Consider the following 60,948-nt stretch of genomic DNA (forward strand, 5'->3'; position numbering starts at 1 on the left):
TTTGGTAGCATTTTAGTTTCATGCTGAAGTTAGCGTGTAGTAAACTGTACTATAATGTTACCATGTAGTTACATCAGATAATACAATTGTGTTTACAAGACCAACCCCATGGTATTACACTATTTATCATGTAAGAGAAGAAACCATTGGTAATTAACCAGTTATTACGATGTGATCACTTGCAATTCATGCTTTGACCCTTTACTTGTTAAATCGGCATTGCTGGCATTCAAATTGGTACATGTACAAAATGAGCAAGTGACAAAGGCAGTCATTTTCCCTGTATAACATTCCCCATTTCACTAATGCATTTGAATTGTTCTTGTGTGTAATGTGGAGGTTGAAGGTAGAGCAGGCATGTAGCGTAGCTTCACTGACTTTGATAATTCTCCTTGTGCTTCAGTCCTGTCTGGGTGTAACACTGGTGACTGCAAACTTGAAGGAGCAGAACAATAGGCAAACTTCCTCTTTGTATTGTAATAAAAACAAAGAGGTAGGAGATATCATATTCAGTAACATCTCCAAATAAACATAAATGAAGGAATGAATAAATCGTTAACTCGGCCGTCGCTCGAATCCCAAATTATCCCGGGGTTACAGAGCAGGGCAGCCCAGAGCCCCACCATGGAGGAACATATTCCATTGCCTAAGGCTAGGAATGGAGGGGAGCGCCGTCATTGCATACTGATGGTAGCGTGGAGAAGCTATGATTGAAGCTGTGGAGAGCTGCCCAGGGACTTGGGTGCTTTACTCTGTCTTGCTGTCTCTCTCTCTCTGTCACTCACTGAAGTAATGCAGGTATTTGTTAATTGGACACTAGCTGCTAGTTCAGAGTAACATAATCAGAATTATTTTTCTTTCTGTTTTTCTTTCATATTTTTCTTATTCTTTTCATACCAAACATAATCAATGTGGATCCCTTTTAGGTGCAAGTTGAAAGATTAAATACTGTAGTCCTTTTCTTCCCCATTAAACTGCTCATTATCACCTGTTAGTTTCATGTTGTTCACGTGCCCCCCTCTCCAGAATCATTATATTATTTTTTCTTTAATTAGGGTGATAAATGGGGTCACGCAATGTATATGAGACTATGTTGCTTAGGTGTCAAAACACTGTTGAGTCTCTGTGAATAATCTGTACAGCGCATGAAGTCAATTAAAAGCAGCGTTATATTGCAAAAGAAGAAAGAGAGAAAAAAAGTGGGTGACAGTTTGTACTCACATCTGAAATATCATTATATAAACGGTGTCTCTAAAAACGAGCTCCAGTTTGTAACCTAATGGTGTGATCCGATTAATATGGACTGCATCAAGAGTGCATTCAAATCATTTAGCCAAATGACACGATGAAGTGCTTTGAAAGTAAAGGAAGGAATCAGCTGGATTTGAACCCAGAAGAACAGTACAGCTAATTGGTGAAGTAGCCCACAGTGCCAACTCACTTCTATGGAAGAGCATGCTTTTCATTGACTTATAAGCTCAAAATACAGAAGGCAAAACTGTACAGTAAAGTGTTATGCAAGAATAACAAGTTCATTCATGTTACATTTTACCAAAATGGAATGAAATAAAACATGTGGGAGAGACCAGTACAACAATATATAAAATAATGCAAAATCACCTATTGAATATAATAAATTATAAAACAAAGGCATAAAATAAATGACTTGAGATTTGGAGATTTAAAATAATTCAATGCTGCTGGCGCTATATGAGTTACTCTATTTTGCACCCCTGCCTTAGACCCAAGTTTTCAGATCAATCCGCTACTAGGAACTGGAAGAGCATAGTTTGGCCAAATGGCCTTCTCTTCTTCCCTATGTTCCTGTTACATTGCAGCGTGAACCCCACACCCCCTCTAGTTTATGCCCTGCTTCCAATCATCAAACTGATAGCTGTCTGCCTCAGAGGAGTATGGCCTCATCTACCATGTAGGGTGAATGGCACGGCCAAGTCTAGTGGTGTGATTACCCCTCTGGAGTACACTGGACTGCAGCACAGCAAACAGGTGGTTAGTCATGCCTGCAGGCCAATTGAGCTGCACGACAAGTTAGCTTTTGTTTCTTCTCAAAGACACACATGAAGCTCACACACGCATCAGTCACCGACTAATTGGACCCTGGTGGTGACACTGGCAGCGTAATTAAAACAAACAAGATCGACCATCTCTGCAACTGTACTTCATGGGTCTTGATCACAGCACAAGTGGTTACTGTAAAAGACCTGCCTAATTACTGCAGGGCTGAAGGGCAGTTTTTTGTATCTGTGTGTTTTTTTTCTTTTCTACGCAATCCCCTCTTTTTAATCAGAAATGAAAGCAGAGCTTGTCTGAGAGCTGGAGGACTCGTTAGAACTTTGTAATTAGTATGTCTTGTTAATAAGCCCCCGCTCTGATACTGCTTGGCTGGGAACTCTGTAATGAATACACCTGCGTTCTGAAGGGCTGCTCCTGCCCTGTTACTCCAGCGAATTGACATGCAGAAACCACTGAAGGGTCCCTCACTGTAAGCAGGGGTTTGAAATGCAATTTCCATTTCACAGCAGCTATTTTGTTTCAATGAATAAAGGCCCATTGTGAACACAACTGGACAGAATAAACCCTTTTGTCTGCTAGAATTTAGATGATGTTCAATTGTAGAAAATGCGAATTAGACAGCAACCAGATTTATTAGATAGACAGATGGATATGAATCAAGATATAGTTAGACAGTAAGGAAACGTTTGGCAGATATAAATTGAAAACAAAGACAAAATAAAGAGAGCAAAGTAAATAGTGAAATAGTCAATATAGTATAGTGTAAACAGAAGACCATCACCCAGTGCATCAAAGGGAAAGATGGATAAAAGATGAGGAAGAGAACAGGCTGATAGACAGATGGACTAAAACGATCTTTTCCACTCTTGGTAGATGGATAAGCTTGCACCTGGACCCATAGCGATGGCTGACTGTACTTGCTCGCTGGCTTGGTAACTGGTGCACGTCAGCTCCAGTGTCTGGGTGAATAGGCAGCAGGCAGGTACCTGTCAAGCCAGACATTATCTTTCATTAGAAGAATACAATAGAGGACATATGCTCTGGCTTCAAGTAGCTAGGATTAACGGATAGCAGCATTTCTAATTTGAAAGGAATGGGTATGTTCTGCATTTAGAATTTACACTTCAAAAGGAAGGATAGTTACAAGCCCTGCAATTAGTACAGAACAGTCTTTTCAAGTGCTGGATCCATGGATTTGTAGTTTAGCTCCTTGGTGGTGTTCGTTCATTCTTTCTGTTGTTTTTTCACATTTTTACTGAAGGGTTTTGGACACCATATCTGCAAGTATTATAAACCTGTTACTGTGCAAGCATACCACCGAGTCGTTTTTAGAAATCCAGCACTGCTCCGGTCAAGCTGAACACGTTTCTTTTAGCGAGTTTGCTGTGTATCAGGAATATTAGAAACATTTCAACAAGGTTTAAAGAGAAGGATAAGGCAGTAAACGCCGCCTCTGTCACGAAATAGTTAACCCTTGAGGATAATTATTAAACAAAAAAGACTGAAAAAAAATACACGAAGCTCGGAGTAGCTGAGAACATGTCTAATAAAGTTAGAATCAGTCCCCAAGTCTGTTTCTGAACACCGACTCCTGCTCAATGCTTGCGCACATCAAAATACAGCAGCCCTTCAAATTGTCATTTTAAGTTTATTTCCTCGTAACTGGCCGGTGAATTTCCTTTGTAATTCAGCAGCAAGCCGTTCTATGAGCTGCCTTATACATATTCATCTGAAGATGCTATAGAACACACGGTGGTAGCTGTCCTAATTGTGTCCTTGATGAAAGGATATTAATATTGAACACTTTGCAGTCACCACCACAGCGCAGTGGAGGCTCACCGGTTTTCTTGGAAGACACAAAGCGGACGCGTGTCTATCTTTAATGGTACCTGAGTCTCCCAGGGTGGGGGTAGCGTGAGTGTCACTTCTTGATCAGCCTCATCAAACCAGATACTGGCCTCTTCTCCCTTGGGAGACGAAGTCCCAATCGCATGATATTAATGTTCATCAAACTGAAGTGGATGGTTAAATTATTCCCTATTCTGTTACTCGCTGGGGGCACGCTCACCAAGTTTGGGTAATTTATTCAGCACGTATACAGCCCCACACCCAGGCAGGTGAGAAATTGTTGAACTCATCCACATGCACAATTTAAAATCAATGCTTTGCTGTTGCTAGTTATCAACCTGTTAATAAAGACATTGATGAGATCAACATGCAAATTGCAAAGGGGTGGGACAGTACCCCCTCCCCAAATAAATCTAGTGGGTTAAATTAAAACAAAATAAACCCAAAAGCTCCTTTTTTTTTTTTTTTTTAATCACAACTGTAGAGACATACATATTCAGCTATAGAGTCTACTATTGGCATCGATTAGTCTAGTATTGGAACCGATGAGTCTACTGTTGGCGAAGACCGGTCACCAGTAAAAGCTCTGGCTGTAGTTGTTGCAGCCCTACATTAAGCAGTTAAAAGGCAAGAAACATGACTTTTGGGAAGTCTTGAGTTAATTATGTGTGCATCAGTATATGATTGTGAGATTTTAATGTCTGGTTTGGTCTTTGATTTCCATTTGTTTTCATTCCAGCCCTGGGTCTGGTGTATTTTTCTGTTGGTATGTCTGTTAATTCTGGTTTTGTATGTTCCTAATGCTGTTAGCAATTGTGGAGCTGGTGAAAATGTTCAACACTGAGAAAGACTTGGGTTTTACACTTTAGTTTATATACAGTATTTCTAAATGTACCACTTTTGAGTATTCTTCCACTAATGGTTGAGTTACAGTAGTTAGTAAGCTATCGCAGGTGCACTGACTGTCAAACACATGTGCTTTATAATTGTGAAGCAGGCAGCCCATGAAATACTCAACAGCTGTAATTTCATTCCAGAAGTTTGGTTAGTATAAAAACACACTAAAATGTATTAAAACTGCATTAATGTGAGCTGCTTTGATGGGTCGTCTTTAATATACATGTTCTAAAGGGTGGTGAACTGAACATGCTGTTTTGCAGTAATCTAGATTTAAAAGCAAGTCTTCCAAAGTTTTGACCCTGAGTTATAACATTGACTCAATCTCTTGTTAAACATGTCCAGTGGGCAGCACTGTGAGCCTGTGCTAGCAGTGTGCAATGACTTCTCTGTTATACTGTGAGCCTGTGCTAGCAGTGTGCAATGACTTCTCTGTTATACTGTGAGCCTGTGCTAGCAATGTGCAATGACTTCTCTGTTATACTGTGAACCTGTGCTAGCAGTGTGCAATGACTTCTCTGTTATACTGTGAGCCTGTGCTAGCAGTGTGCAATGACTTCTCTGTTATACTGTGAGCCTGTGCTAGCAGTGTGCAATGACTTCTCTGTTATACTGTGAGCCTGTGCTAGCAGTGTGCAATGACTTCTCTGTTATACTGTGAGCCTGTGCTAGCAGTGTGCAATGACTTCTCTGTTATACTGTGAGCCTGTGCTAGCAGTGTGCAATGACTTCTCTGTTATACTGTGAGCCTGTGCTAGCAGTGTGCAATGACTTCTCTGTTATACTGTGAGCCTGTGCTAGCAGTGTGCAATGACTTCTCTGTTATACTGCGAGCCTGTGCTAGCATGACTTCTCTGTTATACTGCGAGCCTGTGCTAGCAGTGTGCAACGACTTCTCTGTTATACTGCGAGCCTGTGCTAGCAGTGTGCAATGACTTCTCTGTTATACTGCGAGCCTGTGCTAGCAGTGTGCAATGACTTCTCTGTTATACTGCGAGCCTGTGCTAGCAGTGTGCAACGACTTCTCTGTTATACTGCGAGCCTGTGCTAGCAGTGTGCAATGACTTCTCTGTTATACTGCGAGCCTGTGCTAGCAGTGTGCAATGACTTCTCTGTTATACTGCGAACCTGTGCTAGCAGTGTGCAATGACTTCTCTGTTATACTGCGAGCCTGTGCTAGCAGTGTGCAATGACTTCTCTGTTATACTGCGAGCCTGTGCTAGCAGTGTGCAATGACTTCTCTGTTATACTGCGAGCCTGTGCTAGCAGTGTGCAATGACTTCTCTGTTATACTGCGAGCCTGTGCTAGCAGTGTGCAATGACTTCTCTGTTATACTGGGAGCCTGTGCTAGCAGTGTGCAATGACTTCTCTGTTATACTGTGAGCCTGTGCTAGCAGTGTGCAATGACTTCTCTGTTATACTGTGAATAACTTCTCTGTTATACTGTGCTTCCATTCTCACTAAAGTGTTTTTTCTGAAAAACATATTGGTATAGAGTATGCCTTCACTAGTTTAACAGATGCATTTTAAAAGAAGCTTTTCAACTCTCGTGAGGATCTCATTACTCGGCTGACCCAAGGAGAAGCATGGCAGGGAGGTGGGACTGTCCTCGACAATAATTCCTAGCGCTAATTAGGTGCAGTTTCATTGGTGGGAGCCACAGCCACACATTGCCAGCTCGAATCTGAGTCACATTGCTGGGATTTGCAGACCCCACAGTGATAGTACTGGGTCCAAGTTATACAGAACTTCCAAAAAAATATATATATATAAAGTTGGCAAGAAAGCTTAATACCATAGACCAAGGTCCACACCAGATTGAAGAGCTGGACCAGTAAAATGTGTGAAACCTCCTTCTTTACAAACTATTCGCAGACTGGCAAACAGCGCTTCATCATCCTGGCTTGGGCTAAAGTTGCCAAGGACTGGAGGCATAAGCAGCAGCCTTATTAAAACCTTATTTACAGCTCCTGAAAGGCTACGCACCTGTGAAAAGAGAGAAGCATGTTTTTGTGCTGTTCGCACTAGCTAGTTTGACGCCTGCTTCGGGGCTACACATCAGAGATACGACTGCTAAAAACAGGTTGCAGGGGTCCTCGCACGCAGCCTGCCCGTGGTGCTGCCTGAAGGGTACCATGGAAACAAGCAGTGTGACAGGCTCAAGGGGACCTGCCACCGCTGCAGGCACTTCCATTTTGACAGGCAGATGAAGACATCACCACCACCCACACCAAGCAAAACAAAAACATTACCTAACTGATATATTAACTGATTTGTGGCTGAAAATGCAAGTTGAATGTTGGGTGCTTTGCTTTTCCTGAATCTGTTCAAACTCCTCCGTGATGGTTAGCTGGGTTTTGTAGAAGGTTTAGGCCTGTCTGTTATTCAAATGTAATCTTGTATAATCTGCTACTGCATGCACGCAAGTTCATGTTGAATATTTAGCACATGTTCATGTCTAACCCCTATGAAGAGTAATTCAAGCAGGACATTATCTTAAAGTGACCGTGCAAAGAGTCAGATTTACTGAGCTTTTTATCCAGCTGCTGTTTCATTCTAGTAACTGCGTTAAAAAGGCATCTATTTTATAATAATTGTCAGTATTATCAGTACTAATAATCAAACTATAAACCGCAATAAAATATTATATGCATGTGCACAATACTGAAAGGGCACCCGTCCAAAGTTGATAGGCAGGTGAGATATTTAAAACTTAAAATGTTTTGAAACAAATCTTTGTTAAATGTTAAAGCAACTTGAATTGCGGGCAGATCATAGCAAGCCACACACTGAGACCAGTCCTGCTTGTGGACCTGTTAATGAGAATACAACTATAACACAATGTCTGTTATCCAGTTCATAAAGTATCGCTGAAGACTTGGTAGGTATCATGGCTCTAAGTTTCTTGCGTGTGTTTTCTGCCTAAACTTAGAACTTGTATTAGCTAAAATGCATCACAGAGTACCAGGAAGCTACTGCAGTACATGTCTAATATACATGCACCCATCACTAAAAAAAAGTTTGGTAGAGACCAGTGGAAAATTGAAAAGATTGTTAAAACAATGAGAGCTTCCTATGAGTTCCTGTATTTATTATGATTCCTGCAGAGATTGAAAGAAACAAGTGATTGGCGTCTCTTGTGAGTCGTGTCATTATGCATTTTCTTTCTTCCGAAAAATATGACAACATATTCAGTAACTTTTGTCTGTGCCATCGTTTCATTTATTTTTGATTGAGCTCCATCCCCCTTACCATCCTTGTGGAGAGTTTTACGCTTGTTAACGAGGAGTGATTAACAGTTTCCTAGGAGCGGTAACATGTACCTAATTGGTTCCACCCAGCTCCGAGACACTTGTTTTGTTGTTGTTGTTGTTATCCTGCTGCACTCACAGTGTGATGGAGCAGTGAAAGCGTTAAGGATTCGGCTTTTGTGTGGGATTTACCTAGTCAGAAGCGCGGGGTCACATCCAATACCCCTCACTTTGAAACGGACCCCTGGCAGCTGCTCCTCGGAGAGCCCAGTGATGTCTCTATCAACTTGTCAAAGGAATAGCCCGGGGCGGTGCTCGGGCCCCCTTGAGCCAATCAAACTTTTACAAAGCTTTAACTGGTGCTCCTTCCCTGGTTTACAACTGCGCAGGAAGGAGGGGGGAGACAATTGAGATGCACAAAGCAGGCCCTGCAAAGTTAGCAAGGACTGACAGGCTTGACATCTCAAAGCAGATGCACCGCAGTGCTGTTCTGTGGGGGGGGGTGGGGGGTGTCCAGGAATGACTCCGTTCGAGGTGTTGTAATTCTCACTTTGATTACCATGTGATTTCTCATTGTTTATTACCATGACAGTTACTGAGAAATGCTGTTGTAAACCCAATTTCAAACCAGTCAAATGGAGCCCTACAGTAGTCCCTTGACAGAGGGCTTAGGCGTGGCTGTGCTGTAAAATCCAGCCTTGAGTTATCCCGTTGGGCTTGAGGTCAATCAAAAAAGAAATGCCCATCTCCTGGATATCTATAGCAAACACAATCTGAATGGCAGTTTTCAGAATTACAGCACAGCATATCCGACCGTATGAAATGCTGACTTCCGCGACAGTTAAACACGTCTGTTACGCATCTCTGATTGTTTCACTTTGGCCCGTTCCAACCCTTGGACCCAACCCGTTTTTCAGAGAACACAAAAATGATACCATATCAAGAATACATATCTGAAAAGTGTTTTAAAACAAGTAGCCTTCCATTTGGATGTACTGTATTGTTTTGTTGGTACAGTACTATATTTTCAACAGAAGTATTTTAATTCAGAAGGATATGATAATGACAACATCACTTGCTAAAAAAGATGACAGGTGGATTGTAATACAGTACATTATTTTAAATCTGATAGAAATATGTAAAATTCCCCGTTAACAGCCCAACAGCAAAATTAAATCAAAATGTTACCCATGCATAGAACTTCATACAACGTAAAAGGTATTGCAATTTAGCAAAAGATTAAATAAAACTTTTAAAAAACTATGCAGTTTCCAGAATTAAAACAGTATTCAAACTCAGTATTCAAAATTTGCAGATTATAGTGCTCGATAAGGCCCTAATGTCACAGTTCACTTGCAAATGAAAATGCACAAAAACAACTAAAGATCACAGATTTAAAAAAACTTCACAGTCTATAAAACTGTTTCATGACTATTACATTACTGTAGCTTGTCTCTTCACTTTGTTTTGGCTGCATTTTTGTCTTGTGAAAATGGAGGAAGCGCTTTGTAACTGCACAGGGTCTTGCTGTTTACCGCAAAAAAAATAAAAATAAAACAAAAACACAAAACAACAACAAAAAAACAGTAAATTCTAAAGTAAAATACAACAAAGATACAATTAAAGATCAAGATAAAATATAAAGAAATTGCCACTGTCATGCATATTCATGAGCAGTCAGGACTGGGTGTGGTTTGGTAGCGGGTGGATTTCTTGTCTGTATCTGTTAATTAATAGCAGCTGCTTCAAGCTGATTTGGCAGAGAAAAAAATGCAGGCTGCGACGGATATTCAAATCTATTGCAACATTGAAGAGATGGGCTTTGTATCAGAAAACTGGTGACGGAGTCGGAAATCTTGCATGACGGGTAAGTGCATTAATTGGTTCCATATATGTAATGAGGACTGATTTTATTCTTAATACAAGGGTGGTAAAACACAACTGACGTGTATCTGGGTAATGGATATCCCAGTGCTGACTGTAAGTGTTTTCAGTGTGCATTATACTCAAGACACAGTAAGCACTTTTAGTGATTGCAGACCCAGTTGTGTAGTCAGTGCGGGTCAGGCAGAGGAGCACAGAATGACGGAGTAGGTATATTGGTAGGTACTTTTCTGGCTATCTCTGCACAGCTAATTGCATCCAGTCTCCAAACTTGTGACTGTTCCCTAATGTGAAAACAGCAGGCTATTTTAAGTGGAATTGCTGCCTCATTCATTATACACATATTTTCCCAGGCGGGTTTTGACTTTAAAGGAATCTCGGCTGCCTCTGTTTTCTGGGGTTATTTTAAAGTTGTGTGCCAGCGCGGTTCTTGAACGGACGTCAGTAGCAGTTTCAGATAGGCACATCGAGCAATCAGCCCCCCTCAATCTTGCCAAGACGTGAAATGTATACTTCTGCGAGCTCCACAGAATAACACCACGCCCGGGCTCTGAAAGGGTTCACAGAAATAGTGTAAGCTGTTTTTAATAACATGCCTACAATGCAAAATATGAGGATAAGGGAGAGGGGAGCACTGTTGCTGAATTAAAGATACGCTGTTGAAAACATATTTCCTGTGGTGAAAAATTGCAGATTGTATATTGAAATAGCTATCTGTTATTGTTTATTAATATAGAATTAATATTAGGGGTTGGTGGTCAGTGGGTTTTGTTGCACATCAGTTCATCAAAACAAAGCATTTAAAAAAGGATCCCGATAAGCAAGACTTACATTTATATTATATCTATTGCATTTGGTTCTCATTCCCCAATAAAGAATAACTGTAGTATTTAAACAGCAGAATGCATGTACATATATAACCCAGGTGATTTTAGTGTTTAAGCGTGCAGATAAATAAGATGTTATGACCACTCGTGACCCAGAGGTCACTACATTGTTGTGTTAATTAAAAACCTCTGGTGTTGAGAATGAACCTCCTTTTACAGAGCCATTAGGCGTTGGAGATTTTAATGGAAATTGAAAGTACCAAGTACTAAGAATTGAGAGCCCCCTGTGCTCCATCACCAAGCTCTCATTGGGAGGAAGCCATTGTGAGCCAGACTACAAAGCACAGCCACAGAAACGGGCTGATCACAACGCGCCTTTGATGTATTCAGAAAACAAGCTATAGTGGTGGCAGGGCTATCTCTGGAGCAGAGAGCCTTTAAGTAAAGAGGAAATATATGCATCGTGTGTGTGTGTGTGTGTGTGTTGTTGCTTTGAGAGTGCACAGCTTCAGATGTGGTTTTTATCTATGTATTTCTATGTTGCATTTCCCTGTCTATTTGACCGTGATTGTAATCATTCCAGTGCTTCTGGGTTCTATTGCTCCAATACTGAGCTCTTCACATGTTTCTCTCAATCTGCCTTCAGCTTCACTGCAGAATCCAAAGTGCTGGAACTGAGACTTCCTCACGAGTCACATCATGGGCTCGGCCAGCTCCTCCTACTCACTGTCTATAGGAATGTAGAGTAGGAGGGGCTCGCAGAGTTGAAAGGTCACAGGGTTGCTGCTCAAAGACAGACGAGCCGTTCTTTATGGGGATTTAAAACAGTAATTAACGTTTAAATCAAATCCCATTTCTTTTATTATTATTTATTTTTAATCTTATTTACAATAAAATAGGCATTTGTATAAACATGATTTTAGATACAGCTTTGTAAAAACAAACCAAAAAAAAAACACACAATACCGGATTTTAATACATTTACAGCCCTGGAATAATACATATTCTCAAAAAAGTAGTACGCACCAGAATTCTCTTTACAATGGACTGGAATTAGTGTGCATAATACCGCTGTTCGGCGCTACAACCAAACAGCCCACCCTTACAGAAAATGAGTGCAGACGAAACACAATGAAATAGGCTTGCTGATTTAGACATTTCAATCGCAGATCTGCACACATTCACACAATTCTTCATACTACCTATTGAAGAGGGAGACAAAATCCCACATCAGAAACAGACATCTGCCAGAACTGAGATATATATATATATATATATATATATATATATATATATATATATATATATAATATATATATATATATATATGCAATGACGGAATAAAAAATACAATCACAATGTTACAGCAATAGAGAATACAGAGATGAGTTCATTTGCCACAAGCAACATGAAAAGAAACACCAACACAAATATAGAAGCTACTTTCCAAACATGTGCACCACACCAAAATCCCAACTTAAACATCGCTCAACATCATTCATCATCACACATGGCTCAGCTTCGCTCAACATCATTCAACATCACACATGACTCGGCATCGCACACCATCACACGACTCAACATCGCTCAACATGCTCCCAGCAAATGCAAAAACTTGAACTACTTTTATTTTATATACACACAGAGTCTTCATTTTGTTTGGTCAAAGGTAGACAAGAAATGGAAAGTAGCTTTGAAGGACCCAAGCATAATTTTAGAGAGATGAGGTGCACGGAAGTGTTTACATTAGTGATGTGTGTGTATATATATATATATATGTACACTTAGGATAAAAAGTAGTGCCTATAAATGTAAAGTAACAGCATCTTTTTTCAGAGCCTAGTTAACAGCTAGACATATCGCAACAGTAAGTGAGAGGAGACAGGTATCCTGCTCTGTGGTCAAGCAGACAGCCAGACGGATCAGCTGCTGCGCTGTGCATTGCACTGTATGAAATTTCAAACTTTAATTCATCCAGGGACATGTCTGCGGTGTGCACACAGGCAGCCAGACAGGCAGGCAGGCAGACAGACAGGCAGACAGCTCGAATCCCAAAGTCAACCACTCTCTCCAATAAGGCAGGATTAGAATAGCATGCCGCACTGCTCAGTATATTGCATTATTAGATACTGAAAGTGTTTCAAGCACCCCGGGCCATTCAGCAGGATCGTGCCACAGAGGTGACGAGAGCAGAGCTAGTGCGAGCAGCAAGACAGCAGGCAGCAGCAGGAGGGCCAGAGGCGGGAGCTGCAGCTTCACTAGGTGGATGTTCTGGCATTTCAAGGATAGCCCAACCTTCCATCTACGCACCTTTTCTTCCGAAGCGGGCTGTGGCTGGTGGATGGGGGTTTTAATTCGGCGTGCTGCACCTGTAAAAACAAACAGCCATTCCGTTGGAGGCAGGAAATCGGAGCTCGCTGGAGCGCACGCTAATGGCTCCCCAAGGAGGCGCGGCGCAGGAAAGCAGAGGACGGTTCAGAAGTAATGAATCATTTTCCTAACACAGGAGCAGAGGGGATTAATCACTGAGAGGAAGGATTTGAGAAGTCCAGGGTCCCTGTTTCTCCTCCTGCCTCTCCAGCAAAACTAAAATATTAAAAGCAGATTTCAGCAGTTAAAGAAACAGGCTGGAAGGCAGTTTAGAACAGGTTTTACACAAACCTTTGCATACCCTAAATCAGAGCCTTGGCAGACACCCTGCTTGCAAAGTCTTTGTTTCTTAAGTATAATGTCTTTTGGCATTAAGACCTCAGGTGTCCACACTATATACTTGAGTTCCCCTCCTACCTACTCTCAGTGACTCCCCTCTGCCATCTACTGATTCATGATCAATTTCTTTTTTTATCGTAGAAAAACTGACCTGGAACAGCAAACCCTGCACCTTGCTCCTCGGGTGTGTCCAAACTCACTCTATAGGAAGCGATGTTTGAAGCAGATATGTATGATCATACATGTGCTGAGGGTTGGTTGTTTGTTTGTGTTTTGGGTGCTTGACTTAGGTCACGTATAACAGTCAGCACAGACCCAAGGTAGGGGGCAGAGAAAGGATTAATTGCCAGAAGTTTCTGTTTTAATAAGTAGAAACTAAGAATGAATTCTTCAAGAGTATGAGTCACTTTAAATACAAAGAGGCAATGCACTGGCTTAAAAATGCACCCAGTCTGAAAGTCTACCTCAGTACTTCAGGCAGACAGAACTCTGCTAATGCCAGTTTACTAGTTTTATTTGGTACACAGGAAATGCAGTCGTATGCATACAAATACACACAGAGTCCTGTATAGCAGTAGCAGCCAGCCCCACTCAGCTGAAAGAGGTACAGTGAGTTCCTTAGAGAATGGCAATGGAAGCTTGGCAAAGAGTGGTGCCAGACTACGTCAAGGGGCATTGAAGCAAGGGCAGAGGGTTAGACTTTATTTTGAGACCAGACTGTTTGTGACACAGCCTGTATTCTTTCTGCTTGGAGCTGAAGGAGCACCTCATTGATAGCAAGCCACTTCCTGCTCTTCGCACAGCACTGCACCAGTGAAAACAGACAAAATGCGCTGAGAGCTCTTCATAATTACAAAAGGAAAGATTTTCTGCACTGGCAGTATTCTCATGGCATGTGATGTAACTGCAAATGACATCTCAGCCGTCGCTGACACACACTCGCATATGGTGCACAGCGGCACTGCTGTAGCTCACAAGTTCATGTATTGACTTTTCCAACCCGATGTGACAGGGCCCTGCATGAGGGTTCGGCTGATAGAGTCTAGGAAGGACCAGCCAGAGCGTCGGCGGCTACAGATCGCTTTCAAATGACGAGATTCAATTTGCACAATGATGAGGGGTGCCAAATTAGACCTTAGTTATGGTTCACCTTGCTTCAGAGGGAAAACGCGTTGGTTTAGAAGCTTTGATTGACCATGTTCCTCCACTGCTTGTCTCAACTGGGAGCCTCTGCTCAGGATTGACTGGCCACTACTGTAGAGTAGGTCGGGATTAGGGTGCACTGGCCAGTGGCGACGGTCCCTCACCTTTCAGGTATAATGAATTAAAATACTTGCAAAAAGAGAGTCTGTCTGAATGCAATGAGCTGTATAAAGTGCATCCCTGCATGTTCTTTTGATGCTGTTTTACATTGCTAAAGTATTAAAAAATAAAAACACTGGAAGGCAGAGACAGACCAATCAGTTTTCTTGCCTAGTTTTCAAAGCACAACCAGATCCTGACAAGCTCCTCTCCGTCTCAATCAGACACTTACCTTCTGTATGTCCGAAGGCACTCTGGAGAGGAAATCTAGGATTTCGTTATTGTCGATGGCGTAGTGATTCCGTAACTTCTTGGTAAATTTATTTATTCCTTTAAAATAAAAAAGGGGCTCATTAGAAAAATTCCCCAAAGGTTAAAGTTCATAAGCTCTCTCCTGACACTCACAGCAAACCAAAGCCAGAACACAACTGAAGTATTTGAAACAGAAAACCTGGCTAAAACACTGACACATCTGCCCACAGATCATCATACTGCTAGTTAGTATCTGTCTGTTGAAAAAAAAAAAACATCTGGCCTGCTGTTGCTAAGATAAACAGTGTGACAGTGAATAAGCAGACAGGCAAACTAAACTGGTCCATTACTGCGTTACTGAGATTCGCTGTAGTCTTCATTAAAACTGTTAGAATGACAGCGCTAAGCAAAGCAACAACAACAACAGAACAGAAGCTCCTCAGATGTATCTTCATCCAATCGGGACGTCTCTGAGCTGTTAAAACAGTTTCCCATCCCGATCGCAGCCCAGCAGTTTCACTGTGAAATCCAACAGCCCGGTGAGACAGGCTCTTGCTCGATTTGTCCGAAGGCATGTTGAGTCCTGCACAGTTTCACACAGTTTAGGCAACATTTCTGAGAAAGTAGATGTGCACTCACTCCCCAGACACTTCTTGACCGAGCAACAAAATCTAATTTTGCCCTTTATTATTATTATTATTATAAAAAGAAAAATTGCATTATTATTTTCTCAAAGAAATAGCATTATTATTTTGAGAACCAATTATGCAAGTGTTTCTGACACTATGGGCAGAAATAATCTGCTGGTTTTCCCCACTCGTACTTTGTTTTCTACTGTTATGTTTTCAATGCCCACAGGGCTGGCTATACAGTGTGAAAGCTCTGTCCTGAGTTGAGAGTTAACTGGAAATATAGGAATGGCTTTGCTCGGTTTGTTTGATATTATTTGCCTATTGATGTGGTTATTGATTCTGCTCTGCACAGGAGACAGCCTCAGCACAGTTCCTAAGAGCTGCATTGTAGAACCCTGAATGGAATTGTAGAACCTTACATACCCCTGAACTGCAATGTCCCAAAGCAGCAGACTAGAATGTGTCTACCAAGCCGGGTCTCCCCTCCCAAAGTAAAAGAAAGCAGTCCACTTACCCCACAACAAAACAATGTACCGAAGAGGGATGAAATACAATAAAACCATGGCAACAAGAAGAACCAGGCAAGCAAGACTGGACAGGAAAGGGACAGTCCAGTTGAAAGTGCTGCAAAGGAAATAGACAACTATTCAGGGTGTATTTATCAACACAGTGACAGAGTCAGCTGGAGGGCACAGGTAGTGCACAGTACATGGGAACCGAATCCAGTGTTATGGTCCATGGTCATTGTACTGTTGTTTAGTTTAACTGTGACTGTCAGTGGCAGAGGTGGGATTTGAACCGGTGACTGTCAGTGGCAGGGGGAGGATTTGAATCGGTGACCTTCTGGTTACGAGCCCTGGATGTTAACCACTGGACCATACTGCCTCCTTGTATCAATAACTATTGATTCAAGTTGAAATGAAAGTCTGTATGTGCTAGGTGTTTTAAATAGGGAGCAAACTGGCTGGACTCACTCGTCTTGATAATGTGTTGGTGACGAGTCCTAACCCTAGAATACAGAGCCCTGAATCTGGATCTCCCCTACCCAGCCCCTCCTTCAGCACGCTCCCAGCACGCACTACTTACTTTTTAATTCTTTCTCCAAGGCAAGCAATTTCTTCCAGGCTATTCTGAACTGTTATCACAATATCCTGAACCATGTGAATTTTTTCTATTAATCCTCTTCTCTCCGATTCCTAAAAACAGAAATACAAACACACACAATAAAAAGCAACCCATGTGCGCGGTCTCTTCGTTTCAATAGGCTGCTTTGCCTTGGAGGTGCAGGTGGCTTGGATATACATTTTTAAGCTAAAATACAGTGTAACAGTAGCTGCAAGTTAAATAAAGAAACAGCAGTAACTCTGCACACCAATCATATCCCCAGACTGCCACTTTGTGCATTAGGGTTAAAGCTGCAGGACAGTAATGTGAACAGAGAGCCTTCTCAGTCCACAGGTTGCACCAGGACATGCCTGCTCTTGCAGCTCCAACCCTAATCCTATTCAACGACCTGGGCTACCTCTCAGAGAGTCTTCACACATGGAGACAACGTAGCATAGCAACCAAAACAGCCTAGTAACCAAAAAACACACAACCAAAACACGGCCTAGCAACCACAACACAGCCTAGCAACCAAAACACAGCCTCTCCATGGCATCAGACCCAGACACTGCGGCTTCATTTTCAACACCGGATTACTATCTATTTCCAAGACAAGTGTTTTGTTTGAAAGAAAGAAATGCACATTTGTTATACTTCCCTTGTAAGATACATGCATCTCCATCATCCTCATCTGTCACGAGTTTCCACTATGCAAAGTGTGGCACGACACTGATCAGCTTTCCCATTATAATAAGCTAATCGCCATGTAATTACCCACACAGACCACGTGCAAGTGCAGCGTACGGACACAACTGCATGTGTATTTACAGTGTGATTACCTTTGTATTCTCACAATATAAAAACTGAAACGTCTGGAGAGGTGCAGTTTCTACCAGACTCATTTTAATAATAAAGTAAGGGACTTTGTAGTTCCAGTACCTTCCTAAATAACTGGATCACAATGAACACAGTGCTCCATTTCAGCAGCTCTGGATTACAATGATTGTAAAGCAGAGTAAAAGCAGTTCCCATGAGAGGGGTGTGTGTGTGTACGTGTAGACATGCTGACCGCTGCATCCCCAACACTGTTCAAAAGGATCCCATTATCTCTTGGCTGGCGTGAGTCTCCTCCAGCTCCACAGCAATCTAAACAGAGCAGCCACTGCGTTAGTGTAAACACGTCCGAGGCTCGTGAAGGAGGCTTTCCAGTGGGACAGTGGGAACCCAAGATATCAAAACTAAACAGGGATGAGAATTCTCACATCAAGAACATGTAAGGAATGACTAGCCATCTGATGTTCTTTGTTATTAGAGGCTTGAGGATGCGTACACGTTTCTGCTGAAAACAGCTCGGTGTGACAGCCTCCAGACAGACTTCTTTATCAGGAAGCCCCTGGGAACTGAGCCAGAAAGAAGCGAGTCTGAGATCCTTCACGCCAGCCCTGAAGCAGCTGGACTAAACAAGACAGAGAGGAAGAGCAGGGAAAGTCTCCATCTCAAAATACTTTCCTTTGATTTCCCATCCAGAGATGATCCTTGTATGTAAACCATAAAACTGTTCACCACATTACCACTCAAAGTTCAAGCTGCACAGCAGTACTTTTCAATGGGCTTCTACTGCTGGCGTGGCTCACTATTTCAGATAAATGATAGTTAAAGTAAATGCATGTATCTTGCACGGGCAATCAATTTTGCACTGAAAATCTCACTCATGTACTGTTAAATAAAGGAAAAGATCTCCAAAGAACCAACTTACCATTGAAAGATAGAATAATTACATGGCCCACAAAGTGTAGTGCATGTTAACACGTGTGGTAGGCTGTGGGATTGGAGGACAACCAGCCAATCAGGGCTCGGACACAGACAAGCCAATTGCTCGACAGTATAACCCTGCTCCACTGGTCACACAAGTTAGGTGCTAGAAGTGCCCTTGAGTTAGCTAGGTGAGGATGTCATATATGAGCGAGGCCTGCTCATCTCTCTCTCCCATTTACTGGCACCTTTTAATTTCAGCGCAAAACCAACTAAAGTGTATTGGATTCTACACTGCTGAACCCATGTTAGACCTTGGCATGCATATTAAACACATGCAGGGATCCCCCAGGGATCAGAGCCATTTGGAGAAATGAAAGACAGTTACACACTATTGGTTAAGTCCCCAACATAAGGGGAAAAAAAAAAAAAAAAGAACTAAACAAGGACATGAGTTTGGCTGTGATAAATACACACAAAAGGTGACCCGTGTCAGAGCCAGCTTCAGAGTCTAAGATGAAAAACGACATCACGGAGCTTTCATCTTAATAAAGACCAAAGAACACAGGCAGAAGTATGCTCAGCATCTGAACCAGTGAGCTTTCAGGATTATTTCAATTTATCTCCCAAACTGCCTTTGAAGTCCCCCATCATTTAGCGACTCCAGCTGCAAATCTTTCAGTGCTCATTTGATGATCATAATCTTTTCCTGTGCTACTTTTTTGGAGTTCCATGAAAAATGTTTCATTACCTCTGAAAAATTAAATAAAAAAACAGTACTAGTGAGATTCCAAAGATCTCAGACAGTACAGAGAACTACTCAGAAAACCCTTTGTGATTCTTCATTCATTTGGATAAAGAGTAGCATGTAGCAATTTACCGACATCTACAGACAATGAACACAGACATATGCAAACTTCATATAAATGCTTATCTCTTATTCATTTCAGATGTGCCGATAAACAGATTCGAGTTACATCTAGTGTAATGTACCTTACCTCGTAGACAGAACACATGCACTATTGCATTTACAGTCCGTCAACAGACAAAAGGAATACACTGCATTTAGTTTTGCCAATACAGAAACACAAGTACTATAGTATTGACAGTACACCTAGCAGGTAGTCCAGAGATCGGTTTTTAAAGGTTAAAATCATCTTGAAAAATGATATGTGAAACATTTGCAGCAATAAACGTCTTTGTCATTGCAACTGCACTGCAGACCAGTTCCAAGCTTTAGTACTAGCCTCAATACAGTTTGTAACAGTGCTAGCAGCTCCAGCCTGTGGGTACCTGACAGAGAGGTACCAGCTATAGCCTGTGGGTCCCTGACAGAGAGGTACCAGCTATAGCCTGTGGGTACCTGACAGAGAGGTACCAGCTCCAGCCTGTGGGTCCCTGACAGAGAGATACCAGCTCCAGCCTGTGGGTACCTGACAGAGAGGTTAACAATGGAATGACTGCTCATGAAGGCATGCAGGGTGTAGGGGGTGAGCACAGCACTGTACAGGAGAAACAACACAGAGGCTGACAGTTCAAAGCTGACAGAATCCAGCCGTGACCCCGACAGTCTGGATTCCCTTAGAAAAGCCGAGCGAAGAGGGGAGAGAGAGACTCCCAAGGATTCAGCCACACCGGCCGGGGGCCAACGGGAATTGAAGTCCTTTTTATCTTTTACAGTCATTTATGAAAGAAATCGGGGGATTTTTTTGCTGCAATTAAGCACTGTCTGTCAGCCAAAGATTGATAGCTTCAGCCAAAGGGAAGTCGTTTTGACCACATCATTTGTAAACAGGCCCCCTCTGTGGACAGATTAGCGTTCCCAGAAAGGGGCTCTGTTAAGTATTACATGCACCAGAAGGGCATTTGCTTTCTTTCATTTTTAATTTTTTTTTATTTAAACATGCATCTCTTCTCACATTTGCACTCTGGCACAACACTTAACATTAATCTCCTTTAGTAAAATCTGGAACTGTATCCCACTGTAGCTTTCTTAACTCGCTTTCTCTGGATTCATTCAAATTCAAATCCATACTGTGTTTTTACTTTAACTGGATGTTTAAGGGTTTGGAAAAATGGAAAAATACATATATTCCGTCCCCCCCCCCCACTTTTTAAAAATCACTCAAAAGTTTTCCCATCTTGTGAATTTGTGGTAAAGCATTTCATTTCTTTAAAAAGCCTAGATTATTAATATTATTGAAAATCTAATTCAATATTAAGCTATTAAAGCAAATGCAATCAGAAGATGAACTCCACACCTACACACTCTCCCTAAGTGTTGCACACCAGGTGGTCTGCATTGTCATTGGTTAAGCCTCCCTTCCCACATCACACCTAAATGCAACAAACGGTGTAGAACTTAACAGCTTCCCTAGAGAGGTGAGGACTGTAATTAAGCACTCGGAGAAGTAGGATATTGACATTTTTCTGCTTGGTGGTAAGATAGCGAACAAACCCATCTGTGCAAGTGTATCTTGAGAGGTGTCAAAAGTGTAAGAAACAAAAAGTATCAGACAAAAAATAGAGGTATGAAGTGTCAATCCATCCAATTCATTACCAGCTTCTCCATGTTAACCAAGCAGGATTTCTAATGTGAAGAAAGCAGTAACCAAATCAGCAAGCGTGGCTCTTAAAAGTTCCAAGCAGTGCTGATGCACAGGTTGAAACACTCGTTAGCCAATGGGATTGCTCCCTCTGACCTTTTTATAACTGATAATATTTCTTGTTGACGGGATGGTTAAAAGGTTTCACTAAAACTCAATGACGACATCAGGAAGGTAACTTTTACAATTAGCGTTTCTTGATAATGGAATGTGTATTTATCAAGCTTTGGCCACGGCACTTCTCCCAACAGAGACCTCACGATGGGATAGCCTTAAACAACACAAATGACCAAACCCCAAGCTCACCAACAGCCTAGCCCTCCCCTCCTGGACATCACAGAGAAAGAGAAAATGCTTCCCCACAGCTAAAGCAGTCCAAGACAAGGTCCTCCTTGAAACTGGCAAGCTTGCGTGCAGATCATTCTGCTTTGCTATGTTACCCTGTGCAATTACAGCAAGACAGCGATGTTTCCTAGCAAGCTAAATTTACTTTGACATTGGGACCTGTAGAGAGCCACACATATTTTAAAACATTTAAAGCTATTCCCACCCTGTTACATGAATTTTAAGAAAAACACGTTCCTGCAATGTTGAGTAGCCCCTTCGGGTAAGTTTGAAATAGTTTCATGCACAATCTACATGGTGACACTTTTTATGATATTAGAGAGGGAAAGATTTTCTTGTCCATGGATATCTGTAGTCCCTGATCAGTGGAATATAGACTTGAGCCACAGTGGAAAAGTGAATGCCTGAAGCCCAGGAAAAGAAACAGCTTGCAATAAGCCATGCATTTCTGGTTACGTTACAACAGCATGGGCTACTCCCAAGGGTTCAAATCCCTAGACAGTTAAAACTTTTTAAAAATTCAAAATCAGAAAAAACATTTCAGCTCAATAGCCTTCAGGAGAGCCCCGACTGGTTATGTGGAAACACAAAAAGGAAGGAATGTCTCGTGGATTTCAGTGGAGAATGTCTGATCTAGAAACGTGTGCCTCACAGAGGCCATTTCATCATTGTACTCCGAACAGCTTCCATGAGCTGAAACAGCACAAGCAGATGTCAATTAGTGCCAGCGCTGGTGGAACCTGAACTCACTATTAGGTCCCAAATGACAGGGAGGCATAATTTACTTCTGTGGTTAAAAGTTTTACTTCTCAGAGTTTCGCTGCAGTATTTTATCATGCCTGCTAACATAACTTGTGAGTTTTCGGTACTGAACAGTGGAGAATGCCCAGCGGAATTAGATCAGTAAGTGCTAGGAGGGAGTGATATTATTTTGAACAGGATTTTAAATGCAGCCCTAATTGGGACTCAGGAAAATGGAACACAGTGGGCGGTATTCATTTTTCTCTTTTTTTTTTTTATTTTTTTTAAAGGAATTTGCTTATTAAAAAAAAAAAAAACTGCTAGCTAGGAAATCAATGGAAAAAGGTCTACAGAACGCTTGTGATTTTTGAAAGCATTGTGTTCTGTGTGAGCTGTGAAATGCATGCTCTCTACCATTCGGTGCATGTGTCAGCTAATACTCATGGCAATCTTTAGTTAGTTAGGTTTTTAACTGTCAGTAATTCAACTGCAATGTATTTAGAAACAGTACACTGGTTATATAATATTATGTAACTACACATCAATTTAAATAGTGCCTACTTTGCAATAGTACTTATGACACTAATGTTAATGGCACTGTTACTCCAGTCCAGTAGGGCAGTCTCACTAGCTGCAGTACACACATTCCTTCTTTTTAAAACAATCTCAAGAATTAAGAGACATTTACCTTTTCATCATCGTCGTCATCATCGCCCAGGCCCATACTTTCCTGGTTAAAAAGAAAGAAAAAGGTTAATTCTGCTACAGCAGTGATAGACAGGAGCCTGCTGCAGGAGAGGCAATGAATCAGTGACTGTACAGTATACTGTAGTACAGCTGTCAAGACGCTGACTTCAAATCCAAAAAGGATAAAAAACAAAAAAACTAATCATTATATTCCAGGGTACCTTCAATGAGCATTTCCATACATTAATCTAAAAGCACTGTGTGTGTTAATGCAGGCTGGTGGATTTGCTGTGGTCCTCTGGTTAGAAGGACAAGGACAGCGGTAGACGTGGTCGTCCAGCACAATGCCACCAGGTAACCATAACCCATCTCTGAGTGGCCCACGGCTGGCAGTTTACATGCCCTCCTAATGAAGTCACAGGTTGCAGTAAAGACGCAGTGGCAGCGACTGCTAAAGCACTGGATATAAAATACAAAGAGGGCTCATATTGTGGATTTCAGAAGACAGCGTTGGAGTAACAGAATAGGACGACACCCTGCTGTCGAGGTCCCTTTTGCATATAAAACAACTTCAAAAAAATAAAGGGATTGCTCTGAAAAGTGTGTAGGATTGTAGCCTACTTACTGCCTTGTGTTTCTACTGCCTTATAATGCAGGAGAGGCCCAGTATATATGTGCTTTTAAGTTGGTACAAGGTGCAAGCTGTAGCTAGTCCTGCAGTTTTATCCATGCTGTTAATAAGAGGAACCTGGCTGAAGGTTTCATGAGTGCAGCACTCACCAGGTCCTGTGTGCTGCTGCCCTTCCCACAGGCTCTCTGGAAGTAGTTCCAAGCGAGCAGGAGAAGCAGGTAGAGGGGCACCATGTAAAGCTCCATGTACCACACGACAACCAGGAACAGCTGAAACAACAAGAGCAAGAGGTGGCTCAGGCACCACTCCCATAGCACTGCATACACTGGCACTAACTTCACCACACAGTGCTGAACGTGCTGAGCGGCAGTTCACTCCAGGCATGCCTACAGTGCTCGCATTTCTTTCATTAACTGACTCGCACAGAAATATTGAAAACTTGTGAATTAGTAAAGATCCTTAATAAAGTAAAATATAGGATTTGTACAATTTACTGTCAGAATTTGTGACTTCTAGCATCATCGTGAAATATCGAGGGAACGACTATATGAAATGGCAATCCTCACAAAAGCTTCTGAATGGTGTAATACTTGAGTAAAGTGTTAGAGGTTAGAGGGCAGCATCAGGCATTCTGCTGGTTTTTGAATTTTCCTTTGTGGTCCTGTTACTTTTGAATGTTGTCAACCACGTGTAAAAATCTGTAAATTCCTGCCAGTCCTCCTGGCGCAGTTCTAAGTCATACAGAAGGATGACACCACAGCTAGACATCTCAAATGAGGACTCGCACCTAGAGCTGCGCTGCATCTGCAACGCACTGCGCTGGAGGGTTACTAGGTACAAGAGGTCAGTTAAACCCTAAACATGGATTAAACCGGCATGGCCCGCAGGCCACAGTGGCTAGACCGCTAGCTCAGAGAATCGCGCTTCTCAGGCGCTTCCACCTTTACAACACATGGCTTCAGTCAGGAGCTGTAAGATCTCACTGCACACGTTGCAACCGCACCAGCCGTCCACAGGGGAAGCGGCACAGCTTTTACACTGGCTTAAAAAAATCTGAAACAAAACAAGTCAGACTAAACCGATCAGCGGGTCCTTTCACTGCACCTCGCCGAGAACGTCATACTGAATAGAGTCGGAGTTACAAACTGGGTGTCAATAAAAAGATTCTACAGCAGATATCCTGTAAACATGCTCTTTATCAGTGGTGTAAGCAGAAAAGAAAAGCCCTATTCTACTGTACTGCACTGGAATAACGAATCAGAAAGACCCGGTGCAGATTCTCAGCAGACCGTCCCCAGCCTTGTACATTGCAGGCGGCAGCCATTTCTATTCCAGCTGGACACACTGTCTGATCCCGGGGGACACTTGTTCTCACCACAGAGGAACTAACAACTCTTTTGGACAGGTAGCTCGTCTTCCCAGGAATATTTATTTTAAACATGCCCCTAGACCGACTTAAAACCCAGCTGGGAATTTGAACCCTGTGCCCCAATGCAAATGCAGGTATATTAACTAGCAGGGTCTAATTGCCTGGTCTGCATCATTCCGAGAGTAACACAGGACCATATTCATCTCCACCCGGGTAGCTGAGGAAGTACACCTGTCACAGGGATTCGTAATGCAGCGTTAATGCAAATTGAGATAACTGTGCATGGCTTGGGAAAGAGGTAATGGCATTAAATAAAAGAATGTCATTTGTTGTGTTTAAGCTGTGTGCCTAAATGAGAGTACAAAGCAAGCCTGTCAGAGTCGCCCTGTGTTCTGTGATGCAGCATGGCGGGTCAGGTGAGCAGTTTCACGTTTTTTTTTTTTTTTTTAAATGCTAATAAAAATGAAGCTCGAACATCTGGAAAGCCCATTGAGTCTCTCCTTTCAGGCTTAAATTCTGCAAAACAAGTCTGGCATCCTTCATTAATGTGCAAAAGCATGGGAGACCCGTCTCTGCCTTGAATTTGCTGGTAGTTTGCAGAATGGAGACGTAACTAATATCTTGCTAAATGGTTTATGTTTTATTGCCAGAAAGCATGGTGAATAAAGACAAAAGGGATTTGGAGCCCGTCAGTGTCTCGGTTGTAAATTTATACTGGAAATAATCCCCCTTTTTAATTAGCTGGTCATTGACACTATTTCCAGGTGGAGAGGCACGTTACACAATATTTGATCACCAAACACAGATCAGATGTTGTGCGAGTGTGCCTCGTGGGCTGGATAATTCTTTTATTGTATTATTTTCTCAATTCTAGATTAAGTATATATATATATATTTAGCTCAGAGCCAGTTGCCCTGCATCTGGAAAAATTCCTTTAGTTTATTAAATTTATCGTGCTTTTTAAAAACTCAGTGTGAAGGATAAAAAATGCCTTTCCTATCTGTAACAGCTCATAGACAAGAGTAGACCCTTACTTTCACTGTTGTTCAAACCATCCGAGTAACACCATGCACGAGTCTCAGCAACACCATGCACGAGTCTCAGCAACACCATGCACGAGTCTCAGCAACACCATGCACGAGTCTCAGCAACACCATGCTCGAGTCTCAGCAACACCATGCTCGAGTCTCACAAAAAGACCAAATCCTAGTGACACACCTCTCTAGCCTTCCTTTTAGAGATAGCCTGAAGCACATGCCAGGGCTGTGTGGATGCTGCTGCCCCAGTACATCAAACCAGCTTGGTTTTAAAAAAACAGAACACATCAAACCTACTACTACAGCTCCTGCTTAATAAAAAAAAATACAAAAAAAGTCTAGGAAAGTGAAATTGTAAAACTTGTCGCTCTTAAATTGCTTTTTAAAAAAAGTGTTTCACTCAAAGCTGGCTTCTGCAAGGAGAAATCATGCCTCCCGGGTGCCTGGGAATGGAGCTGTGGAGGAAGTGCCAGCCTGATTGCAGCAGATTATGGAAACAGAGCTAAGCAAGTTTAACAAGACTGGCTCACCAGAGGGGGATAACAAAACATGTAAATACAGACAGAGAGAGCGAGAAGAAGAAATCTTGCATAATCGTCGCTCGAATCCAGATACACTTTTCCGGGTGAAATCAAGGACGATTGGCGTAATCTGTAATGCTTCCTCAATTAAAAACAAAACGAAGAAGGAGATGAATAATGAATCAAAGGCCCCAGTGGCTGCGATGCTCATGTCTTTTTTTTTTTTTCCCCAGCCGAGCTTGAAGTTAACATCTGGCTAGGGGCTAGTGGCAGGAATGGCAACTTTGTACTGCCAGGAACGAGGTTTGAAGCAATGAGACATGTAATATTTCGTACAATTGGGATGGTTAAAGCCTGTTTGAAGAATGTTTTCAAGGGTGACAGCGAAGTAAAGATGGTATCTGGTTGCTTTGCAGGGCAGGGTACAGTGTAGGGTAGCGATGATGCAGAAAAACAGGAGAGCAGTATAACTATATTCAACACATGAGAAAGTGCAAATCTTTTAAAAGATAATAAATACCATAGCTGAGGGAGAAACTGTACTGGTGCTCAACAGCAAAGACAATGCCCCAGACCCTGTCTATTACACTGTGATGGTCTGATGAGCCTGCTATCAGTCTTAAAACTCCTTAAAAAGTAAGCAGCAGAGTCGTGAAAAACACAGCGTTCCACGTCCCCACGTGTTGCTACAACTGTTTAAATAACGTACCTGTCATTTTTCTTTTCACTGTTAACATCGTGACAACTTTTTACACGTATAACTTTAAAGTCTGTTTCAAAGCTTTTTTTCAAAATGGCCGCTCTAGTGCACAGGATTACTTCCCACACTGCCAAACAGCTAACACGGCAATAACGACCCACACTGCCAAACAGCTAACACGGCAATAACGACCCACACTGCCAAACAGCTAACACGGCAATAACGACCCGCACTGCCAAACAGCTAACACGGCAATAACGACCCGCACTGCCAAACAGCTAACACGGCAATAACGACCCGCACTGCCAAACAGCTAACACGGCAATAACGACCCGCACTGCCAAACAGCTAACACGGCAATAACGACCCGCACTGCCAAACAGCTAACACGGCAATAACGACCCGCACTGCCAAACAGCTAACACGGCAATAACGACCCGCACTGCCAAACAGCTAACACGGCAATAACGACCCGCACTGCCAAACAGCTAACACGGCAATAACGACCCGCACTGCCAAACAGCTAACACGGCAATAACGACCCGCACTGCCAAACAGCTAACACGGCAATAACGACCCGCACTGCCAAACAGCTAACACGGCAATAACGACCCGCACTGCCAAACAGCTAACACGGCAATAACGACCCACACTGCCAAACAGCTAACACGGCAATAACGACCCGCACTGCCAAACAGCTAACACGGCAATAACGACCCGCACTGCCAAACAGCTAACACGGCAATAACGACCCGCACTGCCAAACAGCTAACACGGCAATAACGACCCGCACTGCCAAACAGCTAACACGGCAATAACGACCCGCACTGCCAAACAGCTAACACGGCAATAACGACCCGCACTAACGACACGGCAATAACGCACTGCCAAACAGCTAACACGGCAATAACGACCCGCACTGCCAAACAGCTAACACGGCAATAACGACCCGCACTGCCAAACAGCTAACACGGCAATAACGACCCGCACTGCCAAACAGCTAACACGGCAATAACGACCCGCACTGCCAAACAGCTAACACGGCAATAACGACCCGCACTGCCAAACAGCTAACACGGCAATAACGACCCGCACTGCCAAACAGCTAACACGGCAATAACGACCCGCACTGCCAAACAGCTAACACGGCAATAACGACCCGCACTGCCAAACAGCTAACACGGCAATAACGACCCGCACTGCCAAACAGCTAACACGGCAATAACGACCCGCACTGCCAAACAGCTAACACGGCAATAACGACCCACACTGCCAAACAGCTAACACGGCAATAACGACCCGCACTGCCAAACAGCTAACACAGCAATAACGACCCACACTGCCAAACAGCTAACACAGCAATAACGACCCACACTGCCAAACAGCTAACACGGCAATAACGACCCGCACTGCCAAACAGCTAACACGGCAATAACGACCCGCACTGCCAAACAGCTAACACGGCAATAACGACCCGCACTGCCAAACAGCTAACACGGCAATAACGACCCGCACTGCCAAACAGCTAACACGGCAATAACGACCCGCACTGCCAAACAGCTAACACGGCAATAACGACCCGCACTGCCAAACAGCTAACACGGCAATAACGACCCGCACTGCCAAACAGCTAACACGGCAATAACGACCCGCACTGCCAAACAGCTAACACGGCAATAACGACCCGCACTGCCAAACAGCTAACACGGCAATAACGACCCGCACTGCCAAACAGCTAACACGGCAATAACGACCCGCACTGCCAAACAGCTAACACGGCAATAACGACCCGCACTGCCAAACAGCTAACACGGCAATAACGACCCGCACTGCCAAACAGCTAACACGGCAATAACGACCCGCACTGCCAAACAGCTAACACGGCAATAACTGCCAAACAGCTAACACGGCAATAACGACCCGCACTGCCAAACAGCTAACACGGCAATAACGACCCGCACTGCCAAACAGCTAACACGGCAATAACGACCCGCACTGCCAAACAGCTAACACGGCAATAACGACCCGCACTGCCAAACAGCTAACACGGCAATAACGACCCGCACTGCCAAACAGCTAACACGGCAATAACGACCCGCACTGCCAAACAGCTAACACGGCAATAACGACCCGCACTGCCAAACAGCTAACACGGCAATAACGACCCGCACTGCCAAACAGCTAACACGGCAATAACGACCCGCACTGCCAAACAGCTAACACGGCAATAACGACCCGCACTGCCAAACAGCTAACACGGCAATAACGACCCGCACTGCCAAACAGCTAACACGGCAATAACGACCCGCACTGCCAAACAGCTAACACGGCAATAACGACCCGCACTGCCAAACAGCACGGCAATAACACGGCAATAACGACCCGCACTGCCAAACAGCTAACACGGCAATAACGACCCGCACTGCCAAACAGCTAACACGGCAATAACGACCCACACTGCCAAACAGCTAACACGGCAATAACGACCCGCACTGCCAAACAGCTAACACGGCAATAACGACCCGCACTGCCAAACAGCTAACACGGCAATAACGACCCACACTGCCAAACAGCTAACACGGCAATAACGACCCGCACTGCCAAACAGCTAACACGGCAATAACGACCCACACTGCCAAACAGGTAACACGGCAATAACGACCCACACTGCCAAACAGGTAACACGGCAATAAAGATCTGTGATGTGGTACGGAACAGAAAAGCCAGAGCACTTTTGTTTATTTTTTGTATCTCTCTTCCTGCAGTTATTTAGAGGACAATCTCAAACCCCAGCGCACTATAGCAGACACAGTGAAAAGAGCTTTGAAACAGACTTTAAATGTATAAGTGTAAAAAGTTGTCAGGATGTTAACAATGAAAAGAAAATGACAGGTACATTATTTAAGCAGTTGTAGCAGCACACAGGGTCGTGCAACGCTAGATTTATCGGAAGCCCTCTACTTATTCTTTAATGCCACCTCTCAGCTCTCTCCCAGTTGATGATCAGACACGAGACCCTCCCCCTAGCACTGCGGCTCTGCACACAGAGACACTGCTGTGGAGGGGCAGGGATCACAGAGTTCCATCAGGGAGGCTCAATTCCATCCACCCTGACTGACCCAGGAGCTGTGTGTGGGAACACGTGCACCGCAAGGCAATGCAGAGCAAGAAACGTTCCTCAAACACCGGCACCGACACGTCCACAAGTAGTTAGTAGAAAAAATAAATTGGACTGGGTCAAAAGACGACACCCTCTGGCAATCTATTAAGCAAATTTTAATGCAAAAATCCCAAACTACACCCATAAAACACAAGCTGATCGCTCACAAGCTTTGTAATTTTTTTTTTTTTTTATAGTGCTGTAAAACAGTAACATAAGTCCATCTCATTTAGTGCTTTGCAGAGGTTAGCATGAAATGAGCGAAAACAGAATCTGGATCATCTTCTGCTAAAATGACACAACTCTCCCGTCTCTATACACAGGGTGGCTATGAAGTGACTCCCATCTAAATAACACCCCCTTCAACTCGCCCTGGTTTCTCTTGTCTAAAGACAGGAAATGAAGCACTGGATAATGGACCACTATGCCACAGATTTCAAGTTTCTTTTGTCCCAGAAACACACCAGAGGTCCCCTGGTATACCCAGAGCCTTGGTCCAGCTCTGATTCTGAACAGAGAAGCTGCTTCTCCCCACACAATTCATAATGCTTTGGTTCCACCTGCAGGCCGCTGTGTTTAGTGCAGGACAGAACTTTATATGACCCCTTTGCAGAGCTGACGCTGATCATGTATATAAAATTCAGCTTGCTCAGGGTGGATAAAAAAAACACACATTTAAATGGAAATGCTTATTAAGCTTCCTTCTAAGCTGTCACATTATCCCATTTTTTTTTTTTTTTTTTGCACAGAATAACATGCAGTTGTCAAATCTTAACTGTAGAGCACTTTGACTTGTTCAGATATTATAATGAAGGAAAAGCTTACATGCTTCAGTCCTTTTTTGTTTTTAGTTAAGGAGTGGTGGCTGCATAACCATTTCAATTGCATTTCTTAATTACACAGGACCTTTTTTCACATTTGGATCCATGGATGACAATAAATCATTTACAAAATCCCAATCTATTAGCGGTCAGGCTGAAAGGAAAGGTTCAATCTAGAAACCCTGCTCCTGCCAAAACAGGAGAAAGGCACGTGAATGAATCTGTTCATTATTAACACACTCTTCCTTGTAATACAGGACTTGTATTTACTGGGCATCTTCTATGTTTACTCTCTTTACCATGGGTCCACAGAGATGAGTTCACTCTGAAGCCACACCTAATGAAGAGCGGGTCAGTGGTTGTGTTGTCCTATCCACCATCAGGAGGTTAGCCCATGATAACCAGGCTCATGGGCCATGGTGCACGGAGTCCATGGACTGACCCTGCATGTCATTGGTTCCATTACAAATCACAGAAGTGGTGGATTAACAAGCCAAGCACCGGGACCCGGCTCCACAACCACCACCTTATACAACCTTGAGGATTAGGCTTTATACCTGTTTAACAGTGTAACAGCCCTGGCACAGTGAACATGAACTGGGCCACAGAAACAGCGGAGGGAAAGGCTCCAATTATATTAGCTACACTTCCACGAGGCAAGGAAAGGCCATCTGCCAGTCTGACACAGTTCCCTTCGTACGACTGCCTGAAGACAGGAATATACAAGAGTTCTCCCCTCATTAACACACAGGGTGGCACGCTGCTTTACCATGGCAAATGATTAGCCTTGGAGCTGAGGCACTCGCGTTGCTTGCGACAGCAGTGTACAGGATGTGGCTCAAGGTTTGCAGAGACGATTATTCCCATTTCAATAGCACAAAAAAGAAGTTCTTAGATTGTAATGATCTAAAGCTTCCAGATGTGCTCACTGCTGTACAGTGTGTAAAGATGTATTTTACATCCCATTTGTATTCTACTGCAATACAAGATTTGTAGAGTCGAGCAGACTGTTTCAAAGTACCACAATCCCCCCCACCCACCCCCCCGCCAGCTGTAGAAGTTAACAACATTCACCCTGCCCCAAAAAATGGACTTTCTGAAACGACGAAACCAAAGACAATAGACAAGTCAGACCTCCACAACGATACAGAATTGAGTTGAAAGCCAGTAAGAGCTAGCTGCAAGAAGAATGATTAAAAGTGCAATGTAGATGAGAAGTCTTGATGAACCCTGAGCGCTCCCACACACATGCAAGGGTATTAGCACCAGCTGGAACTCGGACCTGTTTAACACCAATAGGTATTCCAGCACAACCCTATACGCTACAGGTTTAATTAAGCACATCTGCACAAATCAAATCTAAAATGTTAACAGAGAAAGCTGCATTTGAAAGTCAGCTGACATGACATAAAACTCCACTTGGTTTTTTTAGGGTTTTGTTTTTTTTTTAAAAGAGCTGTGTAAAATCTAATATCCAGATCAGAAAAAAATTGAATTGTTATCTTTTTTAAATGACAGACAATATACGACTTTGCAGAAGGGGCCCCTGGGAATCTGGGGCCAGCCTAGGTTTCTAAGTGATTTAAAACAGTGCTGAAGCTGCAGAGTTATAAAACTGCACCATAAAAAAAAAATTATAAAATCAGAGACACACTGTAATGCTTCCATCGCACAGACATCAAAAGACAGAAACTGGAGAGAAAGCAGCAATTGTTTAAAAAAAAAAATCTCATTACGCTGAACAATACACCTCGGTAAATTCTGAACAGACCACAAAACGCACACTTCTTTTCACAAACCCCCGGGATCAGGCAGCTAAAATTAAACCCAAACCTCTCCCATCTCCGTCACCTGCGGTGGATATAATTACTGGCAATGTCTGGGAGCGTGCTCAGGTCACAGTGATAGAGGAACTGCTGGTTTGCCTGCCTGGGCCCAAGGCTCCAATGCACATTGCAGGCACACCAACCAGGGGGTGCTCTGAAAGGATCAGCGATCAGGGAGCTTATTAAAAAAAAAAAAGGCACTCGCAGAACACTTAAAGGGTTTTTTTTTTGTTTTGTTTTTTTTACAAGTTGTTGGATGTGTGGCCAATTCTACACTCCTACAGCTGCAGACTCCCCCAATGTGAACTGCATGTAAAAAGATAGAAAGATTAATCAGGGAGAAACCTACATCACTTACCAGGAAGGATATTAAACTCCTTTGTGTAGATTCCCACTGAAAGCAGCTTTTAATATACCGGATCGTATTCAATATGGCCATGGTGATTTTCCTAACACGATCAACGTTCCTCGTTAATATCTGAGAACACAAACAGGGAGGGGAAAGAATTGTCAAGGTTAGGCTGTTTGTTCAAACCTCTTCAACAGCGGCTTCTGTGATGCGAACAGATATCCAAAAGGAGCACGGCTAGGGCAGACCACAACACACAGCCCTTGGACCTCCAGTCATGTCTGACCTGGGGCAAATGAAACGCACTTGGTGTCGCTGCACAGTATGATCATACTGACAAGCTGCCAGTGCAAGGTCAGAAGAGATGAACAGCAGCGAGCACACAGCAACCCTGAACCCGCCCTGCTATTGAGTCCCAAGCCTCTCCCGAACACAGGGCTGGCCTGTGGTTCAGAACCATCCAATAACGGGAAGTAATACAAACCTTCTTGGAAAATTTGGGATTATCCTCGATGAGTCTGGTCTCCTGTGGTGTGAAGGTCCTGATGCCTGCTTTCACCTGAGGAACAGAATTATGAGAACCATCAATCCAATTAAGAGACTCACGCAAAGCAGGGGCTCCAGACCGTACCAATCTAGGGCTCAAGAATGAAGGCTTTGTGTGGAGATTTCAAAGTGAAACACACACTGCACATGTACTATTATATCAACATGAAAGAAGAACCACTGTGACCCATTGCTTTGCCTGGCACCAAAATGTTTTTCAAGGGGAAACAAAGATTCAATTTTTCCACTTACCGGGTTATAAAAGACCTCCATCTCCAAAAAGATAACCCCTTTCGTTGGTGCACCCAAATCACTATTCTTCAAGATGAAGCAACTGGACTGACCATTCCTTACCTAGAATGAAGTAAAGACAGTTCAGAACATGGACAGGACCATCATCACTCACTGGGTTAACAAAGGTATACAGTAAAAGGCCAGGCATTTAAGAAGAGAAAAAAAGCACCTACAGAGAGTAAAGGGATGGCCACTTTGCCAAGGAAATCGGGCGGTTTGTCTCCATCTTCGTCAAAAACAGTCACCTTCAGAACATCGTGGATATCTTTGATGGGGCTGAAATCAATAACACGGTCCAGGATTACCTTCAATTCCCACAGGCTTTATAATTGCAATTATAAAGCTGGTTCTCTAGCCTGTTGCCAGTCTCTTGAAGACTTACACAGGACCCCTAAGTAAAAGAAAAGGCCACAACGTAAGCAGGTTGTGTAACTTACAATGTAAAGACTTTATTCCACTCGGGGTTGAGGTTCTTGTAGATTGTGTGGGTCTGTAGCCGGTCATTCCCCAGCTCCAGCACGCAGAAGGGATCACTTTTCCCTGCAAAGAAAGCAGCAGCTTTGAATTTCAATTTTTTTTTTTTTTTTCCAGGCTCATTCATCCTGTCACAATGCTATAAATTCACTTCCTGTGTTACAGTATATTGGACGACCCGACCCCCCCCCCCCCAGGAAGTGGCAGAGTACTTCCATGAAAGTTGCAGTGTAGTGTTAACCTCATTCACATCACCTCTAATAAAAGGAGATAGAGTACCTACAAAATCAGCAGCGATGAGATCCACAGCTTTTAGCACTTTTACGTGGAGAAAGCCAATATCCTTTAGATTCTGCAAGGAGTTCTTTATATGCTAGAGAAAAACAAAGATATGCAAAAGTGATTGTCTTCAGGGTCATTCCATAAATCTTCAGCAGAAAGAAAACATGTAACAAAAGCACAATATTACTGGAGTCTTCTTGAGTGGGCGAGACCCACATCAGATCTACCAACTAAAATCCACAACAAAAACTCTGACTGCACAGACATCAGGACAGGGGCGGAAAACAGTAAGGAAAGCTGTGTTAACTGTCAGCACGAAGTTTCTGCTGAGAAAGACTAACCAAGGACAACTCGTTCCGTGTCTTATACTGAAAAAGAAATACAAATGGCAATAAATACAAATACTGGTTCTCTTTCCTACACTACTAGAGCGCTCTGCAGCGTTGAGTGGAGTTCTCTTTCCTATACTGCTAGAGCGCTCTGCAGCATTGAGTGGAGTTCTCTTTCCTATACTGCTACAGCGCTCTGCTGTGTTGAGTGGAGTTCTCTTTCCTATACTACTAGAGTCCTCTGCAGTGTAGTGGAGTTCTCTTTCCTACACTACTAGAGCGCTCTGCAGTGTAGTGGAGTTCTCTTTCCTATACTACTAGAGCGCTCTGCAGTGTTGAGAGTGGAGTTCTCTTTCCTACACTACTAGAGCGCTCTGCAGTGTAGTGGAGTTCTCTTTCCTACACTACTAGAGCGCTCTGCAGTGTAGTGGAGTTCTCTTTCCTATACTGCTAGAGCGCTGTGCAGTGTAGTGGAGTTCTCTTTCCTACACTACTAGAGCGCTCTGCAGTGTAGTGGAGTTCTCTTTCCTACACTGCTAGAGCGCTGTGCAGTGTAGTGGAGTTCTCTTTCCTATACTGCTAGAGCGCTCTGCAGTGGAGTGGAGTTCTCTTTCCTATACTGCTAGAGCGCTGTGCAGTGTTCGCTATCCTAGACCAGCATACAGTTCCTCAGTGTTAAAGGACTGACCTCTCAGTACTTACGTATCTCTCGAGTATCTGCTTTCTCTCTTTGGGATCATCCAGGGGACAGGCACCCAGGTCAGAGATGGAGACCCCGGAGCAGGGGTTAAGGGCAACCAGGGTAATCACTGTCCCTTGAGCATCCAGGGGCAGCTCCAGCACATTGGTCTGGTCCCCAGGCAGCATAGCCAGATCCACATTGCATCTGTCCAGATGACAAGATGCAGGTTACCTACAATACTGCCAGGTGCTCCATGCAAGCGGAGACAGATTCAGGTGTCCCCCATTCGGTCCCTTCTCCGCTCATGAAAAGCGGTGAAGGAGCAAACACACTTACCTTCCGAAGCACTCTTCAAATCTCCTGCCTTCCTTCCCCCAAATCTCGATCTCCAGCATAGCCGGCCTCTCCTGGAAGTGGTTGAAATCAAACTTCTCTCTCCACTGGGGGTTGGGACATTTATTCAGAGTCTACAAATACAAACGAAAAATACAAGAAGCCACATTTATGACTAGGGATCTTTATATCTGTATGTATACACTATAAATGTAACCCCTGCCTGATGATAATTCTCCCTGCAGCAAGGACTCATATTCAGTGTGTGAGGGTATGCCTCTATTCTTCCAGGGGCAGCAAAAGTCAATTCTCTGCAACCCTAAATTACCCTTAATGCAGTTGTAAAAGAACGTACATACATGGAAAACATATATCCTATACAGTAGCGTAAGATGTACTGTCCTAGAAAGTGTCCTGACTCACGATGCAGAGGGGCCTAACTCTACTGGAAATAACAGAGATGATCTCTTGGGCACGCCTGACTCTGGGAGTCACCCTGTGCCATGCAACCCAACAATGACCTCCATGCAAAACATGTCACTCAATTACTTTTGGTGGAAAAAAATACAAATCGCTATACAATGCCCTGCTGTATTCGTTTTTTAAAAGAAAATGTTGCATTGCAACAATGCCCAAAGTAAAACTGTTTGTTTTTGCCAATATAAATCTAAGCTGGTTTTTCTTTATTTGCCAGTACGTTTCTGAACTTGGTGCAGAACCAGCAACAGCAGAAAGGCCATTATTTAAGGAGGCTTGTTTTTTCCTCCTCCTCCTCCTCCTCATGGCAGTCGTTTGTAAGCACCTTGCTCTTGTATTTCTGATCGCCCAGTTTAAAGCGAATGAAGAACTCGCCCACACCCTCCTGCAGGCCCCTCCCCTCCACCAGAGTGATGGACACCACCCCAGTCCACAGCTGGCTCTTGTGCAGCGTGTCCACCAGCCGGCTGCCATTCTGCTGCGAATTCGGCTGCAACACAAACAGCAAACAAGCACACAGTTACAATCAGGAACGAGAACGGGAACAGGCATTAACGGCACACGGTTACAATCAGGAAAGAGAACGGGAACAGGCATTAACGGCACACGGTTACAATCAGGAAAGAGAACGGGAACAGGCATTAACGGCACACGGTTACAATCAGGAAAGAGAACGGGAACAGGCATTAACGGCACACGGTTACAATCAGGAACGAGAACGGGAACAGGCATTAACGGCACACGGTTACAATCAGGAACGAGAACGGGAACCGGCATTAACGGCACACGGTTACAATCAGGAACGAGAACGGGAACCGGCATTAACGGCACACGGTAACAATCAGGAACGAGAACGGGAACAGGCATTAACGGCACACGGTAACAATCAGGAACGAGAACGGGAACAGGCATTAACGGCACACGGTTACAATCAGGAACGAGAACGGGAACAGGCATTAACGGCACACGGTTACAATCAGGAACGAGAACGGGAACCGGCATTAACGGCACACGGTAACAATCAGGAACGAGAACGGGAACAGGCATTAACGGCACACGGTTACAATCAGGAACGAGAACGGGAACCGGCATTAACGGCACACGGTAACAATCAGGAACGAGAACGGGAACAGGCATTAACGGCACACGGTTACAATCAGGAACGAGAACGGGAACAGGCATTAACGGCACACGGTTAAAATCTGGGGGCTTGTTGAGGTTTTTGCACAATTTCATTTTCCTTCAGTAAAACTAAGATCAAGGCTGTGAGATGGGATTATTATTTCAACTGGAACGAGACTGGGAACAGGCAATAACGTCGCACATCATTATGATGCATTCACTGCAGACCAGTTATCAATCAAATCAATCTTTATTTTGTATAGTGCCTTTCATAGTGGACCACCAGTAGATACAGGAGGATACAGTGTGTGAAAAGGTGGGAAATGTGGAGGGGTGGAATAGGAGGAGCTACAAAGGAAAAGAGGAAGACAAAATTAGGTTGGGTAGATTTGCAGGTAAACTCGTTTAACTTTAATGGTTCAAAAGATCATTGTCAGTTATGTTACTAATTCCTGTTCTTTCCAGTTGTGTTCGCAGGGCAGAAAACTGAACAGCCAGGGAACCTACACTGGATAAACAACCGTGAACTCGGACACACCTTAACTGCATGTGTGGGCTGCTTCCACATCTCCCTCCATCCCTCTCTCCATCCCTCCCTCAGCAGTGCATGTGTGGGCTGCTTCCACATCTCCCTCCCTCAGCACTGCATGTGTGGGCTGCTTCCACATCTCCCTCCCTCAGCACTGCATGTGTGGGCTGCTTCCACATCTCCCTCCATCCCTCCCCTCAGCACTGCATGTGTGGGCTGCTTCCACATCTCCCTCCCTCCCTCCATCCCTCCCTCAGCACTGCATGTGTGGGCTGCTTCTACATCTCCCTCCCTCCCCTCAGCACTGCATGTGTGGGCTGCTTCCACATCTCCCTCCCTCCCTCCATCCTTCCCTCAGCACTGCATGTGTGGGCTGCTTCTACATCTCCCTCCCTCCCTCAGCACTGCACGTGTGGGCTGCTTCCACATCATCTCCGTCCCTCCCTCTCCCAGCGCTAAGACATGGCCCTTGTACAGTACAAGGACACTGCTTTCGATAAAGATGCCCTGTGAAAAATTACTTCAAATAAAAACAGCCACAAGAACCACCACCACACAAGAGGCGACATAACCCTCTCCGTGATTAAGATCCAGAGCTCTGGTCGGCTGGAGCTCCTTTGATTCTCCTCTACCCCAGCTCCATTACAGCTTCAAAAAGCCAGCCTCCACACCCCCTGCCTCAAACCCGTATCTACTTCCCATTAGGATATAGAAATGTGGGAGTAACTTCCAGTGGGGATCAAAGAACATCACAAAAGACTTGCATTAACCTAAAATAAATGACAGCACCTCTATAAATACCCCTTGAAACAAAAGTAACCAGCGAGCCAAGTGCTGTCATCCACAGTGTTTACATTGGATCCACTTCTATCTGTTCATCCCGTAAAACAATCCCACTTAGCTCCGAGAGGCCCCTACAGAGAAAGTCTATTCTGGGTTATAAAAGGCCGGGGATTGTTTCCATATGGCGGAGCAGCAGGGGAGCAGAGCAATAAGCTCAAGCCAGGGTCCATTTGGCTGGTTCTGCCGCTCTGTCCAACCACAGCTGTGATATAACATCCCAACATCTGGATTATTGCTCATTATCCCTGGGAATTATCAGCTTCTCATATCGAAACCATCCAACTGAAACAGAATCACTTAAAGTGAGTCCTCTCCCACCCCCTCACCCCGCGGGAAACATGACATCTCAAATTAAACCGATGCCAAGAAAAGTGGAAAGAACTGTATAAATAAGTGCTCCCACACACACACCCCTTACTGATTCAGTGTTGTCACAGAGATTCGGATCACACAGGGCTTTTGTTTCAGAGCGTTTTATTAAAACTCAACCACGCTGTCGTCCCGTAACATTGCAGCTCCCTCATGGATCGCTGTCAGATGACTGCCCCCATGGGAGGACCGTGCAGAGAGCTGGAATGCCTCCTCTCCCTTTAGGGTTAAACTGGTGCCTCCACCACCAGACGTGTTCATTGTCTGCAGTGCCTCCAGCAGCGTTTATATAGCACCTTTGAGAAAATACACCTTTATACTTCGTGGGTTAAAGGGACTGCCACTGTTTAAACATCAGCCCAAGGATAAACAGGTCCACTCCTAAAAATCAGCGGCTCAGTCACAGCAGCCCCAGCTGTGACCCAAATAATGCATTTCCATTGCATTGCTGATAGACAGATACAGCTCCAGATGAGTGCACATTAACATTCACCTATCCATTAAAACACATTTCTTAGACAATTCAATACAGCTTGATGAAGGCCGCCTGGCCAAAACGTTGCTCTGTTTTGAACTTTGTTCTTTTTAAATAATACAGAATGGGAATTTGATCTCCAATCTTTTATTATGGGGTTGTACCTCTGCTTGCTCAATCGTTAACAATACTGGGATATTTGGGAGACTGACCCTGGAGGTCACTATATCAAACAGTCAGTGTGCAAAATAAGCTACATGTTTGGACTTTACCATAAAAACATGACTTCAACAGTGACTGAAGAGAGAGAGAGAGAGAGAGAGAGAGAGAGGTTTATTTTGGGAGACGAGTCTCCTTGACCAAGGTTGAAAAAGGAGTTCACATTCCCACACAGTTCTGTATTCACCTTGCTTACAATCTCCTCTGCTCCAGAAACTTGTTTTCCCTTAATATCCAGTGCATCCATTTGAGACCTGGTAAACTACTGCCCCCTGGTGTCCCAATATGAACACTACAAAATGCCAGCTGTCTGCTGAACTTCCTTCTTTATTTGAAAAGTTCCTTACATTGGAACTACACAGGGTTGCTGTTGCATAGACAATCTGTTTAATTTCAGCCTTTCCCTTGAGGCGTGTAGGCTTTGTTTCCAGAAGTAATAAATGCAGTAAATGCTGAAATGGCTTACACAGCCCATACCCTACCTTTGTGCTGCTCCCTCTCTTCTTTTGGCTCCTCCACTTCTGGTCGTCACAGTGAGCATGGTAGAGGAAAAGGAGAAGAGAGACAAAGCAGGTTTATCTTTTTACCTGTGTATTTTTTATGTGTCTATTTATGCATGTATATGTGCTTTCTTACCGGACTCTTTCTCTCTTGGTTGTTGATGGACAGGTAGAGGTCCAGCACAATCCCACCCATGTCCTCCTCCAAGCTGTTAGGGTCGTTCAGGGGCAGAACCTTCTCCACAGTCCTGCGTGAGAGAGGAGACCTCCTGAACCGAGCGTGCGTGCGTTCCAGAACAAAATCCACATGAACTTCTGAACACTGCACTGTACTGCCCTTCACAGTACAGCGTGCTCCAATACAAATAAGCATAGAATATCATACAGGGTGCTGAACACAAGCTATACTTCACAAGAGGCCAGAGCGGCGACGCCCAAGTGGATTGCTTCAGAGTGGGCTTTCTGTTATTAATACACACAGTAGTTAAATATGAAACAGTGCACCGTATAGCTCTATTTCAAGTGGCTGTCTACCATATACAGTATTTCTTTTATTTACTTATTTCTATATACATAACTTCTTTCAGTCTCCCAGCTCTTAAAAGCAAAGAGGCTGAGAGACACCTTCTGTATTGCAGCAGTCTCAGAAGGTTCATTTCATCACCCTGGGCATGTGGATAAACATATGAAAGCAATTGTGTGTTGCATTTAGAGGAACATTTAGTAATAGTCAGTAAACCTCAGAGAGGCAGGCTCCTCCCCTCTGCTCTCTCTCTCTCACTCACCTGTCCAGCTCCAGGTCGCTCAGGGAAAGGTTGGTCGAACCCATGAAATCATCGGTGGTCAGGTCCCGGTCGTACACCTGAATCAGAACAATGATTTATCAATACATTGATAAAACCAAAGGAAATTCAAGACAGGCAAATATAAATTAGACTTTTGATCATGTGGCCCCAATCATCATAACATCATTGAAGAGGGACCACAGATTCAGAGGCAGCATCTCCCCTGGAGTCCCACATGTTACACTGCAGCAGCTGCTACCTTGATATAGATTTTCTGGTCCAGGTTCCTAACTGGTACAGAAAACGATTCATTCCACTCTGGGTTGAGATTCTTGTACACAACCTTGCTCTTGTAAAGGGTTTTCCCATCCAGTTTAAACTTGACATAGGGATCACTGGTGCCTGTGGATGGGAGGAAAAGAGTAGGAATCATGCAGTGAAATACATACATACAGGCATGCATATACACACACACACACACACACACACACACACATCTGAAGAGCTACATTTAACATGGCAGACACTGGAAAATAACTCAGCACAGCTGAGTCGAGGGTATTTTTTGTACGACACATTTCCAGTTATTTATCTGAGAAAGAAAGGCACGTCTATATGATACCTAACAGCCCACACTCAACGGCTGTGGTAGCATAGCTTTTTGGATGCTTGCATATGAAACAGGCAGTAGAGTTTGTATTGTGCCTTAAATTGATCAGAGCACCATAATAAAACACCCAGCTTTTCTCCATAGCACCTCCTCTTGGACATCCCCCTAGGGGTACAGGAAAGTCCAGCACAGTATCTCCACAATGAACCCTGCTGGTTTTATTCACATCGTATCTCGTAATGACATTTTAAAAAGATACAGCGGCCTATAAATATGAAAAGTCCTCTTGCCAGCAACGGGGCAGAAGAACGGTGCCAATGAAACCAGAAGCAACCGGTGTCTAATCCCCTCGCCTTGCTAGCAGGACTCTCCCGTCTCCCTGCTAGCAGGACTCTCCCGTCTCCCTGCTAGCAGGACTCGCTCACACTGGGGGCAGCTTGAAGTGCCCTTAGCCAAGCCGGCTGAAAAGAAAGCAGCCCCGTTTAATTTATACGCTCAGATAAAACAGTGGTAAAAGAAAAATGAAGAAAAAAAAAAACACAACACAGGGAGACCTAAATCTGATCACAAAGACTCCGCGGGGAGCAGCTGTCAGGCTTGGCAGGTTTTTTTTCCTCCCAAATAAAGATCTCGAAAAAGCAGCCAAGGGTTACACCAGTGCCTCCCAAGCTGGGTTTGACGTGGAAACCTCCAAGCAACTTGACAACAAAATAATGTTTGAACTGTTCCACGGGTGAAGGGAGGCTGTGCCGTGACTAAGAACCTTGACGTCTGGAATTGCAGAGAAGGGGAATTGGGGGGGGCAGAAGAAGAAGTGTTGCTTTTCAACACACATAGCAGTGGATAGGGTCAGGCTTTGGCACGGCATTAATTGAGACGCAGGAAGCATGCAGGGATTGTGAAACCTTGCCATCATGCCAGGGAGAGTAACATCTTAACTATAGAGTGGGATTGGGAGGGAGGACAGGGGGAGTTTTTGTAAGAAGAGAGAAATAAGCCAACTGCTGCTGCTGCTGCAGCAGCAGCATTGAAAAGAGGGTCTGAATGTATCAAATGAGATCCCTCAGCTTAGCAGTACATGTCTTAACAGCTTTGCTTCCACACGCTAGAAATCTAGACACACTCTCTAGTCCTCAGGTGCTTTTTAAAGACACACATTCTAGCCCGAGGTTCATAGTTTTAACAAGCCATCTTCAGCGAAGTTTAGAGGCTGTCCCAGTGTGGCTGCTCCACTGTGTCCGAGAGTCGCTGGCTCTCGATTTGACCTACATTCGATTTGCTTACGATGTATTCAGGGGTCACATTTCAACAAAAGAAAACAAACTGCCAGCAGCTGCGTCGATTTCAAGAGATTTGAACGTATTGTTAACTGTTAACGTGTGCTAGATCTCCGCATTACCGAGAGTCACAGTCAGATAGACAAAATACTCAAGACTAGCAATGTCTAGGTGTTGTTTTCACATGCAGTATTACCGACTGGTGGGAACATTCCTGGGGAAAAAGTGGCGAGTCTTTTGTTTGAACCTTCTGGCTTCTGCCCTGTAATGTTATCATGAAGGTAACCAGCGCTGCAAGGTCTGCACGGGGACCAGAGTGGGATCAGAGTCTGGGAAGCTCATTTTCTACTTGGGTTCCTAACGAAACATCTCCTGAATCTCAACTGATACCGATCCAGGAGAGCAGGCCTGCTGTGCACACTCCACGAGAGAGGTGATCCCAGGGACAGACAGGCAATCCGTTCATTATTAATAAAGTGAGCAGAGCCTGTGCTTAACCAAGCGCGTCACCCGTCCACTGCAAGAATAACTCTGTGAATCCCAGACGCGTTGGAGGAGAATCACAGTGGGCTGTCACAAGATCCGCAGATTCAATTTCATCTGCCGTGTAACCACACAGTGAACAAGCAGGGGTTAGATATGGGCTAGCCCTTGAATACAAAGAACAGCCAACAGCAAACAAACATCGACCAGGGGCTGTACTGGTTAAAGCTGTGTAACCACACAGTGAACAAGCAGGGGTTAGATATGGGCTAGCCCTTGAATACAAAGAACAGCCAACAGCAAACAAACATCGACCAGGGGCTGTACTGGTTAAAGCTGTGTAACCACACAGTGAACAAGCAGGGGTTAGATATGGGCTAGCCCTTGAATACAAAGAACAGCCAACAGCAAACAAACATCGACCAGGGGCTGTACTGGTTAAAAGGTTAGCAGAAAACATTCCACGTCCCCACAATTTGCACAACTCTTTAAATGACGTACCTGTAATTTCTCTTTTCATTGTAACATCCTAGACAACATTTTACACTTAGAGCTTTAAAGTCTGTTTCAAAGCTCTTTTCAAAATGTCCGCTCTAGTGCACTGACAGTGTCAGGATTACTGCCCACACTGTCAAACAGTTAACACAGCAATAACAATCTATGATATGGTACGGGACAGAAAAGTCCGAGCATTTGCTTTTTTTATATACACACATACATTTTATATATTATATATATATATAATATATATATATTCAATTTTATTTATTTATTTATTTTTAAATCTTCTTGCAGTGATTTAGGAGGACAAACCACTTTGAAAAGAACTTTGCAACATGCTTTAAGGTTGTAAGTGTAAACAGTTATCAGGATGTTAGAAAAGACAAATGACAGACAAAGTATTTAAAACAGCTGCAGGAACATGTGGGGCAGTATAACACTATATTTTTCACAACCCAGCTACTTACTCTAAGAATAAGGAAGCATTTGCTTTCTCCCCAGTACTCATAACTGCAGTGATCCACACCCCTAGATAGATGCAATGCCCTAATAAAGAAGCACACATGTCTGGAAGTGTGTGTATACAGAGTGAGTGGAGCTAATATAATTACACTACAGAAACACACGCCAGTAGTGACCTGGAACTAATGCCACACCCTAGACACAGCAACCAGTATCCTGACAGGCACAATGAAACAGTGACACTCACTCTGCTGCAAGTCCTTCAGCTGAAGAGCAATTCTACATCTATCCAAGGGCAAATCTAAAATGACAGAGTGGGAACAAACTTCTCAGCAGATAAGGACCTGAAACAGTGGACTGTTAGCAAAGCAGGTGACATTGGAAAGCACTGAATGGTGTGTTTGTGCCTTTATTATCACCAGATAGTATTAAACAGCAGGTTCCAGGTCTTAAAAACAAATTCAAGAAGATTAAAATATTGTTCTTGGATCCGACCACAAGACAGACCCTTCGGAATGCTGAGTAAACACTTTATTTAGCGAAATAAAAAAATATTAACACACTGGTTCGGGTCATTTTACTGCTTGCAATTCCCAAAAGGACCACAACATGTTTCTACCACAAATAGTGAAAATGTTTCAAAGGTCAATCCTGGAACTTCTGACTTATTAGCAATTGTACCCTAAGCAATGTGGGACTCTGAGATTGAATCCAGCTCACATTAACAACATTGCCAGTGTGACGTATCGAAGCTCCAGGGCTGCTCAGCCTTGCATTGGCCCATCTGAATATACACAAGAGAAGAACACAAGCACAGAACCTGAAAATGATAAGAGAAAGGCAATGCTCTCTGGGTACGCCTCCAGACACACACAGGCTCTGGTGCAATACGGCACAGCACTTTGACAGGAAACGCTGGGGGAGTGTTTGCTCTGGAATTACATGTTTGTGAGCGATTAGCTTGTTCTAGTTGTTCCAGACAAGGACGCCCTTCAAATCCATGCAAAACGTTATGCGCCAGACTGGTCCTGCATCACAACATTAATACACACTCAATACACTAAACACTCCATGCCACTGTATGCAATGAAACAAGCACTCTGCACTGAATACAGTTCATTATATTAGATAGTAAAGTATCTGTGTTTCAGCTTTGTAAAATAAGGTGTTTTCTTCCCTCCTTTAGAAAACTAGGAGTTATTTATTTTTTATCAGATAAGAGGAAACTCTTTTAAAATAAAGCCCCACCGAGGTGCAGAACAATCTTTAAAAGAAACAAAGCAGACGCACAGCCCAACACTGGGGGCCTTCTCTTCACGTGGTTATGTCACTGGATCACCAACAGATGGCAGCATTTGTCAGTGCCAATGAAAATTCAATAGCAATTGCTCATGTTTGCCATACATGTCAAATAAAAACTGCTAAACTCTTTAATCCTGTGTGCAGATGCTACAGTCTTACAACACATGATATGATACCGCATCTCTGCAAAGAGAAAGAGAATGGCATGTATACACTACTCTAATGAAGAGATATGCATACATGTATATTAGGCTGACGTGCACATACAGGCGCTCATCCACACAGTATACATCACCAAGGGCAGGAATAAATTAGTGGCAGACCATTGTGACCCTTTACCCAGCCTAGATGGGCCTGCTGGAGATCCCAGACTCCTCACTGGATATCCAATGTTCATTAAAAAGGCTCCAGAAAGGTTTGGGGCTTTCTTTCAATACAGGCTGTTGGGTTGCTTTAGACTCAATTGCTGGGAGCCGTGTGCATGCAGTAAATGCATTTCTCCCACACCGTGCACACTGCTGACAATCACAGGCTGCTTTACATGCTGCCCCCCTCACTGTGTACTTTACACTGGCTCTGCCAGTATCCAGTCTCAGCTGCACTAAGCACACAGCACGGGATCCACGCACACAAGCATTCACCTGGCTCTCTGGTCAATGGCAGCCATTCAAAAGGGAGCTGCTTCAATAGAACTATAAAGATTCACTCAAGGTGAGCAAACACTAGCTGCAGCAAACAGCTTATATTAAATGAGAAGCCAGGTTTAAAAGAACAAATACACACGAAATATAGGGGCCTGTGATTTGTGTGCTTTTTAAATACAGAGCTCCCTCGCTAGAATGTGGGTCAAATCAAATAACTCCCTCTCTATAATGCACATATAGTGAAGCAAAAATGTAACTTTCTGTGAATTAACCATGCATAAAGCACCATGTAATCACTGCTATAAAAAAAAAAAAAAAGGTAACATTACCACTCGTGGAATAAAATTGCCTAGCTAAACAGCAGCTAGGAGTTCAGTTCAAAGCAACAGGCAAGCAACCCAAATGAGAGAAAGAGAGCGGGTCGTCGGGCGAGGGGAAGAGGGAATGGGCTCGCCCCAGGCTCGGCTGCCGGAGTGGGGCTGAAGAGAGAAAGCTGCAACTCCTCTCACAGCAAAAAAGCAAATACAAGAGGAAAGACAACCATGTAATAGGCCTAATATTTATTTAGTTATAAAACTATTCTGAATAAGATGTCTGTGTTATAAAGTGTCAGCGCAGCTTTTCTTCAGTTCAGATACTGTATCGAAAGGGAGAAAGAAACAGAAGTTAGACTGAGAAGTTCTTTACAGTTTGAACTTGCACTGTATTTACTGTAGAAATATTGCATGAATCACTAGTATAGGGAATTGGGGGACATGCTGTAGGAGCGTTATATCCAAGGCATGTTATAACTGAGAGAGCAGGAGCACTGCACATAATCTGTGCAAAAGGTGCCCCATCTAGCAAACACCTTCTGTACTCTGGATAAAGACTTCTTAAACTCACTGGTTGATCTAGCTTGTGTTACACAAACACACACTATATATATTATTTCTGGATGTACAGTAATCGCTTGCACAATTAGATCTTACATTGAATTGAGTATAATATGGAATTTCCTGGCAGCACAGTGGGAGGCGGCAGATTCCCGTCTGGTAGGATATGGGTGATGTATGAATTACTGTGTTAATAAATTCTCCAGACGCATGTCCTGACATATCAGAGCAGCACACACAATCCCACGCTTCCGCAGCTCTGCGACAGGATGAGGCCTGCGTTGACAGCACAGCACTCTGGAAACTGTTTAGTGCAGTTCAACAGAAATTCTCAGGACTGATGCCACTTCAGATCGGATTTTATTTATTTAGTTATTTTATTTATTTTTACTGTGGCTGTAAAGAGGACAAGGCTGTTGAGCCAGGACATAGATAAAGTGAGTTGTGGGTTTCTAGGTGCCACACTAGAATCAGTCATGGCTCGGAATGGGTTAATCCAGTATCTCAGCACAGCAACACTCAATCAGTGTGGTGAAGATCAACAGTGACGACAGGAAACCGGAAACACACAGCCCTTCAACAGCACTGTGAAGGAATGCAACATTAGCCTTGATAAGCAGGGTGAACCCACAGGAGCTAGCCTACATTACTGCAGCTCACCATCATCAGCCCCATTTCTACAATACAGAGAGCAAGAACCAAGAATAACATCTGTATTCATTCCAAGGAGATTCAGTCTGCCCAGTGACCCGGCCTGCTGTACTTTAAACCACAAAACCATTCTCCCCCCAAGCCCTATCTTCTAAACCACAGAGAAACTGAATCATACTTCAAGTAAACAGTTACACCCACCAACAAGTTTTGCTCACGCACATCTACTTTTCAAATTGGTACTGCATTTAATTATAATTGAGCAGAGTCACGCTCTGGATAAATCATGTTTATTCTCACTAATCGCAAGGCATGTTGGAAATCAAGAAGGGATTAGAGAATACTGTTGAAATTGAGGCTAGCAAAGAGACTTGCGCCCATGGTTTTTGCATTAAATGTAGCGATGAGGACAGTTAATTTGCTGCCAGACTGCAGGTGACTGGGTGGGACAGTGAAGGTTAGAGATCTGTACAGCCAAGGAGTCCACCAGTGCAGGAGAGAGCCGGGGGGAGAATGCTAAGAGAATGTCTGAGACACAGCCACACTCCTCTGTTGACAGCAGCAGTTCACATACCACAGTAAAAACAAATGAAACTGCTCAGTTAAGATATAAACTTTGCTTTGTCCAGCTTTACTGTGTTTCCACCCACACTGCTGAAGACCCATTTACACTGGGCCATATCTGCAAAGTGTTTACTACAGTCTTTAATTAATATTATTTTTAAATTAAGTGAAAACCCATGATAATTAAAAACTACCAAACTACCTTTCAAAAATTATTTAAAGAATGGAGGAATCGCTTTGAAGATATGGCTCAGAGAGTTTAAAGTGATGGAGGAACAGTTATCATGCCAGCTTACCTGAGCGATCCCGGATCACAAGGTTCCTTCCTTCCTTCAGATTGATGGTCAAGAGGTACGAGATCCTGCTGGGCAGGACGGCCAGAGAATCACCCTTCTCACCCACCACCTACAGGGGAGCAGAGGTGCCATTAGTCAGGGTGGCTGGCCTGCTACTGCACTTCCAGCCCACACCATGCAGCCTGTCTTTCTTTCTGTACTGCCATGAGCAGAATCTGTGTTCCCTCACTCTGCCAACCACTACTGCACACAGTCCGGGCACCACGACTGGCACTGTACAGCATTCAGGTGACAAAAGAACGTCATGCAACTTCTGAATATATCGTCAATACAAATGCTGAGTGTGGAAATGGAAAAAATAAGAATTGTGATTATGATATAAAAAAGGAGTAGTTGGATACATACTGTACATCAGTAACACAACAAGATTATTGTATTAAACATGCTAAACTTGGGTTCTGAATATTATTTTGCACTTTGGCAGAGGCAGTCTTGCTTTCGCACCTCTCTCACATCACAGGTGCCGAGTTTACCATCCCTATTCATCCCCTGCATGAAATAACATTGCAACCAGGCAACCAGCACACATACTGTATGATATTACTGATCCCCACAGTGAACAGGCAGGGTTCAGGAGAGACACCCAATTCCACATCCTGCACAGTGAAGTGCTATTGATTACAAGGCACTGCAGTACTGATAGAAGTGTAAATCAAATTACAAACCTCAAACTTGAAGTACTGAAATGATACTAAAGCCGATGTCAAATGATCGTTCCCAATATAAAATCGAAGTGCGGCTCCCTTGTATAATACTTACAGAATTAGCTGCAAAGAACTGAGAGGTCTGCGAGACGTCCAGCTCATTGTTTTCAAAGTGTTCCTGTAGAAACAGCAACAGAGAGTGTACTGTTAATGGTTAATGACTGCGCACACACACACACACACACACACACACACACACACACAATTGAATTCAATAAGGTACCTTTCCACTGGTTTGGTCTGGCGCTGCACTGTAGTGTTTGCAGCAGTCATTCAGCACGGAGATCCTAGCTAACCAAGGTATTGCGCCTCACTAGAGCCACAAGCTAAGCCAGAGTTCTAGTATTATGACTCATGACTTTTCTTATTCATTCCACACAAGAACAGACTACCCATACCAAACAAAAGACTGCACTCGCCTTTATAAAGCAGTCGCATGTATTAAAAATGGATTACAGAAGCTGCTTGTAAAACACTATGTAGTCATCCATTTCAGCATCTTGTTTCAGGGCTGGCCCATCTCTTGCTGAGGTACGGTGTCTGGATGTTGGACGTGTTCACCATAGGAATTCAAACACCACGTGGGTTTTGTCTTCCATTCCGACCACTTTTTCTCTTGAGAAGTGGTGGAGGTGCTCCTGCAAACTATTTCGTTTTGTGCTGTACTTTGTCTGCTAGTGCTATTGGCAGCACCTCACTGCCAGCAGTCAGAATCTGCATGTCCTTAAAGTACCAACGTGCCACAGAAACTCAGTCAAAAGAATCAGCTAAGAATTTCTCCTGTGAGCTTTTTTTATTTCTTTAGTGGCATCTGTGGTGAGAGAACAGCTTGGTTTCCAGAAATCTAGTCACAGGAATATTGCATCAAAGATGCGTCACGTTATTCAAAACACAGACTCACTCTCAACCCAAAGCCCGTCTGCTTAAAAGAAACACAATGGAACGGCCGGGTTGATGGTCGTGCGTTCTTGAAAATGTTGAACCGTCACCAAAACAGACTTACAGACAGACCTACATATTGTATAAAAGGATCCTCAAGCATTCCTCTTGGGAGTTTGATGTGTAACCATCCCTGTGCACAAGACTGGTTTTATATCAGCCAATGTGAAAGCTATTGCAGCGCATCCCAGTGGCTACAGAGGCCCCTGCACAGTAACAAAGAGAGCAGCTCTGACTGAGCCACGTTCAATCCCAAAAAAATACAAATAACAAACTTGGCAATAGCTGTGAGTAAGTGTCACCTGGCTTTAACTATAGCTCATGCACAAGCAAGATCAGACCAAAAGCATCAAGCGAAGGGGGAGCAGTACTGCTGGGAATGGATATCACATCAGGAAGCGCTACCCCACACAGTCAAGCATTGATGGAAAGAGATCAAGCACATGAGCCCAGTTCACCACAAAATCTACCCGGATCTTTAAATGCAGCGATAAAAAAAGAACATTCTTTGCACTATGCAAACCTAAACTAATACTGTGAGTCATCATATGGACCACTATGAAAGGTTACGAATAAGAAAATAACAATTCAAAATAATTAGAATTATTTTGGATTAGTTTCAGAAAGGCACTGACAATGTTCACAGTTTACATTTAAAACACATACCTCACTTAGGTCTTCAGTGATCTCCACTGTGGGCACTTCACCCTGTGCAGCTGCAGCAGCAGCAGCCTCTGTAGTGCTGAACTGGTTTGACTCCTCTTCACTCTTAATCTCCGATAACAGTGTAGTGTGCAACAGTCCCTCCACTTCATCAATGCCCATCTTTGTCTGCAGAGAATCCATCGAGCCCCAAGCCTGGCTCTCCGCTGGCATGGACAGACGGTTCCTCAGATGCGTGGCAGCATGGTTGTTGTTTAGGGCTGTGTGTAGCGGCGAGGGTGTGGCATTGGAGGGGAGCGGGGCTGCCCTGTCTGTGCTGGCAGCCCCGCTGTGCAGATGCCGAAAGTCTGGGACCGAGGTACTCATCATCCTCTGGTCCAGAACTCGCTTCTTCCTGACCTCTGCTTTAGTGCTGTCTTTCTTCTTTATCTTCTTGATGCTCAAGTTGGAGAAGAGAGGTTTTGTCCTCTGTCGGAAAGATGCCCACGCAGTAGGCTTGTTGGGCTCCATTGTAAGAGGTGGATAAAGTGAGGACAGTGCTCTGTGCTCAGTCAAAACAGCCTTTTCTTTGTTATTCTTATTTTAATGCAGCCTGCAGGGGGGAATAAAAACGCAAACACTAATGATGTCTGCAAAAAGAAGTGGTATCAATTAGGTTAAATGTAACTACTGTAACAACAGCCATCACTTGAAAAGCAGAGACAGGAGTGTTCTTGTAGGGAAGTACTGTGTCCCTACGTGCCGTGTTCTTTATAGACTACATATTTTACACTGAAAACAATTGTATTTATTACTATTATTATTTTAAATGAATTATTCTCTCACCCTGAGATAACTGCCTCGGAATGCAAGGCATGTCACAAACCCCTTGCTCTAGGAAATCAGCTGCTTCTAATAACAGGGTTAGAAACAGCGTAGAGCACATGGCTCGAAGGGTAATTGGCTTTCAGTTCCTCCTAGTCTGGTACACACCTTCACAAAGTTCCCCTTTAAATATCTGTCAGAGCTGCACAAGCAAAGCCATCCAGGAATCAAACAGCAGCCTTGTCTCAAAACACCTGCATGTTCTTCAGTGTTTCCAGGAAGTGCTCCGGTCCGATACAATCAAGGAAAATCTACTACAGCAAAATACAAGTAAAGAGGCGAAATAATGTGTTGCTTCGCATTGCATTCAGGACAGCAAACGCTAATAGAGCCTTTTTACTGTACTGTGTTCAAATCTCCATTGGTCACTGAATCTCATTTGCAATGTTTGCAGTTCCTATAAGAAACTATAATACAGCCTTTATAGTTTACTGTGTTGAAATGCAATTGATTTCACTATCATGCTAAACACTGTTTTGTGTGTTGGGAGTCAGTGACTAGTGCAAGTACTGAGTGAAGCTCAGGAGTGTGAATTAGTCTGTGTAATCCTGCTGCTTCTGAAACCCCCAGCTGCTGGCTCCCTATATCCACAAGATGCTTATACTAGACTACTGTGCTAATGAAGTCCTTAGCAAATCCATCACAATTGGTAGAAGGTGTTCTGTAGATGTGCAAAAATGTAAGTGCGATACATTTACACACTCAGACAGCACCCATACCCTCTGGATCCTGTTCCAAGCCTTTTTTACAGCCATGAGGAAGTTTTTTTTTTTTTTTTTTTTTTTATTTCATTTTATTTTTGCACAAGCTACTGTACACACATCAAAGCTTTAATGTTCTGTAGTGCATCTCACGGTAAGAGCAGTGTCTTTTTTTCTTTTATCGTGGAGATAACAGCAAGTCATTCCCTCAAAAGGGCCAAATCAAAGTAGCTTCATTCTATTGAACTGAATAAGCAGTGCAAACAGCCCACCTAGAACTGTACTGTACTGTTTGTAATACAGTGTGTTTCTACTGCTGAAACAGGATCCAGGATGTGCGATCAGCAATACACCATTCCTCCTGTCACCCATAAATGAAAACACACACCGACACAGGGCACCTGCTAGTGCACACAATATACAACACAACACAATTCTCACTAGTGACACAGAGACCACACCCAACACTGGTACTGTACTTCACTCCCCATGTCCTGCTCCCAGAACTAGCGTGCTGAAACATGATACTGAAATGTTCAGGGGAAAATAATGATGTCCCTGTATAGCACAGCATTAGATAATATCATATTGTTAAACGGCAAATTGATCATATTGAAAGACTTCCCATGCTTGCGTGAACATGCAGTGCAGGCAAAGATGAATCATTCTAAAGTTTATTCCAAGTGAACATGTTGTTTTCTGCTGTACAGGATGACAGGTAATGTAGGTACCGTGGCAATTCACCACTGAGCTTCATCTGCCATTCACCAGACTTCACTGGAGTCCTGACACATTCACTGGATGCTTTATAAAACAGAAATGGCATTTCTTTTTTTCTCTCTCTGTTTCGAATTGTACTGAAGTGGTTAGCAGAGAGGTAGAACAGGCAATGGAAAGGTTAGTGTACCAGCTCTAACCTGCGCTGGTCTCTTCCCCTATTAGGAGACGTGACCTATTTCCTGCTGAAAGTGAACCCGCTGCAACTCATCTCAGCGCAGTGTGAATGTGGGGGGGGGGAGTTACACTGAGAAACTCTTCCCAGTGCAGTGTGAATGTGGAGGGGGGGTTAGATCGACTGCCTATCCTCTACCTGGGAGCTCACTTGACGTTAGTAGCTTCATTATTCAAAGTTATTTAACAGCATGCAACATTTCACTTACAAGCCAGCATGGAACACTGAAACATGCCTGTCACAGAGACGGCCGAAGTGGGCGGCGTCAGAACCAGGAAAAGGAATGAAAATACACAAAACACAGGACGGATGAAATGAAATGATGATGGCGCTGGCTGGCGCCGGTTTATTGTAAAATAAAAGGGTTTAACAAACAAAAGACAGGACACGGCACTTCACGCCAAAATAAACAGACAAACAAAACGAATAGACACGGACAAAACACAGAGTGGACGAACGCTACACAAACAATTGAAATCTATATTTACACTTCTCTATCTCTATCTCTATCTCATTCTCCACTCCCGAACACCCAACCGCAGTATGTGACAACGTGCATCTATATATACTATTGTGCTGGGATTCAATTACCAATTAATTATTCACTTGAATCCCAGCACGTGAATTAATAAAGTGCAATTCCCCGTGCTCACATATTACTACATTTTACTTGCAAGTGAAGTGCTGTGCAATCCTCGTGCCTAAATACACATATACATTTTAAACACTCGTGTTACACAGACCCGTTTATATCCCGTGTACCAATGACTGTACACCAACATTTAAACACACCACACGCAACACATAACAGATAATATACACAGGGGTGGGAACTTTGTCACAATGCCACACACATAAAACACAGTGAAGGAAAGGGAACTAAAATCACGAATACCACTGTTCCAGCTTCAGAGCCACTGCAGAAGGCATGATGCTCACTCGCTCACACCCCAGCATGGGGGGACGAGGCAACTTTCCATTCACCTTTCCAACACAATGTAGAAGGCCTATCCCTTCAATACAATGACCGATACAACACTGTGTATTGTTCTACCAGAGTGTAAAGCATTAAGTGCTTAATGCAAATGCTCAGATAAGCAGAAGATATGGGCTGTAATGTGGTTTTGGGAGGAAAGTGAGCGCTAAGTGCCCAAGTAAACAGCAATGGATCCACTGAGAGCCCTGGCGCTCTTTACTGTAACTCTGTATTAACCCTGCTCGTGTTTAGCCCTCAGTGGGGAGTTACTGACTGCCTTGGTGGGTGCCGGGCATGGCTTCATTTCTCTTTACTGGTCCCGATACAGCTCTGGCAATGCCTTGGCGTTCAGTAAGGTGGTGGTTCATTAAAATAACACATTTTCCTTTCCAACTTTTAAAGTTTGTACTGTAGTTAGCACAGTGCCCAAGTTGCATTAATGTGTTCCATATTCTGTCTGTAAAATGTATTATCAAAACCTCCTTTTCAGTCATTTAAATGGAAAGCAATGAAGAGGCCACCTCCAAAGCAGCTGCTGATGAACAGAGGAGTACTGGGCACAACACTGAGGATATTTGCCCGCTATTCTTCTGCTTTCATCAGATCAAATGACATAATTTCCTTTTCTCTTTTGCATCTTCATTTCCTCTGTAAACACACAATACAGTTATTACACAATTCAGCAAGACAGTCCAGAAAAGTTGTATTTTTTCTTCAGGGATATTTGCTTGACACCGTGTACTGTAATCACAATCTCAAGCTAGCTGTGCAATACGCTGCTTGATAACAACTGCACCGGATGGCAGGGTGTCATAACACTGAGCTGGATTGCACACACATGGGTCAGCAATGCAGATGAAAGCAGGGGTGAACAGCGGACACTAACAGACTCTCGGTCATATGGATTCTGGCACAGGCCTGTCAGTGGAGTGTTTCAAATGACCAACACTCTGCATGTGGGAGTAACAAGAACTCTGTGGGTCCCAGTAAATCACTGGCCTTGATTCTTGCCTTGAGTGTACAAAATATTCCTGAAAGTGGTTCTCTTTTCAGCTGTTCTTTCTGTAAGCTGAAAGATTTCACTTAATTGTTGCATAGTGTAACTGTGTGAAGATGCTGGGATTATCAGTTCTGTAGATGACACTCTCCTCTTGTTTTTGAGCAGTTGACCCCTCTCCCAGCACCCACGGGGTTAATACCAAAATTAAGAAATGCATGTCAAAAAATCTGGAGGTTAATACTCCCTGACAGCACTTTGAATATTTGCTTGAAACCACAGAACATTCCATTTTCATTCTAAAACCATCAAGCTGAGTAAAGCAAATGCCTGCACATGCCTGAGCTGCAGCCGACAACGTGAAGAAGGCAACGACGCCCCAGTGGCTGGTGCATAGCCTTGTGCCAGCTTTGAACTAGCTGAGTTCAAGTCACAGAGTTTAGGATGGTTGAACAATTGTCATGAGTAACACACCTTCTGAACCGGATCATGTCACTGCAGTATTGGTGAAGCACTGATCTGCCAACCCCTTACTTTATAACACAGCCTGAGAGACCGTCTGAACCTTGCAACGAAGGAAAATCACTACAGTACAATCTGTTTTGATTTGAAACTGTTGTTCAGATTCTACAGTACTAGTATGGAGGCTCTTAAAAGCAGCTTCCTAACATTACATGCCAGCTCTTTGATGTATCTGTTCTGTTTTTAAAAGTGCCAAGTGAACAAGGTCAATTGAAACAGCCGTGGTATTTACATCTCTCTCGATGTTTAGCAGCATGTAACAATCCCTGCCACCCTTCCCAGAAAGAACCCTGGACTGCAAACATCCTGTGTGAAACATCCCAGCACTGCTGCAGGAGGAAGGAGCCACTTTATAAACAGGAACTGGAAAACGACAAAAAACAAACCGCAATATTAATCAGAACTAAAAGGAACAAACACACACGAGACAAGTGGCTTGATTAATTATGCCACGAAAACCTCAAAATAAATTTATGTATAATAAGAATTAGATTCTTCAATTAAACAGTCTTGTCAAAGCCATGCAGGTAACCTCTCCAGCAGAGTGTTTAAGACAGTGTACATGGAAAAATCCATATAGAACAAGAAAATAACATGAGCATCGCTCTGAAAATGTACTATAAAAACGCTAACAGCATTTGAATACTCAGCCATGCATGTTTTTGACAAACAAAACCTTAAATGTTGTAGCAGCGGACAAAATTTGAACATTGAAACATTTACTTAAGCTCTAAATTATTAACTCCCCTGGTCCAGGTTTGCTTATCAGAAGGAAAAACAACAACTTCCCAATTTTGGAAACTGAAGACGTTCCTATTTCCTGCGCTGAAGGGCAGATTCTTAACTCCTGCTATTAAATACAATTAAGTCAGGAGCTGAAGACACTCCAGAAACTGGGAATCACAAAGCCCTTTCTCGGAACAGTGCTCCCAAACTGCCTGTTCGCATTCTGGACATTCCTTGCATATAGATCTGTGCATCCAAACAATCACGTTCCACAGGCAGGTAGTAATGGAAGACTCCCATTGCGTAGCAGGTTGAGCCATTGCGGGTTTTCCCGTGAGTTACCTGTACAAAAGGTGTATGCTGTTCCTGATTCAGCTCAGGTGTGCGATTAAGCTCACAATAAAAAGATGGAATGGCACACTACTGACATGTGATAGAGGAGGCTTACATTGTACTCGGACTGGCCAACACAAAAAGTGCAGGGGCACTGAAATGAAAAACAAAACACTAAATTAAAAATAAAAAACTGACGCAAATAAACAGATAAACAAACGCATGCACACACACACAACAGCAGAGAAAACAGCAAGATAAAAAAGAATCCCCAAAACAAATGAGTTCAGATTAGTTTGTACAAATTTTGATCTCAACAAACCACTTCCAGCAGCACAGCATCGACAGGGGAGTCTACAATATTTACAAGAGATTATCAACAGAGAGTAACGCAGCCAAGAGGAACAGCATCCTGTAGAAATGCATGGAAAGAAACCCTGTCCCTGTTGCATGACCAATAAGGGTCCGTAAGCTGAGTGGCTCCTGCCTGTAGTTCATTGCTTGCTAATCCAATTGACAGTCTCGGAGCGCCAGCTAGCCCAGGATCGGCTCACTGGTCTTCCTCCCAGCCATCTGCATGGGGATAGGTGTGACTCATCATCAAGCTGCCATGCATGTGGTGTATCTCTCAACCCAAGCTGTGCACACACTGCTCGGCACTCTGAGGGGCATTCAGTGAACTGGGACAAAGCATTCTCAGCAGTCCCACTGATAGACCACAATCTTGGAATACTTTACCTTAAATAGCACCAGTTAGTCCAGGATCACTGCTAATCGGGGTCTGTCAAACCAGCCAGTGTTCAACAAGATTTACAACGATTTAATATACAAGTGACTTCGGTTCAGACAATTAAAACAATTGAAATCTTGAAATCATCTTTTCCATTCGAAAAACACAGTACTAGTCGCAAAGACAAAGTGTACGGGCCATGTGTATAAGGCAGTCCCATTACAGTATCAGTGTCATCTAGCATTGATATAATGCGGAGAGAGTTGTCATGGGAAGATATGCCAGGAATTGGGATGCTTACTGTACTTTAAATAAAACAGGTAACCTAAGCTGACCCAGTGAAGACAAGGAATCACCAGTCCTGGTCTTTCCAGGGGCGTTACTGGAGACAAGGGTGTTACTGGAGACAGACTGGAGACAAGGGTGTTACTGGAGACAGACTGGAGACAAGGGTGTTACTGGAGACAGACTGGAGACAGGGGTATTACTGGAGACAGGGGTATTACTGGAGACAGGGGTATTACTGGAGACAGACAACATATCAGCCTGGGAAGTTGTTTTGTTTTTTGTTTTTTTGTTTTTTCAGAAAACAAGCCAAACTATTTTAACACTGTAAAAATGTGTCTGGTTGTTAATGATAAAACATAAGGTGTAATCACTGCCTCCATCTTGAAGACTAGATAAAAAGCATTTGCCTGGTTGAAATCGACAGATAGCTACCGCAGGTGGAAACGAGTATATTGGACAACTGGGCAACAGCTTCTGCAACAGATCTTACAAACCCAAGTGGCATTACGGGCTGAAACATACTGCAGGCTTTGAAACCCTTAACATGTCTGGCACAAAAAGCCTTTTAGTGCTTTGCCTTGTTAAGAATGACTTGTTTTCAGTGTCTGGCTAGAGTTCGGGGCTTATGTAGCCCAGTACATGTCCGCTCACCTGTGCCCACACACGTCTCACGTTTAAGGTAAATCACCACGCACGCATCTACGGAATAGCGCACCCTCTGAAACAAACGACGTCCATATGCAATCAGAGCCAACTACTTCCCACAGTGTTTGCAAAACTTACCCTCATGCCCTGTCACGGATATTACATGGACAAATTTTGAAAGTAAATTAATAAATGTGTTTTATTTTGTTTATTTATTTTTAAACAAAAAATGAAATGCAGTCGCTAAAAAGTACTAACGGAAAATAAAACCAGAGACCAAAAACCCAGTAGCACAGCTGGCAATGTGGTCATGTTGTTTTTCGTCGATGCAAAAAGATGTATTTTACTTTATCAAGTTTCAAATCATATTCAGTCAACGTTCTTACCCGTTTCTCGGATTGATTCATCCTCTTCAAACAGGTAATCCAGCCGCAAAACTTCAGTTTAATGGGGGTCAAACGTATCTCAAACACTTTGCATTGGTATACCCTCGACTGAAGACTTCCTCGTACACAGCGCACCAGGCTAATGAGGGGAGGGGCTACTCCAACGCAAGCACAGCAGAGGTTTATTATACCGGTAAAGATGGCAGGAACAGGTTTGACTGTTGTCAATGTTATTGTTAAGTTTTAGACTTTGCCATGGTCTTGTATTGCTGCATTGCATTTGAAATCAAATCGAATAAACACGTAAACTTTGAAGGACTATAGATTTACTAAAAGATCACCAAAGTACTAGCAGCAGCTTGCCCAGCTGCTAAAGGGTTAAAGTAAACCCTGACCCAGATGTTATGGTGAACGGGGGAGTAAATGCAGGATAAACTGCCACACCCTCGCCTTCTAGTCGCATTAGTTTGTTCCATAACAAGATTGTTGCTGCTTTAAGTGCAGGGCAGGTTGAAGTGTGTGAGGCAGGCAGGGAGGTCAATCAGCATTCTAGGGGCAGTGACTCTTTAAAAGTAGGTATATTTTTAAATTTTGTAAGTGCTCCGCCGATGGCTGCAGGAAAAGTCCAGAATTAGCTATTGGGATATTTGACTGTAACCCTTTTTCAGTGACGTGTTTAAGTCTTGGTTGTGTTTTTAAGGAGGACGGTGTTTTGTTCATCATTTGCTATTGCTTCCTTTAATGTACTGAGTTGCTGTTCATCTGGCTGCAACGCCGAGCACCCAAATGTTTACGGTTGATGTGTCATTTGTTTTATAAACCGTTGATGACTCGCATCCTCTGTAATCTGCCGTTGTTGTATCCAGAATTGGCTCGACCTGTCCTTCCACTGTGCTTTGTGTTCAGAGTGTGCAGTTTTGTCTGATCAGGTTCTTTCTCATGGTGATCACAGTGGTTCAGAGTGTGCAGTTTTGTCTGATCAGATTGATTCTCTCATGGTGATCGCAGTGGTTCAGCGTGTGCAGTTTTGTCTGATCAGGTTGATTCTCTCATGGTGATCGCAGTGGTTCAGAGTGTGCAGTTTTGTCTGATCAGGTTGATTCTCTCATGGTGATCGCAGTGGTTCAGCGTGTGCAGTTTTGTCTGATCAGGTTGATTCTCTCATGGTGATCGCAGTGGTTCAGAGTGTGCAGTTTTGTCTGATCAGATTGATTCTCTCATGGTGATCGCAGTGGTTCAGAGTGTGCAGTT

General features: G+C 43.5%; 1 protein-coding gene across 4 annotated transcripts; it reads right to left on the reverse strand.

Annotated features, from left to right (window-relative positions):
- Positions 1-11,599: 11,599 nt before the first annotated feature.
- On the reverse strand, positions 11,600-60,723 carry LOC121294478 (multiple C2 and transmembrane domain-containing protein 2-like). 4 transcript variants are annotated; one of them, XM_041218211.1, is made up of 24 exons: positions 59,698-60,723; positions 51,581-52,169; positions 50,031-50,093; positions 49,212-49,320; positions 41,806-41,948; positions 41,547-41,623; positions 40,898-41,009; positions 40,744-40,782; positions 37,030-37,194; positions 36,231-36,361; positions 35,915-36,098; positions 34,881-34,974; positions 34,565-34,667; positions 34,301-34,403; positions 34,086-34,187; positions 33,772-33,846; positions 33,297-33,416; positions 23,653-23,772; positions 22,874-22,915; positions 16,724-16,833; positions 16,152-16,261; positions 14,986-15,083; positions 13,053-13,111; positions 11,600-11,944 (listed from the first exon to the last, which is right to left on the reverse strand). In XM_041218211.1, exons 2-24 carry the CDS (start codon positions 52,085-52,087, stop codon positions 11,941-11,943), a joined length of 2,670 nt encoding a protein of 889 aa, XP_041074145.1. In that variant the 5' UTR covers positions 52,088-52,169; positions 59,698-60,723; the 3' UTR covers positions 11,600-11,940. The 4 variants fall into 4 exon arrangements, with proteins under 4 accessions (XP_041074145.1, XP_041074144.1, XP_041074142.1 ...); XM_041218208.1 differs by lacking the exon at positions 11,600-11,944 and adding an exon at positions 52,550-52,695 and having other exon boundaries at positions 12,053-13,111; XM_041218210.1 differs by lacking the exon at positions 11,600-11,944 and having other exon boundaries at positions 12,052-13,111; positions 40,744-40,779.
- Between the last annotated feature and the right edge of the window lie 225 nt (positions 60,724-60,948).

Source organism: Polyodon spathula, chromosome 19 (genome assembly GCF_017654505.1).
Source record: "Polyodon spathula isolate WHYD16114869_AA chromosome 19, ASM1765450v1, whole genome shotgun sequence".
NCBI classification, from domain to species: Eukaryota; Metazoa; Chordata; class Actinopteri; order Acipenseriformes; family Polyodontidae; genus Polyodon; species Polyodon spathula.

Excerpts from the sequence above, each read along its gene's own strand:
- LOC121294478 (XM_041218207.1), bottom strand. The coding sequence starts at position 52,087 with ATGGAGCCCAACAAGCCTACTGCGTGGGCATCTTTCCGACAGAGGACA. Across the intron at positions 40,783-40,897 it reads ACCAAGAGAGAAAGAGTCCG|AAGTGGAGGAGCCAAAAGAA; the intron begins GTAAGAAAGCAC and ends TGTGACGACCAG. Across the intron at positions 22,916-23,652 it reads GCAGCAGCACACAGGACCTG|GAAAGTATGGGCCTGGGCGA; the intron begins GTGAGTGCTGCA and ends CTTTTTAACCAG.